At 39.0% G+C, this 72,089-nt stretch overlaps 1 protein-coding gene across 1 annotated transcript; it reads right to left on the bottom strand.

Moving 5' to 3' along the window:
* Window positions 1-17,446: 17,446 nt before the first annotated feature.
* Window positions 17,447-54,700, bottom strand: ECM2 (extracellular matrix protein 2). The gene is made up of 10 exons (XM_072430986.1): window positions 54,258-54,700; window positions 52,440-52,631; window positions 50,634-51,008; window positions 48,804-49,082; window positions 39,370-39,485; window positions 36,802-36,934; window positions 30,777-30,934; window positions 20,853-20,992; window positions 19,822-20,148; window positions 17,447-18,660 (listed from the first exon to the last, which is right to left on the bottom strand). The coding sequence occupies exons 1-10, from the start codon at window positions 54,487-54,489 to the stop codon at window positions 18,480-18,482; spliced, it is 2,133 nt and encodes a 710-aa protein (XP_072287087.1). The 5' UTR covers window positions 54,490-54,700; the 3' UTR covers window positions 17,447-18,479.
* Between the last annotated feature and the right edge of the window lie 17,389 nt (window positions 54,701-72,089).

Here is a 72,089-nt window from a genome sequence, read left to right as displayed (position 1 = left end):
TTGTGATTTGGGAATTCAATCAATAAAGCAGAACTACAGTTCCAAACTTCAAATTTGCAAGCAGGTAGAATTAATATTGCAGATGGGACATATTTACCTGCCTGTTTGCAATCTTTTTTTTAAAGTACACTGAGATGCACATATGCCGAAGTTGGCCGAAGATCCAGAACCTGGAAAAGGACCAGATGAAGATAGTGATGCCTGCGACGTAGTGCATACAGGTGATTGTAAATAAATAATTGCAATTGGATAGGTACGTTTATTTAATTGCAGAAGGGACAGGCGATTGCATTTTCCTTCTGCAAATAAAAGACATGCCTGCTCGCAATTTTTTAGGGTTTAGTTCCATTTTAGAATAGAACTAAACCCTAACTAGAAGACTTTTTTTTTTTGCTACGCCCCTTTTGTCCTCTTTGGGTTCATTACCTGACTTCAAATACAGGGAAAGCTCCATTAGCCATGGTAGGTTTCCTGATGGTAACAACTACAGAATGCAATGAGGTCATTTACAGTCTCCCTGTATCATATAATATTTTTTACATCTTGCCCATGATTTTATCATAATGTTCATGGTGTCTCTATGCCACTCTCTTGAAAAACAAAATTCACTAAATGCAGCCAAGAAAGCTCACTGCTTTGTAATTATCAAAGCAGAATGTTATTATAATTATATGGAAAATTGGATTAGTGCAGGAACTGACCATATTAAAGATGACTTTGACGTCAATGGTTGCCTTGATGTGCATGTGAATCCTGCTACTATACCTTATTTTGGATGCCTGACAGATACCCACTTGGAAAATTGTGCAAATCCATTTATGTTTTCGAGCTATTATAGTATGAAAATGCCTACAGAACCAATCTCCAGTTTATGTTCTACTCTGTGGATAGGTATAAAAGAGAATCCTTCCAGGCAAGGCCATAAGTCCCTTTAATGGTTGCATCTTTGTACCTTCTAAAAGGTCTTCTGAGCTTTAGTGAAGATTCCTTCCCTGGCCCAAACTTGATAAGTCAAAAATATCACTATATAGGGTTAGATTTTTTTTGAGTGTCTTGTCAACATAGGACACGTTGATGGTGTTTTTTGTATCACCTGAAGCCAATGTAGCTGTTTCTGGAATGTTTTGGGGAGGATAGCATTTACATCTACTGCATTAACATCGACTATAATTAGGATTCTCCTCAAAGCCATTTTGATTCCCCCAGTGTCACCAACTAATATTTTTTGATCTCTCAGTGACAGTTTTGGTTCCTCTTGTGTCACCTACTTTATATTCTACAGTTCTCCTGTAATATTTGCGGATCTCCAAGTACCATTTTAGGTTTCCCCAATGACAACTACTCTATTATCACAGTTTTTCTGTAATGTTTGTGGACCTCCCAGTACCAGTTTTGGTTCTCCTACTATCACTATTCAGTGTTCTCCCAAGCCCCTTTTTGCTGGGACACAATACAGGGACTGCTATCAGCCTACAGGCTTTTTACCACTCAGTATAAAAAAATTCTGGGAAGAATACTGCCTACTATATTTTCACAGCTCTCTTATAATATTCAAAGATGGTTTACATCACAGTTGTTTTTTTCTACTTACAGCAGAGAATGCAACAAAGAAACAAGAACAGCCATGATAAATAACTCTATGCATTTTACTTTACACACAAGTTTTGGCTGAAAATTCTATTATTCTGTCTTTTAAAAATAGTTGGACTGGAAAGCGGAGAGATTCCCTCTGGTTCCACACATGGGACAATCATCTTTTTCCAACTTACTCAAAAATGATTTAACTGCCGTGGCTAACAAAGTCTCCATTCACAACTTTTAGAGAGCAGCTTTAGGAGCCTGTGGGGTTTTTCTGGAAATGTTTCCAAGTTCTAAGTTTATGATGAAATGACCAGTGAAGTAAGTCTGAACATCTGGGCAGGCTGGACTAATTACCCTCGTGCAAGAATAATTAGCTTAATCTGCAAAACTGCCATTCCTCCATATAAAACATCTGCTCTTGATTAATGTTCCAGAAATATGTGATATATGGAACAAATATTAGGAACACCTCAAGCCCAGGAAAGAGTGTGGAGTGAGCAAAATGGTTGCCACTGAAATTATGATGTCTGACGGTGACTAACCTGCCAAGATCAATGAAGTAGGCCATGAATCACCGTTGTTTTAACAGTTTGTGGTTCTGGCAGGAAATATTTCAGAAAAAATGATCAACTGTATTTTCTTCTGTTGCTGAGCCATTCTCAGCTTGGTTCATAAGCAGGGAACATCAGGAAATTGTCAACTAACATCTTATGTTCTTTATTGACTTGAACAAGTTCCCACCATCTCTCTGGGGACTTCATAATAACAAAAACACTTCCTGTTTTGAAAAGTCAAAGGTCACCATCATGCTCTAAGCTTGGCTGACACCATCTGGGACATTTCAGCAAATACCATTTCTATATCTGACCCACTGACTTGAATCTTTAATTCCATTAAACGAGAATCACCTTGGGCCTATTTCTGTCAATGAGCAAGCTCATAGATATAAAAAAAAACACTTAAATCCACAAGGTGATGATATAATATGAGCTATTTGTTGTGTATGAAGAGAACGTTTTATTTTTTATTTAAAATGATCATTTCAGATCTCCAGTGAACCATAGTATTTTATCACAGGTCCTACAGCTGTCCCAACATCTCTTAGGAGAGCAGTAGAAAACTATTTCATGCACACTGCAGCTGTGGTAGATATCAGCCTAATTTCAGAAAGTGACATGTTTGGATACTTTGGAGGAAGAACAAATAGAAGAACATTGACTTGTTTTAATTATTTTTTTTTAAGTAAGGTATCTTTAACTGCAATGGCTAGTGTCCAATACTGTAAGTGAAGCTTGGTCACTGAGTGTTTGCTGCAGTGCACAATTCAGAGCCCATATACCTATTAATATTACACAGTATTTATATAGCGCCATCATATTATGCAGCACTGTACATAGTTGTAAGTCCATAGTTGTGTCACTAGCTGTCTCTTAAGGAGCTCACAATCTAATGTCCCTACTATAGTCATATGTTATTATTAGACTAAGGTCAATTTTAGGGGGAAGCCAATTAACCTAACTGTATGTTTTTGGGATGTGTGAGGAAACCCATGCAGACACAGGGAGAACATACAAACTTCATGCAAATAGTATCTCGGCCGAGATTCGAACCTAGGACCTAGCACTGCAAAGGCCAGAATGCTAACCACTGAGCCACTGTGCTGCCCTATTCAAATTTATAGAATAATTAAAGAGTTTCTGAGGTTCTGAAGTTAACAAAATTAAAAGAAAAGAAAAAATATATATAAGGAAGGGGTTCTTCATTGTAAGGTGTGTGAAAATGTGGAATCGGCTCCCTCAGGAAGTAGTTTCAGCAAATACTATGGATTGCTTTAGGAAAAAGCTGGATGATTTCTAGAAGCACAGATAAAAACTGGGTATTAAGGCTTTAAAGTACAAATAACAGTGACTGTTGATCCAGGGAACATCCGATTGCCTCATGGAATCAGGAATTTGTTTTGTCCATAGGGCTTTATATCTGGGATATGTTTATTTCCCTAGTGGTTGAACTTGATGGACTTGTGTCTTTTTTCAACCTGACTATGTAACAATTAATTCAGAGCTGGGCAAAAATGTGCCACATGAATATTGGGGTGGCATATAAGACCTTTTATTATATTATATATTATAGATACTATATATATAAAGCTGGGGGTATTCAAATATCACATTTATTCTTTCACTTAGGGATTTCTATAATTTTACACGAGACTTATATCATTTTTGCAAAAGTTTTATACAATTTTACACACGCTTTTAAATTGATTTAAATAAACTATCTGTTGAATATCACCAGAATTTTGGTCAAGGATCGGGTGAAATAAAAGGAGAATTTCCTCAGTGAGTGCAAAGATAGCCCTTCTCCATTCTATCCAAAACTACAAAAAATAAAGAAAAGAAAAAGAAATTGGAGTAGACTAAGCTGTTGTTTGCCATGAGCTGGTGTCCTGTAAGGAGCCTCTCCCTGTTAAAGTCAACAAATGACAATTTTCCAGCTGCTATCCTTTGTCACAGGAATAACTACAGAATAAATATAAAGGGAAGGAAAATGGCCACTCAGGAAGATAAATCCATTAGCGCACAATTTAATGTCCTATTAATTATAGGAGAGGTTTTTTACTCTTCCACTTTTCCCCTTCCTTTTTTCCATTATGTGTGCACAATGATTCCTTTGTGTGCACACAGATTACACCATTAGATGAGTCACATCTATCCATCTACAGGTAAGATCACACAATGGATAAATATATGATGGTAATGGGTATAGATAAAAATACTGCAGGCAGGAGAAAAGCATGTGCACTTCATTCAACAATTACAAATGAAATGTTGAGATGCATGTTGTGTACCTACCTGTGTGTTTTGTTTTCCATCCATCCATTGCTGTACTGTACCAATTATCTCTGTAATTTGGAGGTCCTGGAACACATCTGCTGGTAAAACATTAAATCACTCTACTTTCTATGCTGTTTGCTGCCTTTTAGTATGGTTGGTGAGTCACAAAAAAAAAAACAGTATTTGCACAATGTAGTCTTTTTTAAAATACATTTCTGCTAAAGTGGAAGGTACTTGCAAAGGTTTGTCACAGATGACGCGTGGCTGGAGGGTGTAGGGATTCCTTATCTATTGACGCATTCCGCCATTGCAATACTGCCATTCTATAGCCTGCACACTTGATCATGGTCAATATGTTCAGTCTGTATTTGCTTGGCTTCATGTGTATCTTGTTTCTTGGATGCGGCACCTTGTTTGCCACCCACCACAAGCATTTGGCTTTTTGACCACAATTCTCCCTTGTGAATATCTAAAGAATATGGGTATCCAGCTACCCCACTTAAAGCACAAATAAATGAAAGAAACTGAAAACCATTCCAAATGCCCCATTTCTTTTTTTCCAAATTGGTACCACCACGGGTTGAATCCTAGTCAACTGGGCACCACACCAACCTGGGCACCACATGTGTATCTAGTAAAGATCTGACACCCTGTGGCTGTGCTTTGATGGAAGTCTTGCACTTCTTTAAATAGTGCTAACCATGACATAATAATTCAAGAAATGTTAGTTAGTAGAGGAAGCATAGAGATGTGTGGTTCTTTACTGATTTCTTGGGTCACCAATTAAAATACAACCTGCTTGCTCTAAAAGAGGACAAGAGCTGGTCCAGGGCATCCAATTCCCTTTCCCCACCCCAACAATAGGTCTTATAATAAAACCATACATATTGTTCCTAAGCACCTGCATAGCTATGGGATATATTTTTCTAAACTACTTTGTTTTAACATTTCTATTGTTTCAACTTTGCAGGACCATCTGCATTTTTTGGCATTGCTCTTACACTTCTTGCAAGTACACAATAAAGCATTATCCTTAATGAATGTCCTACATATCGTGCCTCTTCCAAACTTTTGTCTATATGGTTGAGTAATAGTCAACATCAATAGAACAAGATTGGCCAAAGATACAGAGAAAGCGGCTCTTTTGTATGGCTTCCCCTTTTTGCACTTGAAAATAACAGGGAATGGCAACAGATGTAATAAATGTAAAGAGGGAAAAAAACTGTCTGTGTATAATCACTTTTGTGTGCACAAAGAGCTGGACAATGTGTCTCTCTGTAAAACAAACACACACAAAGGGGAAAAAAAACGTCCTTTGGGGGTGGAGATGAGGAGGTTAAAATAAAGTCCATATGCTTTTTTTACTGTGCAATTTGTCTAATGAGACCAGTGTTGAGGCCAAGAAAGGTTCATGCTTACATCCACCAATTACCTTCTGTTATCTTGAAGTAAGGGGGGGTTGAACTTCACTAAGTTATGCTGAGTTAACCATTTTCCATCCAGAGGATCTGGCCTTGCTCCAGGAACATCTGCAGGCACAGTGACAGGAAAGTTGGAAAATATGGGCAGCTGGAGACTATAAAAAGGGGAAGTGGTAGGCTGATATATATCCACTGGTTTCCAGATGCCATTTTGTAGCAGAGACACAATAGTCAAGGGAGGAAGGAGGGGGTCATTCAGAATGCATTAAAATTGTGCAGCCCTATGCATTGTAACTGCAAGGATATGCAATAAAAATCCTTTGTTCGACCCCTTGTGGAATTAGGATGCATTGAAAAGACTAGATGATCAAGAATCTACTGCCAGCATCTTAGTGTACACCAAGATTGACCTTGCAGACCCCTGATTTGCATAGTTCATAAAAATTCAGACCTGTGAATAAGCCAAGGCTGGCCCCGGAGACCAGAATTTATTACATAGCCTATACATTCTGCCCTGTCCATGAGCTAAGGCTGGCCTTAGAAATCTTTGTCTTTTGCATAGTCCACATGCATGTGGACCATTGTTTCTAATTTTTAGAGACTCTTAAATCACTAGCATGGTGTCTATGGATTGGTGTAAGGCCAATGCGGTTCGTATCTTCAAAAAGAGAGCAAAGTCATTATGAAGTAGCTACAGACCGGTTAGTTTAATGTCCATAGTTGGAAAGGTTCTAGACAGTTTGATAAAAAAAAACACAGAGGAGTTTCTGCTAGAAAATAATATTATACGTGATAGTCAGCATAGATTCACCAAAGACAAAAGTTGAAGATTTCCACCTATACATATGTTATATATCACATAGGCCACATCCCTTATTAAACTCAGAAAAAAAGAATATATGGTGAAAAACACCAATTTTTGTAGCTGGATTTTTTAGGCCAATATCAACAACATATATTATAAAAATAACAACATTTTTTAATAATATTTAAATTACAAGGCTCATTTCCAATACACATAAATACCACATAAAACCATTATTAACCACAATATTCTCTCCTTTCAGAGTGTCCCTGTGAGGGATACATTCTGGGTAATTTCTCTACGCGTTTCGCAGAAATATCCGCTTCCTCAGGAGAGAGGAGAGAGAATCTGATGCTTGTGTTTTTAGCAACACTCTGTTAGAATCAGTGGTGGGGAACAGATCGGTAGTCATGGCAGTGAAGCTGTTATATGTTTTGCTCTGGTATCAATTTTAAATCACATCTAGTTGGTATTACAATTTGAAGTGCTTCAGTTTCAATGTTATTTCTGTTAGTCAGTTTTGAAGCAAACAATAATACCATATGGAAATCTCACAGCTGAGCCACACGTGTACACACCAACTCCCCTGCATGCTGCAGTCGGAGAGCTCATGTACACATATCTCAGTGCATGTGCCTAGGCTGGCTTTAGCTACCATTGAGCTTTGCATAGTCAACAGCAGTCTATGCATGTGCTAAGGGTGGCCTTGGAGACCACTGATTTGCATGTGCCAAAGCTGTCTTTAGCTACACTTGATCTTTGCAAAGTCCATGGGCACTAAGGCCTATGGATGTGCCAAGCCTGGCTTTTGCTCCCATTGATCTTTGCATAGCCTGCATGTACTAAGGCCTGTGCATGTGCCAAGGCTGGAATTAGAGACCAAAGATCCTCACACTGTCCACATGCAGTAAATCTGTGCATGTGCAAAGGGAGCCTTTGGTGACCATTGATTTTTGCCTAGTCCATATCTTCATACATTGTTGGGCGTTTAGAAAGCCTCCTTATTCATGAGGAAGGTGCAAATAATTGCAATGTGGTATGGTCCTCAAAAGCTACTTTACACTGCAGTATGAACGGGTACCTAACAACATGTATGTCTCTTCAATGTTTACTCATCTTTTATTTAAATTCCTGCTACGCAGTATGAAACTCCTAACAGCGAGAGCTGTAATGTGCCCTCTGCTGTATAAACCCCACAGTTACCTAATTAGCCCTGCAAATGCACCAAGTCACACTTTAAAAGTGAGATACAGCCAGAAAACAATTGCTTCACATGTGTTTTGTATTTGAACTTCCAAGTACACAGTGCCCTAGATTTGTCAAAGAGGAAACATATTAACTCTTTTAGAACTAATCTCCATTTTTGACTTCTATGTTCTTCTTTGTATGACTTTTATGCATATGTTCAAGTCATGCATTATTGGTGTAAAAAGTAACAAACCATTACTATTTATAAAAACAAGACTGTAAAAAATGTTGGTTTATGTATTTAACAGTAAGCTTTACAGCAGAGTTTAAAATGAGTTCCACTGTCTTTTACTTGAATATAATAAAAGAAATGATAGGAGCTTTCACACATCCAGATGATTGACATTTTTTACAGTTCTGAAGTCCGTTGGTGGTCTTTACCAACTTCTGACCAGCTGACTGGACAGTGGAAGTGGAGCAACAGATAAGATGTAACCAAATGCCCATTCTTTTCTATCCCCCTATTATATTCCTTGCCATTTTACCATTCAGCACATCCATTCCAGACACCTCTCATCCAAATGGGAACTTTGCTTTGAAGGGTATAGTCAGAGACTAATTTTAAACCAAATATTGGTGCATGTATGGACTTCTGTGTTGAAGTGCAACTGTGCATATTTTTTTCTTTCGTTAACTAAGTTCTTCTCACATCCCTGAGAGCAGCCAACTTGGTATTTTACTTACCTTCAGCTCAGATCTAGTAATATTTACTATGCAGGAGCACTCTGTGCCACACAGCAAGATGTGAACTGACTCAAGCAGCCACTTTGGGTGCCCCTTTTGCTATTCTAGTTTATAGGTTCACCATCCTTTAAGGGTTATGTCCAGCCAAGAATGCCCTTCTGCAATAAAGTTTACACCTTTCATTCCCATCCCTTACCAATCCTATCTAAGTGCTCACCCTTATCCAAGGCTGTAACATGGTGTCTCATGTTCTTAGGCGTCTCTATTCTAAATTAGGGAATAGAGGGGTCCTACTTTAGGTCCCTCTGTCTTTGAATTGATGATGCAAACACTTTCCTATGGTTGTTCAGAAGTGGGTCCCTCTTAAGGTTGCAGCTGCCTGGTGAGGTCATGGCCAGGGCTGGTTAGCATAATGAATGGTACAACCAGACCAGTAGGCAGGAAGACTGGACTGACTTGTGGATCACTGATCCACTACTACTGGACATAGCACAGGCAAATGAAAATTGAGGTAATTAAAAAAAAAAAAGGAAAAAAAAGGAAAATGAAAAAGTTGGGGAGGTGCCAAGAGGGAGGAAGGAGAGTTTAGTAAATGAGTTTTGATGCTTTAAATCTTAAAAGGAACTCCTGAAGAAGACCCAAACCTAATATAATTTCACATTCAAAAAACAGTGTCTGATTAGGAACTGAATAGAATTAAATCCACTATTTGTCCCAGATGTATTTCCATTTGATGGAGACACTTGTCATTAAGATTTTAGTCATGGAAATCAGCAGTATTCACAAAATGTACATCAATCCTACAGGAAAGGGTGGGGAAGCTTCCTTGTCTGGCCATCCTATTCTATGGTTTATGTCTCCTTCTATTCATCTTTAAAATGAAGACCTAATTGACAGAGTTCTAGACAGTTTTAAAGATTTCCAACAGGGCCGCTTCACCTGCTGTAAATATGACAAGGATATTCCATGAGACGTGGATCCCACAAACAGAATAAATGTCTTTCAGGTGCACAGAGGAAAGTTTTGAAAATCTGTCTGGAGAAAATGATCTAGCACTCCAGAAGATATTTTTATTTTTATGTTTTTGGTATTCATTCCAGTACCATATTACTACAATCTAAGCTTAACAGGGATAAGGAATCATATAATAGGTTTGCCATCTCTACAACAGCTCTTAAAAAGTGCTCTGATTGCCTGTTTTACAAGAGAAGTTGCTGACATTATGAAACTTAAGCAAAGGACATTTTGCTACGGGAGAGGAACATATAAGCCCTCTACTGTAGCTGTTCCCACTATGTCTTTCCCATTCAGAATAAATTACATAGTTACATAGTTAGACTGAAAAAAGACGTCAACCAAAAGACAAATGAATGAAAATGTGTACCATTGAACCCTAAAGCTGGAGATGATCTACAAGATGGCAAAACACCCAAGTGAAGTATGGTCTAGTTTGCTCCAATAGGGAAAAAACTTTCTTATTCCCTAAACACTTGTATATTTCTTGGATAAAATGAGCAGTGTTGTTTCTAGTAATAATTATCATTTTCTTTCTGAACATGTAAAAACACTTTCACTTTTGAAGTAATCTAAAACCAGCATCTTCAAAAGATCATTCCACATTTTGCTCTCCATATGCAGAAGAGTATCCTTTTTTCACCCAGGCACAAAAAGTTTCATTAACATTTAACAATATTAACATTTGCAATAACATTAATAATAATATTACAATTTGCAAAAACATCTTCCCCTATACGGGTGTGTGTTCTTGACATAGTTTGGTGCTCCAGTAAATGAACTTGCACGTGTAGGATTTATGTCATCTCGGCCCGGCCAATCTAAAGATCCAAATCTTTGAAGAGGACTGGGCATGAATGTAGCAAGGGGAGATAAGTTTTGTTTCCCTTCAATTTCTTCTTCTCAGAAGTGAATAACCTCAGTTTAGTCAACCTGTTCTAGATGAGGTCCAACATCCAACTCCGACATGTAAGGAAATCTCTAGTATCAAGTTGTCTGCTTTCTTGTAAGGTGGCCATAATGTTCGCCAATCATTTCTTTATAGACAGGAAGATGCTGTTCCACCATCTGATCCCCTGTTGATACCTCCTTATTTCTGGACATGTTGGGCTGTAGTACAAGGATCCCAGCAGCCAAGGCTTTTTTTCATTAGCACTCAAGGAGCCGTCATCCTGGAAATATGTTGAGACATGGCCAAGGAATCTACTAGGTAAATTTTACTTAAAGCATTCATAGTAATAAAATTCATTGTCAAACACTGTAAATTTACTCCTGTTGTTCCATTTCCTCCAGCCATCTCTTAAATCCTTAAAAATGCATTTTTTTATGAGAATTGTATGGTTTTTTTGGTAGTATCATGAAGTTTTTATTAAAAAACTTAATGTTTCCTCAATTTCAATTTCTTGATGTGTACATCTTTGCTACTGAAAACAAATGCTTTGTAGAATACATGAGCCAAAATAATGCAAACAGGACTGGGGAATGTAATGTCTCCGTATTCCAAGAGAGGAGGTTACGGCTCCCCAGTGTTTCTGGTGCGGTCACATTGCATGAGAAAATTTTGGACAGATGAGGGGATAGTTCAAACACTGGAAAGTTCTAAATGTTAGTGTTTCTGTCTGTGTATGTCATTGTTCATTTTATTGTCTGTTTTACAGAGTGGACCAATTCCTTGGCAGATTAATCCATCTCAAATTAGCTATAATTGCATTTTGGCACAGAAAGTCCCAACACAGTAAACAAGGATATTTTGTATGCTGCATTCAGATCTTTTATATCGTTCTTTTCTACTTATAGGAACATCTTTATGTTTTACATAAACATTTATGCCCATTACTGGTACAATTAAAACTCAAATCTTCTAATTAGGCATTTAGATAGTACCCCTCTTCTACATGGCATAGAGGTTCATAATGCCGAACTGCGTTCCGTTTTTTTTTGCGGATGACATTTTAATTTTCACCTCTAACCCCAGACAAGATAGTCGCATCATCCAACAGATATTTGACACTTATGAAAGTTTTTCTGGGCTTACAATAAATTTTGACAAAAGTGAGATACTGTCCCTGGCCAGATCTTCAACGATGGCAGAAAAATGGAGGACACATGTGCCATTTAAAGTGGCGGCACACTCTATAGTATATCTTGGACTGCGCATTGGTCGTTTGCCGTCCTCCCTATATACGTTAAATTACCCGCCTCTGTTAGCCAAAATACAAAAGGAGTTGAAAATGTGGGAAAAATTGCCGTTGTCATTTCTCGGCCGCTGTCACCTAGTGAAAATGATGTCTTTCTCCAAATTGCTTTATCCTATGCAGACATTACCTTTGTTGCTGACCCACGCGGACGTCAATATGTTAAATAAGGCCTTCACAAAATTTCTCTGGTCCGGTAGGCGCCCAAGGATCTCTTTGTCCAAATTGTATCTACCTAAAACAGCAGGGGGTGTAAGCTTTCCTAATGTTCGACTTTATAACTTGGCTTGTCTGTTACGGCATGTGGCAGACTGGCTCAAGGGGACATCCTGCTATTCCAATGTGTACCTGGAGACTGCTATGTCATACCCATGGGACCCTTGTGCCTTGTTACACTGTAAATTTTCAGGGATTCCAGCTCCTTTGCGTCACAATATATTAATCAGAGATACTGTGGTCCCATGGAAGGTGGTTAGACAACGTTTTAAGTTACCAGCCCGTCTATCTCCATATTTGCCCATTTGTGGGAACCCTATGTTCCCACAGGCGCAAGAGCATGCAGCTTTCCAATTGTGGAAAACTAACGGTCTACTATACTTGAAAGATCTTTTCCGTACGGAGGATCTAACCAAACTATCATTGGCAGAGCTGCAGACTACCTATAGTATCCCCCAATGGGCACTTCACCCATTATATTATAATCAGGTCATGTCTTACCTTAAATCATTGGTATTACAATATGTGGATGTTTTTCGTCCCAATGGTTTTGACAAGTTGTTATCCTTATCACCTCCTAATATTTCAAACATATATGCATATCTTCTGCCTACGTTTGTTAAGCCCCTCTCAGTTTCTAATGTGAAATTGTGGCAAAAAGACTTCCCGGACCCGGATATAGTGGATATTGTTATAGAAGGATATCAAACAGTTCGGCAGAGCATAGAAAATGAGATTTGGAGGGAATCTCAATTTATGTTGTTACATAGGGCCTATAAGGTGTTTCGACCCTCCATCTCTACCCCACAATCCATTCAATGGCATCTTCAATGTCCTAAATGTAATTGTGTTAATGCTTCTCTGTCACACCGTTTATGGTCTTGTCCTAACATTACCAACTTTTGGCAGGGCATTTCACTGGTAATTTCTAATGTGACCGGCTGTTCAATTTCACAAACACCCTCTTTGTTATTATTTGGCTCCTGGGAAGGTATAGCTCTGGACAATATACCACGTTCAGTGCGGAAATGGATAGATGTTTGTTTGTTGGCAGCAAGACGTGCAATTATGTGTCAATGGATACAACCTCTTCCACCATCCACGGAACAAGTCCTCTCCTCTCCCAAGGCTTTGTTTCATAGAGAAATGCTGGATGCTCAATTACAAGGAGACTCCCTGATCACCGGCTTTTGGCAGCAATGGTACCGTTTTTTACTCTATACATTCACCAGCTCAAAATGCACGTCAATTCTTGAACCATTAAGATATTCCACTTGGTACATCACTAATATTTCTGACTCATAATCCATAATCCATTGTTTTATTTATGGACTCCACTGGCTGATTTTTTGTTTTATGTTATAAGTGTTTCTCCCACCCCCCCCCCCCCCCCGCTTTGTGTCATGTTACCCTACTGGTTTTGCTTGTTCACTTATCTTTGTAAATTTGAAAAATTAAATAAAAACATTTTGCAAAAAAAAAAAAAAAAACTCAAATCTTCGTGCTTATGGTATTTCGGAACCAGGGTTCCTCCGGAGGTTGCTGGGGGTTCCTTGAGCAATGAGCAATTTGTGCCTCTCAGGTCAATTTAACTGACACCAATGATCTTTTAGGCTATCTGTAAGGGCGACATTCTTCCTATGGGCTGCCACACTAATGTACTGGGAGCTGTGGATAAAGTAATCATTCCAGGGGTTTCCTAAGACATGAAAATTATTTCAAGGGGTTTCCCATGTTAAAAAAGTTTAAAAAAACACTGGTCTAATCTAACTCTATCATTTTCTTCTTACCTTGTCAAGTGAGATTTAGGTCCTTTGATAATGCCATTTTAGGGTGCAAAGGACCAGATGCTCAGATGCACCAATGCCAGCTGGAGTACAACTATCCCTTGCACTGATGTTGTCACTTGCAGGCAGTCTTCTCGTTCATTAGATTATGTCAATGCTTGAAAACTCATTGGAGTGTTCACATTTGGTAGGCAGTGATGGACACCCAGCAGAACACTCATTCCCCAGGAAATGAAAGAGAAAAAATGCAGGGCCGGAGCATTTCAAAATCACCTATTACATTGAGAGCTTTTTTGGTCGGTGGTGAGCTTCTGCCATAATCAGCAAGTATGCACAGTTTAGCACAGACTTACCTGTGTGCAGCTGTCCTGCAGCAATTTCAGGTTCAAGAACTGTAACCACTGGACCATCTTTTCTGCCAGCTTCATGGCTGACTTCCAAGAAGATGAAGAACCTCTTCAGCCATTGTTGAAAAAGCATCTTTGTCAGACAGTGCTGTATGCTGCTACGGAACTTTGTAAATCCTAAAATTGGATGGACAGAAACACAAATCCTTTGCAGGCACAACAGTTCTCATATAAGTATTGTAACTGTGTGTTTAGTCAGGGGTTTTTCTTTCAGGGAGTTTTTCTTCAAAGGAAATAATTTAGATTTTTTTATGTTTGTCTATTTGTATTTCTTTGTCTGACCACACATTTTATCAGAAGTATTTCTATATTTTTATTAAAAGCACTGACAGAAATGGTGATAATTGCATATGATGAAATGATTATAATACTCTATAATACCACAATAACTGCTCAGCCTGAGAATATCAGTTTTTTTTTCCTCTTTGCCCAGCTTGTAATAGGATTGTTTATAATGGGCTGTTTTGAGTGTTTGTAAATTTTAGAAGCATTTGGTTATACTGTCATTCAAATGTTTTTATGATAATGAAGTGACTTTATGATCAATAGTGATATTTTATTTATTTTGTAAATAACATTGTTTCTGTGGTAATTTTAGGAGTTGTTGGTAGGTGCTGAACACATCTGATGTAATGAGAAATTCAAGGATATCAGTTGGGAATGATCTAGTATGCCCCTACCTGTCCCCAGAGACTACCAAACTCCTTGTACACGCTCCTATTATCTCACTTGTCAAGGATTTTTCAATATATTTAGTGTATTTCAGGTCTGCTTTTCATTAAATTGGCTCTAGTTCTTGTGATACAGGAATCGGAATAGATGATTTTACCAACAGCAAATGTTAACACAGCATAATATTATCAATCTTTATTTACACCAATGTTTTGCATTTTATACATTAAATGTAGCATTATTTTCATGAAATTTTCATTTGCTTTTAAAGAAATATGAGTTATTCAAGAAAAAGTTGTTTAAATTACCCTAATGTGTTATGTGCTGTGAATGTAAAAGGTTTCAAACATACAAGAAAAACAAGTGGGAGTACGGTGATATGGAATCAGCAAGACGACCTGTGCTGCATGGTGCTGATGTTCCCATACCAGTGTTCAGTCCCTGATAATCCTGTATCCGACATGGAGGATATACAGGGAGTGTAATCCAGGAGTTAGCAGTGGGAGTGAATATGAAGGAAGTGTTTTATCAAACTAGCAGTTCTCCCAAGAGCTCAATGATTTAATACGTGACCTAAGTCTGTCAAAACAAGCATCTGAACTTTTACTATCCAGGCTAAAAGAAAAGAACTGTCTGAGACCAGAAGTTAAAATAACAGTTTATAGGACAAGAGAGGTGACACTACTATTATATTTCAGTGAAGATGGAGACTTCATGTACTGTTGTAACATCCCTGGACAACTAGCCCATATGAGAGTACCAGAATACCGAGCAGAAGACTGGCGGCTTTTCATAGACAGTTCCACTCCAAGTTTGAAATCTGTTTTACTGCATAATGACAAATGCTTTGCATCAATTCCAATTGGTCACTCAACAAAAATTAAAGAAGAATATGAAAATATCAAAATGGTCTTACAAAACCACCAATGGTCCATATGTGTTGATATAAAAATGGTGAACTTCCTTCTTGGACACAAAGTGGATACACAAAGTACCCATGTTTCATCTGCTTGTGGGAAAGTAGAGCAAAGCAGGATCACTGGAAAAAAATGACATGGCCTCCAAGGGAAAACATGAGAAAAGCTGCAGCGAACATCATTACCGAACCAATGGTTGACAAAGAAAAAATCATTCTCCCTCCACTACACATAAAGTTGGGATTAATGAAGCAATTTGTTAGAGCTCCGAACAAGGACTGATGCTGAAGCTTTTGCCTGGCACAGCTATGTCATGGTTGTCAAGAGTGGGAGTGAAAGAACAGAAAGGAGCGGTCAGACAGATAGGAAGCAAACTAAGAGAGAGCAGTGTCACTGATACCAATGGAGCGGAAGATTTGCATTAGAAGGGGGTGATCAACAGTGTCAAAAGCAGAGGAAAGGTCAAGGAGAAGGAGCAGGGAAAAGTTGTCTTGAGACTTAGCTCTGATGAGGTCATTGGCCACTTTAGTAAGGGCTGTTTCAGTGGAGTGGGCAGCTCTAAAACCAGACTGGAGGGGGTCAAGGAGAGAGTTGGTGCTCAGGTTCTCGGTGAGTCTTTTTGTAGACAAGGCGTTCAAGAAGTTTGGCGATGGGGGATGAATGGATGGGGATAGGGAGAATTATGGCATGTTTGAAAGCGGAGGGGTATATACCAGTAGAAAGGGGGAGGTTGACTAGTTTTTTAGGGCGAGGGCCAGGGGGGAGGAATGGGCACAGAGTAGATCAGAGGGAATTGGGTCAAGCGGACAGGTAGTAGATTGAGATGATGAGACTTCGTCCACAGTAACAGGGCTGAGGGAGGCCAGTGATGATTTACAGGTGGAAGGGGTGGGTATGGTTAGAGTGGTTCGGTGACCAGAGACATCATGTGTGATTTTGTCAATTTTATCTCTAAAGTAGGTGGCTATATCTTGAGAGCCAATCTAGCAAAACAAATACCATATTTGGAATCTGTGCATTAAACATAACCTAAAATGACTTTAATCCATTTGGCAAAAAAATGTTTGTTGACTAGTGTTATGTATGAATACTGCAGCCAGACTCATCCATCTTTCCCACCACTCCTCTTCTTCTGCCTCTCTTTGCAGATCTCTTCATTGGCTTCCATTTCACCTTAGAATCAAATTCAAGCTCCTGTCCTTTGCCTTCAAATCCCTCCACAGTTCTTGTCCCACCTATCTTTCTGACCTGATAGAAAAAAAACTCTAGCCACTCTCTTCTCTCCTCCAATGATCTACTAATGACTTTCTTACTCATAACCTTGTCACATGCAAAGCTCTAAGACCTTTCTATAGCTGCCCAACTTTCTAAATTGGTCTTCCTCATCCTATTTGGCTTGCTCCTACTTTCTGTTCATTTAACCTCCTGAGTGGTAAGCCAGAGTGTGTCTCGGAGTAAAAAAAACCTGCTGAAAGTCGTAACCCCAAGCCACACACGGGGTAGCTAAAAAGATAAAGCCTTACCTGGTCCCATCGACTTCCTCCAGTGTCCTGCCATCCTCAAGGCTAGTCCTCTTCCTTCGATTGGTCGCCTGGCGAGTGCGCTGACGTTCCCCAAGGATTTCTCGGTGATGTTAGTGCTTACGTCAGTGCGTGCGTCGGTGCGTGCTGGAGCACAGCAGGAAATTCAAATTTTTTTATATTGGTTTCAAAACAAAATAACTGTTTTGAATCCAATACAATGCAATCATTAAAATATATGCTACTGTACAGTTATATTACACCCTTGTTTTAACAGATTTTTGAGTTTTTATTTAAAGTTTATTATTACATTTAATACATTTAATAAATATTGGAAATATTTCGGTGAGATGCTTAAGAACTACAGGCCTACAATGTAAAATAAATTTTCACCAATAACAATGTACCGCATTTAAACATATAAATCTGGACAGAAATAAACCGCCCAGGAGGTTAAAAAAACATTCAAAACCCATCTTTTCAAACTTGCCTACCATCTTCTTCTGTCTCTTAAAACACCCACTACTTTTTTTCTTATTTAATGTACAGTGCTGCGTAATATGTTGGTGCTATAAAAAACCTGTTTATTAATAAAAATTATAATAATAATACTACCCACCATTTCATATCCCCCCTCCTATTGTGTGCTGCTTCCCCCGACTCTTAAATTGTAAGCTCTTCTGGGCAGGGTCCTCTCCTCTTCTTGTGTCATTGTTTGTATCTATTTGTAATTTTCTACTGCTGCGCTGCGTAATACGTTGGCGGTATACAAATACTGTTTTTTTCATTAATATTATTATTATTATTAATAATAATATTAATAATAATAAAAATTATGGATCTAGAATATACATACAAAATAAATTGCCATTGGTTAAAACTCAGCTTCTTCAAACATAGTAAATATTAAAGGTCACGCTTATCATTTTTTTATTTTTCTTAATACACTTTTATTCGTCAAATTATTTGCAGTTAGGTTCTGGAGATGAGTACCAGCACTCATCATTTACAATTCCCAGTCTTCAGTTTGAAGGACCATTATCCATGTGGATGCCTGCACTCCTGTTCAATATACAATAGCTTTATATTGTCCTTTACTAGCCTTAGTTATATATTTTTAAAATCTCCTTAATTAGGATTTTTGATTTTTCTTTTATATTACAGAGATGTTTCAATTTTTAGTACTCCTCATACTCATTAACTTGGGGTCTTAGGATGATGCTGTAATAGGTCTTGATGCAGGAGAATGCGGTGGGAGGTATGTGACGCCGATTTATGTAATTGTTCTCCAGATGTACAGACACAAGGCTGGAGTCTTCAGATATTCTGGTATCGCAGATGGAGTTCAATGGAACATACCTTGGGATTGAAAGAAAAGAAGTTAGTATTACCAACCGGATCCAATAAGACCGGGCCAATGGATGTGATTTATGGCCAAGTGTGTTGGCACCCGACATTACATAAAATCTTCTCGGACAATCCATTTGAAAACCATGGCCAATTATATGGACTGGCTTCCAATCTTCTCCCATGGATATGGCAGCCTCCCCTCCACTGGGAAGGTTCAATTATTTTTCAATAGGAATTTTTAGAATATTTAGAATTTTTAGAATATTTATAATATTTAGAAATAATAGAATATTTTTCAATGGGAACTTGTGATCATCTAAACAAAAAAGCATTTGAAAGGTCAAGTGCTGATGTTGGACAAGAAAACCTGGTTTGCAAATAACATCCTAATTTATCCTAGGACAGGTCGCTGTGTGGGTCACTTGTAGTTCCTTCACAACAAACTCAAGAAGTGTCCTTATGTAGCTGGCTTTGTACTTTGTATAGAGCCACTATTATGCTGGAACAGAAATTACTCTTTCCAAAACTGTCTTTGGCCCCGAATTGGACTCCTGCATGGCCACCCTATTACAGTAGCTTCAAATAGAGACTGCAACACAAATTACATGGTATGTTCCCCATACTACTTTTAAGAAATCCATCCATGCAGTCATTACTAGGGTGGCACTAAATAATTCTTACTCTGTAGTATGGGTTCACCGAACCCATGTAGTATGATAGATTGACATGTCACACTCTAGGGTAGTGGTCCCCAACATTTTGAGGCTAGCGGACCAATAAATGCACAGATTTCAGACTGCACATGCGCGGGGAGCTGTGTGTCACTCAAAGATTGCCGTATGTCACACCCCAGATTGATGTCATGATGCCAGAACTCGCCCACTCTCCCATTCCAGGCTCAGACCTGTGCAGACACAACCCGCCCGCCGCCCTGAACCTGCGATGTCTCCAAGAGATGTGGCCATGGCTCTGGCCAGTGCACCCCACCAGCGGGGGGTCCTTCTCCTGACCCCGCTGGTGGGTGCACCGGCCAGAGCCATGGCCCACCTGTCAGACAGTTCGGAGTTTGCTTGGTGCAATCAAATAACCACTTGATTACCAAAAACTGCCAAGGTATCCATCAGGCTACATTATCATATTAACAAATCTAGTAATCCTAATATGCCTTACCTGATTTTATTGAAGCTCAGACGAAGGACCTGCAAAGATTTCAAGTTAAGAATGCCACGTGGTATGCTTTGCAGGTAATTATTATCCAGCAAAAGCTCAGTAAGTGACTTATACAGGCCAAAGAAAGACACACCATGGATGCCTTCATCTTTTAGGTGGTTGTGTGAAAGATGAAGGAACTCTAGTCCTGGTTTCATGTGCGCAAACACATAGCCTGGGATGCGCTCAATGTGATTGTGATGCAAGATCAGCTGTTTTAATCCCCGGGGTAAAAAAGATGGGACATGTACCAATCGATTGTGAGACAAATCAAGAGACTCCACGTTCCTGAGGAAACAAAAAAAAAAACATTAAACTGATGGACCTCCAAAGAAAAAAGCTGGTTGTCCAACTGATCCAACACAAAAAGTTAAATAAGGGTAGCCAATGCCAGACAGATACAAACAATGACACAGGAGGAGGCGAGGATCCTGCCAAGATGATCTTACAATCTAAGAGTATAAATGAACTCAATATATGGGAATTGTATTAACCAGTATCATTCATTTGCACGTGTAAACTCTAATATTATAAATATATATCTTGTTATAACATTGTATGAGCCAGAGGTGTCCATGCGCCTGTCTTCTTGTCCATGCACATAAACAGCATTTATTATAATGGTAGTGGGAGCTTGGGTCAGTAAATGGTGGAGGGTAAATAGAGAGAGGACCTTTGTAGCAAAGAAGAGTAAAGCATAAAGAAACTTCCAGAATTTACATATTAGAGTAGATGGTTAGAAACTGTAGAAACACCACACAAGTTGGTCAAGGACTGCAGACGTGTTAGTAGAGACTCAGGAAATGCTCCAAAGAACCCAAAGAACTCTGTTAAAGAAGTGAACCAAAATAATAATAATATTAATTAATATTGGCTATACAATTGGTTCCAAATGTCAGCAGGTCTCCATCTGGGTTCCAAGATTTTACAGGATGCTTAGGATACCAACAGTATTTCTCCTTGGCGAGCCCCATTATTTAACCTTTACTTACATAAGGTGGATCCAAGCTCGAGGAGCAATGCCATCTTCCATTAGCCTGTTGTTGCTTAGAGTAATAATACTCAAATTAAGAGTTTTATTGAGAATTCCTTCATGCACTGCCTCAATCCGATTGTTGTCCAAATGTAGCTCCTGCGCAAGACAGAAAAAGGAAATAATAATATTTGATGTCACATATGGAAAGACATCTGACAAGCATTAGTACCGGTAGTACTGTGTTCTCACTGATCTTCTGATATTGTTAAATGGCAACATGTCTTCTGAATAAAGTCAGGCAGTAAATTCAGTATAAATAAGAGACTCCACTTCACTTATGGATCAGTCTAGGATGGAATAAATTATGGATCATGATGGGTTTGTAGCTCCGGCTTTATTTAATACACAGATCACTACGAAGATGAAGAATCATCAAAATCAATATTTGAAAAAAACAACATTGATATCCATTGTGGCCCACTGTATTCACTACTACTAAACACGTCCACTAATTATAAATGTTGGATACCTACAGAGGAATACCAAGGCCCCCCAGTAATCTCAACAATAATCTAATACTTTTTGTTATTTACGTTCTGTCAGTCTAACAAGGTGCAAAAACAAATACACAGCACATGATTTGGAGATTCCAAAAATCCCCAGCATCTCATTTATCTAAATCTAGGAGCAGGTTTATGGAATGGGCCCATCCAAAAAAAGTTCAGCAGCTTATGTCATGCATGCCTTCCAAATTACATGTACATTAGCCATCAGTCAAACAGATCCTCAAATGATGTGAACAGGTATGTATCTTGTTCCACCAGTTGACTAAATGCCCTACTGAAGAACCCCTTCATTCTCCCCCTTACTTTTAACATCTTGCTAAAAAAGCAAGAGTGACCTGGGTGTAGATATCCACCCTTTTCCATACAAAAAAAAACCTGAATATGAAAATGTATATCCAGTCAAACTCAGATAGAAATGCTGTAGATCGTGTCTAGGGGTTTTATTGAATTTCACAAAATTAGGAAGTGAAGGTCAGAGTGATGGATGTCCCAGAGCCACAATGTGGAGTTACAATCCACATTGGTACCCAGGCCCAGTCCTCTATAAATCCACTTTGTTCACTTTTTCTTTCAGGGGACTTCCCTAGGCTCTAATACTTTCTCAAAGAAAGTTCACCTATCCTCCAGTGGCTGACCATTACCTCCTCGCTTTGTTAAGGGTAGCCCTGTTCTTGACCGTCCCCATATCCAAGCACACTGGCAGGATCCTGTTTTCTAACTCTCGTAAGCAGATCATTGACTAACTTGTGCACAAGTTTCAGGCTCTTTGCAGGTCTCTGGCCACCAAAGCCTAGACCTTAGACCATGCCCCAGCAAGCTGCACAGAAGCCCTCAGTCACTGATAAGTATCTATCAAAGGTATATATCAAAGGTGATTGGTCAGTCCTTCTTATGTATACAGGGAGATCTTCTCATTAGCAGCAATCAACTAGCTAGGAACATTTCCAAACTACAAAATAGCTTACTAGATCCAGCCCAACACAATACCACATTCGAAACCAGGGACACTTTCCTATATAAAGGGTCCCTACATTTATGCTCCTGATAATGATATGCCTATACTACTTGTCTGGTAAAGCTTAAATAGGATTCTTTTTCTTGGAAAAAGGGTTTTGACTTGGCTTTTTATTTAGGGAATAATTTAGGGAATAGGGGGGATAGGAATTTAATTTAGGGCAGATGTGTAGGGACAGCTATGGAGCAGCAAAAATGCTGTGCTGTACATTTAGTGTAACAAGAAAAGAAATCTACTGCTGGGGGCTGCAGGAACAATACGCGTAGTTACTGATCTGCCTAGGTCTAGTCTGTTTAACCAGATTTCTGGAGACATTGCATCTATTATTATCACTCTGAAAGCATTGTCCTTCTGTTTTTTCCAAAGAAAACATAAGAGAGAGCTTCTCATGTAAAATTATAAGGCCATGGTCTGATTTTTTGGACGTGGGAGACAATTCTTGTGGTTTGTAGACTCCTGCATGCCTGAGAATTTGTATGTGTACACACATTTCAATGTCTATGCATAGCTTCAGGAGAACTCAGACTGGATTTGCACAGGAGTTAATTGCCAACCGGGATCGTGCTTTGATTGTGTTGGCAATTTCTGAGGACCACGTGTTGACCACATAACTGGACTATAATCCAGGTTCATGATGCTGAAAATCTTCAGACAATGTAGAGCTGCCAATCTAGATTGTGGTTCACAACTCCTAAAGTCTTGCCACATAGTGGTAGAAATTTTTATGTTGGAACTTATATGGGGTAACCAGAGTTAAACTTCCCCTTCATTAACATGAATCAAGCAAAATGGAATCATGCTGTACACAAAGCACATAAACATTTTCAAAAAGTATTGATAAGCTAAATTTCATTTTTCATTTTGAGTTTATAAATAAATAAACTAGGAGGATCGGTGGAACTTTTATGATGCTGGGTGCAACTATCATTAGTGCATAGGTAGATGTAGCTTTGGGTGGACAACCTCAGGTTTCACAGAGGTTGCTAAAAATCATGAACTTTATTGTCAGGACTGGATTCTACATAGCCAACATAGGACATGGCTTTGGTAACCTAAACTGAACTAGTAGGTAACCTAAAACTGTACTGCCAGTGATTGTTTTTCCAACTCAACTACACCATTTTGTAGACATATTATCTTAATAAAAGGTTCAAAGCCATTCATGTTGCTGTCCCTGCATTTGGTGCATTTGTTATGGAACAATTAACTATGTACTTACAGCTCACCTACTGTTGTTATGTATTCTAGAGTACCACAGGGATGGATCTTGGATGGATGGTAAAATTCCCCCATTTCTTGGCATTCAGGTCCCTTTAGAAAGGTGGCAGGGTACTGAGAAAGTAGCCCAGGGGTAGTATGGGAAACCAAGGGTTGCATGTCTGGTAATGAGTGTTCCAGGGTTCTGGGCTCTGGAATAAGAGGCAAGGCTGAGTGGCCTTTTTATCCCACACAGGAACCTGGTAAAGAAAAGATTGAGTCTGACAATACCTGGTGTTTTAGGGGTAACTGGGCTGAAAGATTAAGTTTATAATCCCAGGTATTTCTGGAAGATGGAGGTATCTTAAATTCAGATGAAGGCTCAGGTGTGTTAACCTATTACCAGGGTTGGGATCTATGTCTGCATTTAAATTGAAGCAGGAGTGGCTAAAGTAAGCTATTGAAGGACTTGAAACTGAAGTTAGCTTTTTTTACGTTTTTGTCTGTTTGGCAGAAGAAAGTCATCTTATTTTGGCATAAATAAAGAAACTTCCCATACTCATACAAACCCACATGTTTTTAATATGGGTGTTGCTATAAAAAGTGTGCCCCAAAGAGGGGTATCCGTTTCAGAAATAAGGGTTTATTTTTATATGCTTGGGCTTATTCTGGAGACATATTAGAATATCTTCACAAAATATATGAATCACTTCTTCCACTACTTACTGCACCCATTTTATGTGTCCACAGACAAGCCCTGATGAAGAGAGTACATAATTCCAAAAAGGGATTGGCACATTGAGTTCCCAGCTACCCAAGAAAGCAGTGGCAAGGAACAATGACTTTACCCCTTCCTGGAAGCTGGAATTGAGTACTTTATTGAGTATTTTATTTGTTTAAGATTTTTTTACACAGCTAGCTGTGTTTGAGTGGCACAGAACTGAAGGAGAAGCAGATCTTTTTTGGATGATCCATCTTGATAGTTACAATTCCCCGTACCTGTCTCTAACAAAACTAAATACAACAAAAAAAAACTTAACCAATTAGACCCTCATTGTTGACTGAATACCCATTGGAATGATTCCCATGCTATGATCAAAAAAGGAAATAGCAATAAATCCCTTGAACTGAACCACAGGCAATAAAAACTGAAAAAAGGTTTTACACTTCCAGCTCCAAATTTAGAGGAAAGTTTTGGCCATTGTTGGGACTATGTCAATGGAAAATTCAAGATTTATATGCGGTCAGATAAAAAAGCTGATCAGATCAGGGGATTAGAATATAAGTTATAGACAGAACACATCGTACTAGGTCAGCACAGATTGAACAGGAATAAGTGGACTTATGTTGCATTGGCCAAAGAAGCAGGCATTAGATGGATCACAGTGGTTTCTGACTTTCCACAACAATGGAATGGAAGCTATTGCGGCACACTGCTATATATAACAAGTATCAAACTGTTACTTACAGTAGTTATGCGTAGCACAGTAAAGCCTTCTTAGAACAGAAGGCTCATCACATCTCATTCCATCACATAGCCCAAAAACAGGATCAATACATCTCATTTTATGACAATTGGTGGAGCCATGAAAATAATTACTGTACGCCCCAAAGGCTAAATTAACATCTAGAACTGCCAGTGTATAGTGCAAATATAGACAAGTATCATCTGAGTGTCTTTTGTGTATTTGCGTTGCCTCCTTTAATGAAGACCATTAACTGCTACTCTCTGTCTTTGTGAGATGACTAGTCTTGTATCTGCCCCCCCCAATCCTGTGGTTTTCTACGGGCAGCAGCCTGTGGGTGGAGCTGTTGGGTCCCTCCCACAGATTTGCTTTTAGCACAGGAGCAGCATGGTCATGTTATCACCCCTACTTTTGCAAGATAATAATCAGGATTTTAAAGACATTTATACATACAATGTGGATTTATATAATTTCTGGCTATTAAAGAACATTTCCTTCAGCCCTGCACAATTGCACATGTTCCATTTCTTTACTGAAATTACTTTCTCTGCACACTGCAAGCAATTATCACAATCAACATCAGAAGTTCGAGCAGAGACAACAGGAGGATGTCCAGTATCATCTATCCCCCCCCCCCCCCCCAAAATGAGTATCTCTTGCCTTTCAATTATTGGATTTCCATTCTTTCAGGTACAATGGCTCATTATATATTGGTGTTGCTGCAGTTTTCTGTTCTCCGGAAGCTCCCTCCCACCCTCCATGTTTTGCCATCTCTGCAAAGAACCTAGTGAGGAGTACAGCAACCTAGTCAGGAGTATAAAATTAGCTTTGCAATGAAAATAGAAAGCTTTTTATATAATTTAATTAGCATGCTAATGAGGGCAAAGAGGTTTGTTGGACATCACTGTAATTTTATGGAAACCCAACGTCCTATGAAGTAGAGCTTGAAACCCTACAAGCAAGAATAACCATTAAGTATATGGAGATAAGATGGGAAACCTAACAGAATCAGTGTGTGGCACAGTCTAGCCTTCTCAGGCCAGAGGATATTCACATTTACCTGTCGCTTTCCATCAAGTATTGCAAAATGAGGATTATTCCTCATTCTCTATGCAACACCTCATATCAGTTAAAGGTTTTTTTTTTTTATCAATTTCTTCCCTTCTATCAATAACCTGTGTGGTCATACTTGCAAACTTGGTTTCCCAAAACATTGAAATCTTCAGTAATCTCTCTGAGAACATGTAATGTCCACATCACCATTTATTACAACCATTCTGGGTGGTTTTGTGCCTTATCCTGGTCTTGCTGCAGAGTATTTATGAAGTACAAATCAAAGCTGAAAAGGAATATTTAGAAAGTTGCTTTTTGTGAGTCAGCTACCTAGATCATAATTAGTCCATTTTCCGGTAAGAGTCATCATGGGTATGTTTATTACAGGCCTGAGAGGGACATCCCTAACAATTATCTCAATTACGTATGCTTAGGATAGGTATGCTTTAGGACAGGTCATGGCATATGAGACTTCATTGCTGGAAAACCCTGTTGCTGGTACTGCCAGAACTAAGAAGTTTCACTTACAGGTACCAATCAGCAAACTTGCATTGAAGTGCATTCATTACCCCAAGTGACCCTAAATTTTCGATCTAGAATGAAATTTTGTGCACCCCTATACACTGTGTTAATTGATTGGCTACCAATTGGAATATCAATCGAATGGGTTGGATCTTCTCATGCATACTAGGCCTTAGGCTACATACACATGCTCGATATTTGTCATTGGAAAGAATCTTTCACAATTGTTTCCAGGGACAAACTACTGAAAGATGAAGGAACAAGGGCTGTACATACAGCAAAGTTCCACTCTATAGAGAAGGGAGGGGGGAGAACAAGTGAGCGTCACCCCACTGCGCTCTCTCCCCTACACTTCCGTTGCAGTCATTCATACTCTATTGTTCGTGGATAAGCGAATGTCAGAGGACCTCTGTACACATCTCAGATTCTTGTTAAAGACAACTCCGACAGCTTCTATTAGTCGAGAATCACCTGATGCATGCATAGCCTTAAAGCAGCCTTTCTTGACCTTTTTTGATGAACCCCACCAATAGTCCACATTCCATAGTTTTAAGGAAAATGCTGACCTAGACAATAAATCTTCTGTGTAGGCACAGGACCTAAAATCATCACTGCTTGGAATGTATCACAACTCCTGCCATGTACAGCTCATATAGCCCAACTAAAGAAACCAAACTACATTTTTTACACAGCTATTTGAGTTCTTGGCAGCTATCGGTTTAACAGCTGGTCTTCCAACCCAAAAAACTTGGAACCTAAGCCAACCTAGACTACTGATGGGATCAGGAGGAAAGAAAACAAAACACCAAAAAAGCAAATATTCATTGCTACCCTTTTCTGGCTTTTTCCCTCCTTAAACACAAAGCAGCCAGGTGGATGGAGCCATCAATATGATTTTAGGACAAATAATGAGGCAAAAAGTTTCCACACCGAACTGCTTGCTAGCTCTGTACAAGCAACAGCTCCATGAAAGAGGGCCCTGTGCAATGATACAGGTATATGATCATATGGGAAAGGAGGAAATCCAATATAAAGAGATATTATAAAAAGCAACACTCACCCTGTATAAATTCTGATGTCATTTGCATTTAGGATGCACTGAAAATTTGTATACTTGGTGGATTCTTGGCCAGATTTTCTGAAGTTAAAATGCTAAAAAAAATCCTATTACCTTGTGTGCACATTTGCACTCTTTGCTCCCCTGAGATTATTATTAACATTATTATTATTATTATTATTATTAATAATATTATTATTAATAAACAGGATTTATATAGTGACAACATTTTACCCAGAACTGTACAGATGGGATACAATGTTGTACAGGTTCCTCTGCCAGTATATTCTATATAGGAAGCAAAAAAGCCTATCCTCGCCGTTTTGGCAACCTGCACATTAAGATTGTGCATTAAGGCACATGTTACTGCAACACAAGTCAGTGCAGATTACATGCATCAATTACATGCATCGCCATTCCAATACACCTGCACTGCAGGGTACTGCAAAAATGGTAGCACTGTGAGTTGAAAAAAATGTATGAAATGTGTTGGAACCCTGATTAAACAGAGGCTTCTTTTAGCCTCAAAAATGTAACATGTTCCATCAGAATGGCGCATGAGCAGCTCAGTGTACAGATTTGCCATGGAATCATGCCTTGGTGAGGTGGCTCCTGTGCACACATGTGGGGGTTAAGTCAATCCAAACATGGAAGGGGACCAGATAAAGAGGGAACAACCAGAGAGTGCAGTGCTTGAGGGCCATAACCTGTAAATATATTGTGTGTACTTGAGTATGTCAAATATCTTCTGGGGCTAACAGCATTTCTAGTGATTTATTCTACAATGCAAAAAACTGTTCTAATTGAATACACCAGGAATCCAAGGTTTGGATATGCCTTAGAAAATAGGTGAATGTTTCTGGGTGGAGGGTCAATTTTGTTGACCGGGGTCAGACTGGCCCATAGGGGAATGGAAAAACCCAATCTTCAATGCTTCAAAATATTTTCTTTGCTTTCCCTGGGGGGCCCCCCAGCTATGCATTCTGGCAGTGCTGTCTTTTCATTACCTCTGATGGGCCCCAGGTCCCCAATCCAACCTTGTTGCCTGCTCTTTATTGATGCATTGGGACAAGTTGTCAGGAACAATAGCAAGCATGGGTATACTGCACTGCCAAATCACACACTAAGGTATACGTTTTTTTTGTACTTTTTTTTTTTAATAATGAGATAGAAAAAAATAATAAAATGCTCATACAATTCATAAAAAAACAAAACATGTTTATGCTACATAGTCTAACTGCTTGAGTTTGAACTGTACCAAGTATATCGCCCCACAAAAAATAATTTCAATAAGTTACACTCCTAATAAACAATAAAAATGTTTTTTTCGTCCAAATATTATAATGGGTCTTATAATGAAAAATTGATCCTGCTTTATGGGCACTAAAACTCTTCCTAAACAGCATTACAGTCTCTTTCTCACTCATCAGCAGCTAATTATCAATCTCAATATAACTTGCATATTTGCAAACACACATCTGAAAATGTTGGTGAATCAATGAAGAAAAAAATAATGAATGTGAAAATATAGGAAGTGGAAACCCTTAATGAATCAGACCAATTAGGTTTAGGATAAAATGAATTCAATTGTAGGTCTGTGACAACACCTGTATTAGCGTTTCTATTCTCAAGGCAGTATAGATCATTGAAATTCAGTGAATTTTGCTGAATCTTAGTGAATCTTTGCTCTGCTTACATGTCTTCTCTGTAAATCACAGCTTCCTCAATGTACCCATGTGACTCATATTGTACGTAATTTTTCCAAAATGACCTATCTGAGATGGATGACTTTCTTATCAATGGGCAATAAATGAATCCCCTGTGTTAATATGGGGTTCCAATGTAATGTAACTCCATCATACAGAGTTATTGTGGTGCTTAAACACTTTTTTGGTTAAAGATGGAGATTCCACCTTTTGTCATAGCTCCATTGCTTGTTTGTCATGCTCATCCACTGGTCTCAATACTCAAAGACCCAGATCAGTAATAAGTGCTGTTACAGATTTTTAATAGATTAAGAGCCTTAATAATTTATACTAAGAGGAGTTTGAAGCCAGAGTATCAGTATAACAGCCATTCATTTCCAAAAATTAAAATCATTGGCAGGTGATGTAATAATCCTTGTCAGGGCTGCTTTAGGAAGTCAATCAGAAACAGCAAATGCTGTCCTGGACATTTGCTTTAGAACCAGCAGTTGGCACTTTAGTTTCCTTTTAACATGTTTTTCTCTGTTTCTTCCTTATATTTGTTGTTAGGACTAGGTGTACAGAGTTTAGGAGTTCAAAAAGAGTAACTCGTCTCCATAACTGTACATAAGGTCACTTCCAATTGAATCTACATAACTAACAAGGTGTTTTTATTGATGGAGTGCATTCTAAAGATTGCATTCCAAGCTGCCATTCCTGTGAATAAGATTCCTTAAATCATTTCTAAGTAAACTGCACGCTTAATAAATGTTGAGTTACAGCCAATAGGAGTGTAAAAGTATAAAAGGAACAATAGGGTAATCAATGTGCTGGGATACCCAGTAACAAGTACAGGAAGTATGTGTAATGAGCAATTATGGCTACCCCCATATGTATAGAGCTAGTTTGAGATACAAAGAAATGGAAAATTGTCCAGGGCCCAAACCTTACCCAGGGCCCAAGTTGACATAATAGAAATGGGTGCTGGAACCTAAATTGCTGAGCATTTGGGGACCCACTCTATATTTTCCCAGGGCCCCATTTTCAACAAGACTGTCCCTGCTCATGTACATAGAATCTAAAGATGTTTTATATGTAGAAAACAGTTCCTTCACATTGATAGATCTGTTTGTTCCTGATTGGTCCACTACTAGAAACTAATAGGAAGTTGTTGATTACAGCAGTAGGAGACCCTCCCACCATTTAGACCAGTGGTCCATGGACTACCTGTTGGCATCCCCTGATCTAGCCTGCCTTATTGAAATTTCACTGTTTATATTGGTTTAGGAACCAAGCTGTGTTCTGTAATAATTCTGAAAGCAGGGTATAAAAAAATAAAACCTTAATTTTTGATATTAGGTTGAATAATGATGAGGTACCTGCAAAGTGGATGGAATTCCTGAAGGTAGAGCCCGAAAATGATTTTGGTTAAGACGCAGGTAAATGAGCTTCTTTAGGGGCTTGAATGAAAGAGGGGAGACATTGCCATCATGAAAGCCATTTCCTTCCATCTCAAGATTGAGCAAATTGCTGAGGCCTATAGGAAATAATATACAGATACATTACTGGATGACAGTGTGACAGTCCTAATAATAAGGATATCCAGACATAACAGTGGGGATACAGAGCATCCATGGGAATCATACCAACATTTTTGAGAGGACTGGCTACTGAAATTGCTTATTCTGATTTCACTGCACACTGTAAGCTTCTTATAATGTGCAATTACAAGCTGCAGAAAGTTAGAGCCCGTCTCGTTTCCTGTCTGGAGGACATCCAGCATCATCTACAGTGTTTTTCCCAGACCCTTTTAGCCAGGTGCACCACCCAGCACTCTTCAGTAACCACTTAGATGCTTTTGGATTGTTGATGAAAAGTTGAGTCACAATACAGGGATTGCTAACCACCTACAGCATCTTTCCACCCATGTTTAAAAACAATTTAGGGAGCCCTTACCCCCCAGAATAATCTGGCCCATGCTGGAGTTAGTTTTTTTTTAATATGAAAGCTCAGCCTTGGAACTGAACTTTGGAAGCTGTGCCCAAGAAAAGGCTAAAGGACAAAAGACTAGTTCCAGTATTACCTATAGCCTCTCTGCAAAGGATCTTTTCTCCATTACTGACTCACCATACCTTGCTCTGCACTGTGGGCTTGATTTATTAAAGCTCTCCAAGGCTGGAGAGGATACACTTTTATCAGTTAAGCTGGGTAATCCAGCAAACCTGGAATGGATCAGGTCCAGGACTGAAAACACAAAGCAGGGGTTTGCTTCCTCATATCAGAACCTCCAGTATAGAAAACAATGAGCAGCACAATAGTGACATCCACAAATTTCACTCCAATTTCACTAATTTTCCTAGACTGGTCATCAGAGATAGATCTTACACTGCAGAAATACAGCTTTGAGTCTTTAAGCACTCCTGCCTAAGCACTCCTACATACTAGGAGGAATTCAAGACAAAATGGTACTGCTTCAGCACAATGAACATTTACAAAATGTTTATTTTTGTTCAGTTCCATTTTAGATGAACCTGTTGATTTGTTCTGCATTGGTAAAACACAGGTTCACTTTAACATTCCCCTACAACCCTTAACTACCATTCTGCTAATTATTTACCTTGTAACCTGTTGAAATTTCTGAGATCAAAATACCACAGCACTGCAATATCAATACCAATTCTAGAGAAAAAAAACATTGAAGATCTAATAGCCAAACACCAAAATATTTGGATTTTTTGATACTTTCCTTTTCTTCAGTAGTAGAATAATGGAGAATGCTCACACTCATACTCTTCAGCTTGTGGGTATACTAACCCCCTATGCGTAGTTATGGACACTGCAGAAGGGAAAATGAGTCTTTCTCTATTGGCTATAAAAGCTTATTCATTACACTGCACAATTAAATGGGAACATTACACCAGTTGCAGCTACCACTATGCCTGCTGCCGCCTCAGATGAACCACGTCCCCTGGTGGCATGCATGTTCCAGCAGCGGCTGGGCAAGTCAGTGAGCTGACATAAGTAATAGGTATATAAGGCGAGATGGGTATGAAAGGCTACAATTGTGGCAAATATACCCCGTGGGATCAATGCAAGAACCTAACCAAGAGGGTGATATTTGCTTACAAGTATTACTTTGGATGTAAAAGATGTAAAAAGAGACGTACGAATTCATGGAGATCATTTTGAAATTGATTATTCATTTTATGATTATTTCATTATTCATTTTGATTATTCATTTTATTACTATTCAGAACACAAGTGGAATGTTTGCAGTGACCTGAAGGTGGTGGCTCTCATTCTTGGCCTGCAATTGGGATATACAAAATATATGTGCTTTCTGTTCCTGTGTGTCGTGATGACAGCAACCATTACAAAGAGAAAGAATGGCCACCCAGACCTGAACACACTGTTGGCCAGTACAACGTGAAGCATAAATCCACACACTCATTGATCCACAGAAAGTTTACCTTCCACCACTTCATATTAAACTTGGATTAATGAAAAACGTTGTTGCAATGGATTGTGATGGTATGGGTTTTCAGTATCTGAAGGACAAGTTTGGAAAAGTTATAACAGATGCACAATGCAGGCATTTTTGTTGGTCCCCAAATCGGCAATTTGATGCGTGATGTCACATTCAGAGGCAAACTCAACCCACTTGAACTTGCTGCTTGGGATTCATTTGTGCTAACTGCACAAAACTTTCTGGGCAACCAGCGAGCTGAAAACCATGCTGAACTTGTGAACAACATGCTAACAGCATACCATTAACTTGGGTGCCGAATGTCACTTAAAATTCATCTCTTACATTCCCATCTGGACTTCTTCCCATAAAATTTGGGTGATGAACAAGGGGAGAGGTTCCACCAAGACATTTCTGTTATGGAAACAAGATATCAAGGCCGGTGCAACCCCAACATGATGGGCGACTACTACTGGTTTCTGCATTGGGAGACAGCGGAGAGCCACAAACGCAAAAGAAAGTGCCTGAAACACTTCTGAAGTGTACATGTGTGTTGAACAAGTACTCAAGATGAATTATGTGTAATTGGGTATGTTGTTGCAACATAAAACTACGTTTTTGTAATGTCATGAAACTTCAAGGCAAAAGTTAGTTACTGTATGTATAGAGAATACATAGTAACTGCGGAATGAGGTAATGTAGCTAATTGCATCTATACTCATAAATAACTTAGGATCCTAATGTCCTAGGCAGAATCAGACTTCAGATTTGGATTCAGAGCACTTTATTTAGTATAGGACACATGGATTAGACCAAGTAGCAGACACTATTTTTTTTTGTGATGCAGTGTGGGATCTGCATGGACTAGGCTCACTCCGATTCCAAAAACGTACTGATGCACTGACACAAACTCCTTGCGCAGGGAACCCCTCACTTCACCTTGGTGGGCGTGTGTGGGATCCGCTCACACCACGGCCACACTAACCCTGGTTAGTGGTCGGCCCCCACAAGATTTCACCTCACCAAATCCGGCCCTCTTTGCAAAAAGTTTGGACAGTCAGGGTAATTTCATACCGCCAGGTTCAGCTTCTGGTGTGAACCACCCCCCAATAATAAGTTCCAGAGAAACAAATTACCTATGTTAAGAAGCCACAAAAAAAAAGTACCTATTAGACGTAAGAGAGCCATGTCCTCAAACAAACTACTAGCTGAAAAGCATTGTTAGAATGGGGACAAAAATGTTAGACCCAAGAGTTTGGTTTTTAATGTGTAGGACATTCAGAAGCCATTCCAAGATGTGGGCCAGGTAATCACACCCAACAAAGGAAGCAACTCCTTGTATCCCATAATAATTTTTCTTTAAATCGCAACATTTAAAGAACAATATATTTATAAAAAGCTGATCAGAATTTATATGGTGGCAATCAGTGCTTCAATTGCCATACCAAATTTATGTAAATTGGCAGTTTGTAGGTGGCTATAAACCACTGTTTTTAGTCACGATCATCATTTTTAAAGTGACCATCAGTGGCCATAGACTGTCATGGAAAAAGTGACAATTATTGTATTTGAAACTTCCTGTGGGTTGCATAGCCAAATTTTGAAGACCAGAGTATGCCATCATCCAATGAATATTGGGAAGATTGCATAAAATCTTGTGGTGCTGTTGGCAAAGAAAAACTCTTGCTAACTTTGCAAATCTCTTGCAATGAGCAAAACATGGAACCAGAATTTATCAGACTATCCAATGATTGTACTGTTACACAATCAGGACTGATCAGAGATAATCAGAAATATTTAATTATCCATGAATTCATCCTGATGGCCTTTGGTGAGAAGGCGTAGGCAAAAACACCTTCAGTTTCAGAGATATAGGATGCCAACTTGTGAATATATTGATCTTGGGTGGCAAACAATTGAGGCTAACATTTGGGAAATGTTTTTGATCTCCTCTAACAACATACAATAGAGCTCCACATGGCTGACTGCCAGACCTGCTTTACAAGAAAAAGACGCCAGTAGACATGAAACATATGTTTCGACAACTACAGTATAGGCTGTCATCTATTCTGTTTACAGGTCACATGTCATCATAAGAGTTCTGTGCTATGTAATAAGAACAATAAACTCCAGTCTGGAACATTTTCAGAACAGTCTGGATGTTGTGAAACGCATGATGTCACATGAGCACATGATAAATGACTGTGATATATGACAAACTTCTTCATGGCTCAGTAGAGTGTTGCACAATCCCAGAAAAGTCTTGGCAGCCCTGCACAGCCTTGGAATAAAAGAAGGCTTTCCAAAAGCAAAATGGATCTTTGGGTAAGTGCCAATTTTGTATGACAAGCTGCAAAAGCAAAAAAACAAACTAAAGTAGATCCTCTAAAGCAACCCAACAAGACAAAATGAAGTCCACCGTTGGAAAACAGACCAAGCAAATAGCAAGGACTAGTGACTAGTGTTGGTCGAATAGCTCACTATTCGATTCGGCAGCTGTTCGGCCGAATATAGCACAAAAATTCGGGTGGTCGAACATCGAATTCGAACACCATTAAAGTCAATGGGAGGAAAAATTCGGGTTTTTTTCAGCACTGTGTAGAGCTTCTACAGCTTCCAAACAGATGTAAAAAGATACATTATAAAAGGATACATAAAAAGATACATAATAAAAAGATACATTATAAAAGGATACATAAAAAGATACATTATAAAAAGATACATAACACTATTACATACCCCTGTGCTTCACATGAATATTAAAGAACACCTGTCAAATCAATATTAGGCTAAAGCTAGGTACACACTTCCAATAATTATTGTTAGAAAATGAACTATTACGACCGATCAACGATTATGCACGATTATACTTGAAGAATCATATTGTGCACAATCCGTACATGCTGTAACAATACGATTGTTCATATATAATCCACCAACAGTGTCCACACACTAGATACAACCGCTTGAACGATGCATGGAGGGACATGTAAAGAAGAAAGTGTACCGCAGAAACATGCACGATTACTGAACGACCGTACACGATAGATAGTGAAAGATCGTCAGCCAATCAGATCCACCGTAGTGGGCGTTCATTTCCAACGACAATCCTCGTTCGTTGGTGTCCTTGGTCCCTTTTTTTTTGGCCAATCGGTTGTTCATCAGTCCTTTCTAACGATAATTATTGGACATGTGTATGCAGCTTTAGTCTACACGGACTGCATTCCCATGGGCTAATCTACACCAGGACGTTTCCTTCAGGCACGTTTTTGAGCGTTATCCTAAACGTTGCTTGCAACATTTAAAAAATTAAAACGCTGGAAAAACACGGGAAAGCGCTTCCATTGAACTCAATGGAGGATTTTTCAAGCGTTTTTAAGCTTTTATGAAAGCTTCCATTGAAAACAAAGGGGGCTTTTATAAACATTTTTAGCAGGCTCCCGAATTTTTGCTGTCGAATGCAGCAAAATTCGGTTCGGGTATACCCGAATTCAAACAGCCATATTCGGGTCGAATATAGGGACAACCCGAATTCGAACATCAACACTACTAGTGACTACACGAGTGTAAGTTCCTGATTCACAGAGCAAGTAAATTGCAAGGGTGACTACATGAATGTGAGTCCCAGATTCAACAAGACCTTTGAAAGAGGACAATGCTCATCTGATTTTTTGATGTTCAATACTTTAAAATCATATTTTTGATAGCATCCAATTGCTAAATAAATCTACCCAAGTTAACTTCACCAGTATTATTTGCTATAAAACACTGTTATATTCTCCATTACAACAGCAAATTGCATATTCATTTGTTCAACCCAACCACCAACATGTCTAGTCCCCATATCTGTTAAACCGGTGAGCTCTATACATCGACATGGACACAGATTTATAATTTTCTTTTTTCTAATGAAGATATTTGTTTTCTACATTTCTCACCCCGGAAGCTGTGCCTGTTCAGTTCTAGGAGATTATTATCATTTACTTTCAGTTCCTGGAGTGATGAGGGGAGAATAGGGAGAACTGACAGACGGTTACCATCCAAATTAAGCCGCTTCAACTTGGTTAAATTCTGAAAGACAAAAATTGACTGTTAATGATTCAGCATTTGGCTGCAAAGGTCACAAAAAAGTAGAGGAAACACCTGCAGATCAAATGGCTAACAAATGTATTCTAAAAAATTAGGGAAACCAAACTGCACAGAAGAAGCAGAAACTAACAACAATTCAGATATATGAATGTTTTGTCTGCCATAGACCTTGTAATTCTGTAATAGATATTTTTAATTGTAATTTCAGTATAGAAGAGTCTGTACCTGAAGGAATAAAACCATTGTAGTGGAAAGATGGCAATGACCTGGCCTTGGGGTGGCAGGTAAGAGATAGTTAAGGGATAGGGGTCGGGTGATGGTCAATAGGTGGAGAAGGCCAAAGGAGGATGGAAGGGGTAGAACAGATGTTACCTTAAATAGAGGGCAGGTAAGAAGAGGGAACATTGTAGTAAGGAGTTGAAAAGCTTCCCATCCTCCCTTGTGATAGTAGGGGCAGGTGTTAGGTGGTTTGGGGTTCTTTGGGGGGCATGTGGTAATGGCTGTTGTGGTGGTAGGAGGTGTATCGCCTTCTAAAGTAACAGTGTTGAAGGAAGCAATAGCTGTAGAGGTGACAAAAGGTGTGCCATGGTGGTTTCTTTCCTGAGACAGGGCAGTGCACCAGGGAGCAGAAGAATCATTTTAGGGGCACCCCCAAAGGGTTTTTGTCCGTGCCCTCAAGACCCTGCAACCAGTAACAGGGTGCAGCTAGTTTAAAGACAGGCAATGTTGTTTGGGAAATTCTGCTATGTTTGTGGGAGTTATTGATGTGAATATGTGTATGCATATACAAGTGTTGGGCTTAAACAGCTGGCAAAGCCAATTTGTTCCAAGTTGTGGTCTGGGAGTTTTATTGGGGTAAAGTGGGAAAGAGGAAAATAGGGGTGAGTGTGAAGCGTCACCTCTTTATTGGCATCATCCCCCAGGCAATAGGTTGTGAACTAAGAAATAGTGGACTTATCTTTCTGGCTTTCTGGTCTTAGCAAAATTTTACATTTTCCTGGCAGGTAAACAACTCACATTTAGGTATTTTAACCACTGAACTTTTTGCATGAGTTGTACACAAATATATAATTATGTATGTCGAAAAGACATTAGAACCCATATACAATAGTCTTGGTATTATCTAGGGGTGGGGACTGGGATGTTTTAGCTTTATGTCAAATTAAAGAACAACTGGTAAATTGTTGGTACTCAAATGATGCCTAAAGTGCCCTATGGTCAGGTTACTTATTTCACACTATTAACCAGCTGTAAAAAGGCTTTAAAATTAGTCCCTGACCACTGTCACTGTGGAAAACATGGAGAAAGTCATCTGCAATGTTCACAGGTGATGTTTTTGCCTTTAGTAGCACAGGTTCCCTTATAATGATCTCCATCATTTACATTACAATTTAGGCTAAAAAAAACATGAAATAATTGCTGGGGACCAGGATGAGCTGACCCGCTAAGAGAATGACTATGGAGGATGAATTCCTCCATTGTTTCTGCAGTTATAGAGTTTAGTAAAGGCTTATTTTAGGTCTTTTTACTGCTTGTCAAGAGAAAGTAAATGTTCAAACAAGAGTAGTATGACCACAGTTATAATTTTAAGCCAGAAAAAACAGATCAGTCAAATGTACAACCCGTTATTATGGAAGTAAAGTCCAAAATACATTTCTGCCATTGTTCAAAGAGCAAAAGATCTGGGACAGGGACATCATGTTGCATAGAACAAATGCAAAATAAAAAGGTAACTTTCATCTGGGCACTTGTGACCACTGCAGTTTTGAATATTTAGGCAATGTTAAAAAAATCTCAAAAACTTTCATGTATAGGCAATCCAAGAGGCACTCAATGTTGGTCCTGAAGACCTAGATATGAGTTGTGCTTTAGGGTTATACAACCAACTTTTCTCAATATGTTTGCCATGTTTTGGTGAATGAATGGGAGTGGACTAGTAGGTAAGGTCTTTTTATTTCACAGACAGGCCTGAATCTCAAAATAGCCAACATGTTATAGCTAAAGCATGGTATTTTTTTTCTTTTATCATGCTCCCAACCCAATAGAGAATTATAGCACTCTTTGTGTTATCCACTTTCTGTAGCCTAATGAAATATGTCCTTATCATGAACATACCCCCTATCCTTACCATGACCATACCATGTTTACCCCCCAGGCCTTCTTTTTAATCCTCCCATTCTCATGAAGGCTTCATCAAAATACATAAATATAAAGTGGGCCCCACGTTGGATGGCTAAAGGCGTCATGTTAAAGTGGGCATAAATTTTTCCATACCATAAGTTTATTAATTTTCCCCCTTTTCTCTCTCATATTTATCTCAGTGTGGTGGTTGACAGTTTCTAAATGATATAATCTACACAAATGTTACTTAATAGAACTTGTCCATGATAGTTCAATGGCCAAGAAGATATTCTTACTTTGAAAACATCAAATGCCAAGCCAGAGTCGTCAAGCTTGTTCTTGCTCAGATCCAGCCATTCTAAGTTGGGTAAACCTGCAAAGGCTCTAGCTGGAAGCTTGGAAATCTCATTTTCTGTTGGGTAAGAAACAAGAATATTATGGCATTTGTTGCATTACTTATCCACATTTTTACACATTTCTACACATTTTCTACATAGAAAGTATGAAATATTAATAAGGCATTATTACCAACATTATGATGCAATATATATAATATATCCATACCATAGAGGTTATTCTTCCATTGTTCTTGAAATTTTAGGTCATTAAATTACCAGTTTCAGGATTTTTTATAGTAAATAGTCAGGATGAATAATATGAATGGTTATATTAAAAGTCTAAAGTATGTGATACATGTAGAGAAGCAATCATATAACATATTTTCCATCCAGAGTTGGATTCTTTTTCACCAAGACCTTGATGATGAGAGAGTTAAACTGCCCATGAAGTCCTCTCTAGTAGAGTAAGAGTCTCAATCAGGAGTTCAAGTCTGGACTCTGTGGTGGCTAAACTAGTTGTGACAATGATGTCTCATGCTCCCTGGACCACTCATTCACAATTTGAGCCTGATGAATACTGGTATTGTCATCTTGGAATATGTCTGTATCTTTGAATATCCCATTCAATGTATTCAGGGAGTCAGCTAACCTCATTTTTGGGCACAGAATGTTGCTGAACCTGGACCTAACCAACTGAAATAACCCCAGATCATACTGCGGCCCAGAAGGCACTCCAGATCATAACAATGCCCCAATAGGTACCCTAGACTATAAAAACAACCCAGACCATATTACTTCCCCCACAGGCACCCCAGATTATAACACTGCCCCCACAGGCACCCAATATCATAACACTGCTCCCACACGTACCCCAGACTTTGACCCTGCCTTCACAGGTTCCCCTGATCATAACATTGCCCCCACAAGCATCCCAGATCATACCATTTCCCCCACCGGCACCCTAGATCATAACACTGCCCCACAGACACCCCATATCATAACATTGCCCCCACAGGCACCCTAGATCATAACACTGCCCCAAAAAGCTTGAGGACTTTTTAAATAAGTTGTCATTGGCAACAAAACAACCCCCTCTCCAAATCATTGGTAGTTAATGGCATTAAAAGTGTATATAATATAGTATTATATAAGTGTATAAGACTGGGGTACTGTGGAGGTAGGTTAAAAGGAAGTAAAAAACATATCTTGTTGATTGACAATGAGAATATTATTTTTTATTGCCCTGATCACCAATAATTTGGAGAGGGGCTTGCTTTGCTGCCAATGACTTCCAATGATTTGGCCAGGATTTGACCACCAATAATTTTAGAAATGAGGAAAGTTACTAACACTACCAATTAGAAAATTACTTCCACTTATGCTTTGTGCTAGGTATGTGCATGGTAGTCAAGGACTATACTGTGAAACCAGGGCATATGTATGCCATGTATTACAACCAGGCTTAGACTCTTTTTTACCATGCTCTTTCAAGCAATGTCCAATATTCAATGCAATGAGGATACACCAACATGCTCTACAAGTCATCTGTTCACGAGATCCTAAAGTTCTAAAGCTTGGGGACTAAACGGCTGCATTTAGGTCCCCAGTCAACAGCTAAACTGCTAAAATGTTCATGAGCAAATGTTTGATATTTAGGCCTGAGCTTGAAAAGTGGAGACACATTGTAATCTGTGTTGGTAAAAATAATTTTATTAGCAGCAATAGTTTCAAATGTCAATCATTCTCAAAGAGCAAAGCCAACTAGGTCAGATGTTTGTCATTTCTAAAACATGTGTCTCTATGGTGCCCAGACTGGCCACTTAAAGCTTGGTTGGTGCATATTTGAAAAAAGGGCACCATTTCCTTTGACCCTAAGGCAGCTAACCAGTACATCCTTTTGGACTGACATCAGAGGCAGCTTTGGCCATATTTAGTTTATAATGTGCTGAGCTGCAGGCTGAGGAAATCACATGAGTAATCTTTGGACAAACAAAGATTGCTTGCTCTGGCAGAATTTATCATTAAATGTGTTACACAATCAGAGTGCATGACACAAAGATTTGTTTTTTTAAGGATCTTCACTAAGTGCTATTTATAATGGACATATAACAAAATATAGCCAACACAATTAAAATAAAGTATGAGCAAATTATGACTTCTAAATGATACATGATGCATGTGCACTAAATGCAATTTAACATTTCATTGTAAGCTGTTTAGCATTATCTGTATGTCGTGCTATGATCAGACAGAAAGTCAGCTTGTCACAACTCAAGGAACTCCTGAGAACCTGTCTAGAAAAGGCTGATCTAGCTAAAAGCTATATAAACTAAAAGCTATATCCCAACCAAAAGTCTGTAGAACCCTATGGTTTCTCCTCCTATAACCCCAGATCCTTTAACAACCAACAAAAACTTTGCTAGACCAAGATTGCGTAGAACCCTAGGAACTCTAGCGTTTCTCTTCCTTGAATCCTGGGTTCTGTAGCAGCCAAGGTTTGGTAGGATGCTACAAAATCTTTGCTGTGAAAGACTGATTTAGATAGTATCCATATATGTTTTTTTCAACCAAGGTTTTTTAGAACCCTATTTTTCTTCCTTCTAGAACAATAGGTTTTGGAGCAACCTACAGAAACCTGGCCATGAAAGGCTAATCTGGTCAATAAACATATGAGCTTTCTGAACCAAGGTTCTGTAGAACCCCATGGTTCTTCCTTCTATATTCCTCAGTTTTGTAGCAACCTATAAAATCTTGGCTGAGAAAGGCTGATTTAGGTATAATCATTTAAGCTTTCTTAGTCATCTGTTCCTTGGGGGATGTATAACCCCATCTGTTAGTAAATAAACCTTGGTTGGAAAAGCCTAATCTAGTTATGCACCATATAAGCTTTATCAACCAAGGTTCTGTAGAACCATATTGTTTGTCTTTCTAGAACCCAAGGTTTTAGAGCAACCTGCAGAAACCTGGCTGAAAAAGGTTGTTCGAGCTAATAACCATAAAAGTTTTCTCAGCCAAGGTTCTGTAGAATCCTATTGTTCTTCCTTCTAGAATACTAGGTTTTAAGCAACCACTGAATTCAGGCTGAATAAGGCTGATCAAATTAACAAACACAAAGGCTTCTCATCCAAGGTTTTATAGAATCATAGGGTTCCTCCAAAGGTAGTGGGGGGGGGGGGTCTTTGAGTCCTAACAGATTATTCTCCTGTCTGATGGTGGCATAGTAACAGAACAAAGGTCACCTGCTAAATAATCATGAATACCATGGTTTACTATAGTGACCACATCCGTAAGGTGCACTATCCCTACTGACCACTGTAATGAGATGCCCTTTCCTACAGATCACAAATGTAAAGGAATGCTTTTTCAACTACCAAAATGTAAGGGGGAACTATCCCTACAGACCACCAATGTACAGGAGTCCTTTTTCACAGACCACCAATGTAGGGGAGACTTTCTTCTATAGACCACTGAGGTAAACATACTTTTTCACTGACCCCCAACATAAGTGGGTCCTTGTCCCACTGACCATGAATGTAATTCTTCTCTGACCACCTGTTCCAGGTGGGGACCTGTCCTGCTGGCCACCTAAGTAAACAAGCCCTTGTTCACTGACTACTAGTGTAAGCAGAATCTATCCTACTGACCACATAAGTTCAGGGGGCCTTCTCCTACTGACCACCATTGTAAAGGGGTTTTAAAGCCATATGTAAAGACACTACAATTTTAGCATCCCCCAATCCAAATGAATACAAGTTGCTATTCTAAACCAAGCTGATTTTTGAGAAAGCGCTATTATAAAATGGTCCTTGGACCCAAAATTTGCCTATTGGCCCTGGCTATCCTAGGAGCTAGACCTTCCATCTGACAGTCACAACCAGGATCCAGCACTGAGTTCAGGGGTTAAATTGATTAGCTACCAAGCTTTTGATCCTACTACTACCACTAAACGTATACAGGCTGTTCACATAGCAAAGTGAATATTTCCCAAGCGATTCCATTAGCTTAATAGATAAGCTCTGCTGACTTCAACCACCCAATCATGTGCAAGGAAAAAGGATTTATTTAGTTTTACTAGCGTGTGATTGGGTATTCCTTGTAAAGTGAACTATCAATGCATTCATTAAGCCGAGTTAATTATCCCTTGCAGTGTGATAGTTCTTATTGTCAAGAGAACAGCATAAAGTTCTTTTATTAAATCATAGTGACATCACAAGTGAAGTTACAGCACACCCTGGTAATATGGAGACTCCGGGTGAGGTTTTGCAGTCCCTATAGACTTGGCCTTGCAGCAGATTTTTTTTGCTTGTTGGCTATTATTGGATGACTGAAGCCAGCAATCACCAGTATAAGCGATCTGTTGCTAAAGAGCTAGATATGGTATTGGAGACCTAAACTGCCCCCCCCCCCCAAAAAAAAGGTAAAAAAAAAAAAAATTTAAATATTTTGTCTCGGATGGTAATTGTTTTGAAAAATGTTTTGAAAGGAAATTTTTTTTTTTTAAATGATAAAGTAAAAACGTCATTTGAGTGAGCACAACTCCAAATTTGCAAAAAAATTGTGTCCTCGTCATCCCAACTTTGGCATCCCAAACAAAGACAAAAAAAAATGTCCCCCTATTGTGCAATGCAAACATTTAGTTTCACTATTCTATTTTATGTGGTTCTTTAAACCTCCATAAAAAAGAAAGTTTCATATGAAAAAAGACAATTTATATACGCATCTTAATCAGCAAAACTTTTTACAGTGTAAAAACTTGGTGCACAAAAATATATTGGGAACTGGTATCATTTGAAACAGCTAACTGCCATATAAATGTTCTGTGCAGCAGATGGGCCCCAGATGATTTTATCTAAATAGGCGCTCTTAGAAAAAAATGATCTTTAGTGTTCGTGTACAGAAACTGCTTTCAATCAATTTTGTGCTGATATAAAGATAACAGTGCCATGGTTTATAATACTGCACCCCCCATCCCTCCTAAAAAATTTCCAATTCTGCCTAGGACATCAGGATCTTAAGTTATTTACACATATAGACTCAATTAGCTACATTCTCTCGTTATGCAGTTACTATGTAATCTCTATACATAATTAACTTTTGCCTCATAGTTCCATGACATTATGAAAACGTAGTTTTATGTTGCAACAACATACCCATTTACACATAATTCATCTGAGTACTTGTTCAACACACATGTACACTTCAGAAGTGTTTCAGGCACTTGCTTTTGCGTTTGTGGCTCTCTGCTGTCTCCCAATGCAGAAACCAACAGTAGTCGCCCATCATGTTGGGGTTGCACCGGCTTTGATATTTTGTTATGTTTCCATGACAGAAATGTCTTGGTGGAACCTCTCCCCTTGTTCATCACTCACATCACACAAATTTTGTGGGAAGAAGTCCAGATGGGAATGTAAGAAATGATTTTTAAGTGACATTCGGCAGCAAAGTTAATGGTATGCTGTTAGCATGTTGTTCAGCATGGTTTTCAGCTCGCTGGTTGCCCAGAAAGTTTTGTACAGTTGGCACAAATGAATCCCAAGCAGCAAGTTCAAGTGGGTTGAGTTTGTCTCTGAATGTGGCATCACGCATCAAATTGCAGGGTTGAGGACCAACAAAAATGCCTGCTTTAAGTTTAGCATCTATTATACCATTACCAAACTTGTCAAACTTCAGATACTGAAACCCCATACCATCACAATCCATTGCAACAACGTTTTTCATTAATCCAAGTTGTACTGGCCAACAGTGTGTTCAGGTCTGGGTGGCCATTCTTTCTCTTTGTAATGGTTGCTGTCATCACACGACTGTTCCACAGGAACAGAAAGCACATATATTTTTTATATCCCAACTGCAGGCCAAGAATGAGTGCCACCACCTTCAGGTCACCACAAACATTCCACTTGTGTTCTGAATAGTTAATCAATTTCAAAATGACCTCCATGGATTCGTACGTCTCTTTCATTCCCTCAGCATGAGCAAGAGGAACAGAAGCAATCTGCACTGCTCTGGTATGTATTCACAACCTAACCCCATCATCAGACCACTCACGTCGGTACAGAAGCAAATGTCTTTTCCAGCTTGTAATAACCTGCAAACTTTGTGTGACGATCACGAAAGTGTGAAGTTGTCATTCCTTTTTCTAGCAAATTCCACTCCTTTAATCTGGAGGCTAACAGTTCAGACTTCTCTTAAGACAGTTCCCTTACTAGATTATCCAAATCTGATTGGCATATAAAATGTGGCTTACTCTTCAAGTTGGGGCTCATAATATTCATTAACATGGACATCACCCTCCTGTTCCCCATCCGACATGTCACTGTCAGTAACAATAGATGTAGGATGGACTGGCACTGGATTCCCTGCATCATGTGGCACTGGCTTCAGAGCTGATTCACAATCAGGATAGACGATTTTTGATTTGGTCTTCTCCAAAATCCCAGCAATTTTACTCATACAGAAGTAGCAGTCCAAGTGATGCCAAACCATAGACACAGCAAAATGCATTTTATTCCTTTTCCCATTCAACCATTGTGTTAGGCCAACGTAACAGACCTGACAGCAGATGAGGGTCCCAGCTTTTCTCCTGATCAAAGTAATACTTGTAAGCAAATCTCACCCTCTTGGTTAGGTTCTTGTGTTGATCACACAAGCTATATTTGCCACAAATGTAGCATAAATTGTTTATTAACACAGCTGCGCCTAATCATCTTTAGCTCAAAACAGACTCACTATGACCTAGGTCACCAATAAGATGGTTTCGCACTAGAGACAAGCCCTTGGTCCATCTCGCCTTATATACCTATTTCTGACCTCAGCTCACTGACTTGCCCAGCCACTGCTGGAACATGCATGCCACCAGGGGGCGTGATTAAGCTGAGGTGGCAGCAGGCATAGTGGTAGCCGCAACTGGTATAATGTTCCTATGTAAAAATACAATACCAAATTACCGACCATTTTAACAGATATAGCATGCCTATAACCTAAAATCTGTACGTGTAAGGGAAATTCTAAATTTAGATTTGGAATCAGCACACTCGATATCATGTAAACCACATGTGTAATTCTCAGTAGTCGTTGTTGTGCAGTGTTATACTTCATTAAAATGCACTGTACATTAATTAGATTTGGCAGGGTGTGAGCATCAGAAGAAGAAGCTGTACCACATGCCAGTCAGCACATGTACTATATGGAGCATGCTGATAGAAAAAGGAAGAGATCATCTCCTTCTCCTTTCTTTGTCCATTCACAGGCTGGAACATGTCTAGAACAACCTGGACTCAAAAGGAATGGGATGACTAATTCTGGCCATTAGAATGATGATATCTAGTGAAAGAAATAGATACTGCAGAAAAAAAAATACAGATTAATGGTGGGCAAAGTATTTTTTAATTTAATTATTTTTAGTTTGTTATTTTTGTCCACTGCTGTACTTTGAATAAAATTACAATACCACATTTATCAACTTATTTAAACCAACTGACACCCATACAAAGATCTAATAACTACAGCTTCGTCTGATGCCTTATTTTGTTCCTTGGAATGCTGCGTCATGTGATGAAGGTTTTGTTTATTGCTTCACGGATTAGACCGTATTTATCTGGCTAGAGAATTTTTTTGCTTCTCTTCCAGCCACAACCATTTCTCATGCACGTGGTCAGATTACTAAACGAGCCCAGATGTGCTGTGCGGGCTCCATAAACTACCTATTTATTTTACTGATGTAGAACTATGATATCTTGAAAAGAACAGATGGACAGAAATACTCATATTCCATCAAACTGGATGAAAACATTTACCCCTTACTCAGTGCTGAAGTCCTGATGCCAACACCATCATTGATACTTGGCAGTTCCTGTTAAGCTTGCCAGCTGTGAACTGTGCCAGCCTCCAAGAGGTCGGAATATTGTAAATGCAAGCACAGCAGAGGTTTAATAAACCGCATAATAACATCTTTGTTTTCTTTGCAAACTTTATTTTCAATGCAATGCAGGCAGATTATGGCTGGTGGGAGGAGCTGGATGGATGCTGTGCCTTCCTACCCTGAGTCTTATGCTTCTCTATGCAATGCAAACAAAACATAGCTGGTAGATGGAGCTAGCAATTAGCTGTGCATGGCTACCCTATTGTCTATATGCAGTGCAGCTTCATTATGGTTGCTGGGCGGAGCTACAGGATGCTGTACATAGCATTACATCACCCTGTCTTGGTGCTTCTCTCAATCAGCCCTCATGCAAGCAAAAAGTTGTTTCTTGGGAGGAGTGGCGCAAACACCTGGGTGAATGTCAATCTGGAGCAGTGGGTGTTCCTAGGCTGGCTGTATTTGGCCACAGGTCATGCTTGGGTGTTTGGGTGTTGGGAACTTCCTTGATTGAAAGAACTGAAATCCAATGAATGAATGGGTCACGGATAGTCAGGCTGTGGAGGGAGGGGCTAGATTATGCTGGGTGTCCTCCAGCCAGGAAATGAGGTGGAGCTGTATCTGGCTTGCTGCAGTTTCTAATGCACAAGCTGATAGTGTACAGTGAAATAAGAGTAATGTGAGTCCAGGAGAGGAGCCAGCACAACTGTGCAAGACTGAAAAGAAGGCTGGATAGCAGATTTCAGAGTTTAGGTAGACTTTAAAACAACTAAATCACCCAAAAATGTTATACATTGCAGAAAATGAGTCTTTAAAAGTGGTGGCTGCATTAGTTTTCTTTTTTAGCCTTATTTTTACCCAGTGATCCTGACAGTACCTACCCTAAGGTGACATCTATTATCTATCAATCTATAGAAAAGAAGCATTGCCACCCTAGGCTTTTCTCTGGATTCAAACTAGAATCACCCTGGTAAGATGAGACGTATGACATGTTTGTTCATGGGTTCAGATATACTTTCAGAGAGAATTCTGCATCCCTTGGATGCACCCCTAATGAAACCATCATGGATACACCCTCAATGAAACTATAATTTATACACCCTAGGAGTACACACCCATAAGACTTAAGAGGATCTCATTATTGTTCAATGCTAAATAAAATTTGCAGAAATCTCAAATATTAGTTTGGGAACATGAGACATCATTTTCACACATGGATTGGGCACCACAGAGTCCAGACCTGAACCTCGAGAATCTTTGGGATGTGCTGGAGATGAGTTTAAGCAGTTGCCCAACCAAAAAATGATTACAACTCCAAAGTTGTGACATTGCATAAGTGTATTGTAACAATACCATGGTGAATGTGTGCCATAATCAATATTGGCAAAGAAAATTTTGCAGTGTGTGACTTTTTTTTGGGCCAGTCAGTGTATTTCTGTCAGTTTCCTTATTTCAACCCCATCGAAAAATGTATATATAGGGCTTAATAAGTGCCCCCAATATTTGGCAATGTATAAACACAATGTGCTGCTCTTACCAGCTAAGTAGAGTGTCTTCAGTCCTAGATCAGTCATGAGTGGAAGATAGGTCATCTTTGTGTTACCACAAGCGATGGTGGTTTCGGAGAGGAGGCAACCACTGGGCAGGGAAGGTATGTAATGTGGTGTTGGTGGAATTACACTTAATACAGTTGGTAGAGGTGGCAATGAGTTGGCATCAATGGGCTTCTTGGTCTTATCCACTTGGAGAATCTTTGGCTTTTGTGTGCCCGAATGTTGCACTGTTCCATTTCTTTCTATTTTGTGTTTTTTCTTCTCTGAAGAGACACAGAAAATGATCCATTGATTGGTATTTCTTAACACCAACATACAGTGGGTCATGCACGAGTGAACTATAAAATGTATGGTAAAGGATACATCCACATTTTTATTAAGGGAAATGTAAGTTGAGTAAATCATTTATCAGCTTATCTTACCTATTTCTGGATACACTTAAAACCCATCTTCTGGCAAAGTAGTGACCTTACTCTCACAACTACTCATTCATATTTAGCAAAAACCTTTCCTAAACTCTTTTCTATTCAAATGAATTAATTGTCATGTGATCCTACACAATTCACTGCCAATTCACTGCTGTAGTCTGGGCCCACCACCAATTGGTCTTGTCAACCCGTTCTGTTGTAACATTACCACACTGCCACTGGGATCTTCTGGGCCTTGTGATGCCTCCACCAATGAACCCACTGAGAAATGTCCACCTCACCAAGCAGAGATGTGGAAATCAGGAGAAGATTTTCCCCCACTTTAAAGAAGAAAAAAGACTTGAGATTCAGCATGTTAGATTTAAGTAAATTTAGGGAATAGAGCTTAGCTTTATTTTTATTAAGGAAGCCCTTCTGGTCAAATATAACATTTAAAATAAAGATATCTTGCTCATTGTGGTGAGGAAGATCTCATTGTATTCATCATTTACAGTTAAGGAGGCCAGTGGGTGATCCCATTATCGCCAACTAACCCCAAACATTAACTGACTGTGGACCGAGTTTTAGCTTAACTCTTGCTCCTGTGGAAAAAAAACAGGGGTTAAATTCAAGTTTTATAAATGGTGCTACCATATTGCCAATACAAAAAATCATTGCACGTCAACTGTGTATGAAAAAGACTTACCATCTCTCTAACTTCCAGGATCAGCTTGGGTCATGTTGTATGCTTTATATGAGTAATGATCACGTATAAACCCCAATATTTACCAATACTAAATTGAGTAATCCCCCAACCCACTTATAAATCATGGGTTTTATTCAAGCATGTGGGGATTTCCAAACACAAAATTGAGGTAACCGTTAGTGTCAAGTGTAAGTTAAGGGACTTTTCCAATGGTCATTAAACACCAACTTTATCTTTACTTCTGAATTTTTTTTAAATTTAATATACAACATTAAGTTACAATATAAGGGGTATGTTTGGACTTCTTTCTCAACTACATTTTTGGACTTTTTTCATTCTAACAACATACTGGATATAATAAATATTGGACAATTAAATTGTAAGCAAAGTCAATTTTTTTGGACAGGGCAGGGAGGATTGGAGTATATTTTTTAGCCTTCCGATGGTAATATCTGTAAAATTTTGTATTTCTCATCACTGTCTATACAGTGACAGTGGTCACCTGGAAAATAGTAAGGGTACTTAAATATTTAGTGAGAACAGTCAGCAAAATAAACTTGACAGGTGATCCAACTCTTCCCTACGCTATTAAAAACTCTAAAGACTAAAAAAGTTATGGTCATATATGTTAATATATAAAAAACAGTCATTGCAAGCATTTGGACTGCCATTGTTGAGTTGATATCTCATATTGGTCATACCTTCATTTTGCTGTTCTTGTTGTGCATTCTTCAAAGACTCAATGTCTAACTCTTTCTCTCTGTTAGACTTTTTCTTTGGTTTTGGTATGGCCACCCCTGGTTTTTGAATGCTGGTCTCTTGTTTCTCATTATTCAGTTCATTCTTCTTTGTGACTGGTTTGGACTGAGTGATGTCTTCTTGCTCCTTTAGAACTATCATTTTTTTTAATTTATTTGGCTTTACTGTGGTAGAGTTGGGTCTTGTTAAGTTAGGTCCTACAACTGGTTTGACAGCTCTTGTGGTAGTATCTTTGGTCTTCTTTGTTCCCTTTTTTTGTTCTGTTGCTTTTTGTGGGATGGCCTTTGAGGTGGATACAACGGGGGACTGAGTGGTTTCTGAAAAATGTGTATAAAATATATAAATAGATGACAATGAAAGAAGAAAGACAATGGTCCAAAATTCTGTGATTTGTCTTCAAATCCCTCCACAGCTCGTGTCCCACTTTCCTTTCTGACCTGATACAGAAACACCCCCTAGCCACATCCTATTCAGCTTGATTTTATTTCCTGCGCATTTGAAAGTGCCTTTAAAACCCATCTTTTCAAACTCACCTACCCGTCTTCCTCTGTCTCCTAAACCGTCACTTGTTCCCACCATTCCATCCCCCCCCCCTCCTATTGTGTAATACTTCCCCCACCTCTTAGATTGTAAGCTCTTTCGGGCAAGGTCCTCCCCTCTTCCTGTGTCATTGTTTGTATCCGCATGGCATTTGCATTGCATTGATATTTTTATTACTTTTTTTTTGCTTGAATTTTTTTTCAAAAGTTCACTTTGCATGCACAAAAGTTCAAAAGTTTTCTATGTGAAAATTTTGCTTCCTAGCCTCATAATTCAGTGCTCTGTCCTCACAACACCCAAGAAACACCCAAACCCCTAAGCACAATTGCCCTGCAAAACCGCTCCTACTATGTCTGTGATGGTTTATATTTATTCAAGTCATTGTATATCTAGTACGGTAGTAATTAGTCTAGTAATTCTGAAGTTTTCCAGCTCTCCAAGCTACTTCATTAGTTCTACCGGTGAAGGAAATAAACCCGTATTTATATCCACAAAAAACAGTCTTAAAACTGGGGAAGTAAGACTTAAAAAATATAAGCTTTTAGAACAATTTCTACGCAACTGCACATACATTTCTGTGACTTCAGCTTTAAAATTCAATTATGTCCCCACCTTCCCAAGTACAAGGTGACACCAACCCATAAAGCTTTGCTCTCTTGAATCCAAAAAGCTCCACCAAACCAAAAAACATTCTGTAATCCAACAAATGACCACTTATTGTGGTTTTTAGCTCTGGCCACTTCCATCCTCCCATTTCCGCTTATTATTGACCCATCTTTATGAAGGGTAAAGGTAAAAAAAAGTCTTACAGAATAATTTTGAGGCCTTGGACATTCTTTAACACTGGGCAGGGCAAAGAATTATGTTTTGGGCTTTGGGCTCATATAAATTGCAGAAGAGCATGAACAGGCCTACTGGAAAATCAGGATAAGAATATTTGGATGAGTTGACCTAGTAAGAAGTACATTGCTGACTCAACTCCGAGATTTTACACTTTGAAAGCCCTCCAATATACCACCTTGTTAGGTCCATCAATCTGCACCTCCCACTGGAAGTCTACATAAAACTTTTAACTAGCCTGAAACAGCACAATATAAAAATGCTAACAGGTATCATAATAACTGCAATAATATGTTATGGCTCTTTAAGGATAAAAGTTTTTTATCTTTTTTTTTAATTCTCTGTGTAAAACTTTAAAAATCCAGTACCTGGTTCAATGCAGACTGGGCAACATCCACCTGGAGGTATTTGCGGCTTTCCGGAAAAACAAGTTACATCCTCACAGTCCACTGGTTCACACACCTGCTTCCCTTGTGCACAAATACATATGGTACATAGACGAGGAGACCAGGCCGCTCCTTCATACATGATCATACCATTAACTAGGCACTGTCCTCTTCCTGGAATTAAAAAAGAGTTTACATTTAAGTTAAACCAATGGTTTGCAACCAGCAACTGACCATTGGGCTACCTATCTTAAAGACCCGATATGCAACCCAATGGCCAAATGAAGGAGCACACACAGGTTGACATTTGGCTGCTGGTAAGTTAGAAGCAGAGGCAGAGGTAAGTTAGCACTGTCCACCTGCAACTGGGGAAGAGTTTTTATTGGTTAGATCTCCAAGTAAGAAACTTTGCAACAGATTCACAAAAAAAGACTTTCCTAAAGCCCACTCTTCCACCCCCCTCCTACCCATTCTGACTTTTTTTCTGAGTTTTCTTTAAATGTAATTTAGGGATATACTAATTCTCCACTGAGATACCTTCAGGTGCTGGAGACCAGTAATCCAACAATGCAAATGTGCCTACATTGGATGGTGCCCTTGGCTGGACAGCTAAGTCATGCAGCCCTGGGAGGTCATGGATGGAGAATTAATGTACAGATAAAGCCAGTACTAAGAGGAGGGGTGAGGGGAAGGTAAATATGGGGCTATGTGATGAGGTGGCAAATGCCAAAAGCTCCTGCATATGCACGGCTTAGAATACAACTTTTACACATCTCCAAGCTGAAATAAAGTGACTGTTGTGCACATGTGCTGGAGCTCCAGACTACAAAATGGACTCCATGGATCTCCTAACACCTATGATAGGAATGATTTGGAGTGAAGAACAGTGGTTCAGGGAGCATTAGACATCGGCCCTGATTTATTAAAGTTCTTTAAGGCTGGGTAGAATACACTTTGATCAGTGAAGATGGGTGATCCAGCAAACAGTGAAGTGGATCTGGTCCAGGAGGGCTTTAGTAAATCATGGCCATCATGTTCACACATGGGTTGGCCACCACCAGATCACCATTGGGAAATAAAGGATTTAGTTGAATTTTCAGGATAACTTTATGATAGGGAGCTAGGAAGGTAAGTCTGGAATCATTTTTACTATTTGTTAACTTTTTAACTACTTTTATTTTAATGTTTCAGGTGAACAGCTAAAAACACACATAAAATACAAAAAAAATAGCTCTTTTACATGTCAAAGAACTTTGGGCAAATCAGGTCTTGATTTACACAGCTCTGAAAACGTGATCTGATGCAGATCACTGGCACCTACAGATCTCCAAACGCAACTATCTGATGAGCTCACCTTTTAGTTAATCTGCACTATTAGCATGTGAGTACTGCTGTACTACTGAATGGCTTATTTTGCTGCTTCTGTCTTTCTCAATCTGAGTTTTGCTGTAAAGTGATTACAAGAATCCTAACCTACCTAGTCATACACAAGTATCAACACTAAATGCACAATAAAACAAACACATTAGGACACATTAATGAACACAGAGCTCCATTCGTGTCCTTTATTTCTGCCTTGGGTCCAGTTTTAAGCAATCATGCCATAATACCAGACTACCAGCAGATGACGCTGCAGATGAATTTGCATTTTCTGCTTCCAGCATCTTTGAATTATAAAAGTAGGAACCCCTTTGCTACTACAGACAAACCTACTAGTGGTTTTCATGTTTCTTTAAAAACTTCAAAATATATTTTCAGTTTACCAATATAACTACATATTTAAAAAAAAAAAAAACTTACCTGCAACTAAAGGATTTGCATTGACCGGTGCAATAGTCTTCTTCTGTCTGTTAGAAGTTTCCTTCAAGATCTTCTGAGTTGGAAGAGACTGTCTGGCCTCCACATGTTTGGAGCTGTTTGCTTTTTGGCCAATTTGTTTCAGTCTTGCAATAGTAAGATTCCCCTGTAGTTTTTGGGCATAACCAGTGTACCCCAAAAGGGTCATTACCAACGCAATGAAGAGTAACTTCATTTTAAGTAAGTTGTCCTGATTCCAGCCTCGGCTCTTGTTATGTGCTTCTCTGACCTGAAAGCAATTGTAAAAAGCTCAACCCAAACTTCTCAAAAATTAGGGCTCCCAAGGGAGTTTACCTCCTTTCCCGTTCACTTTCAGCAAATGTATTTTCTGTCCAAACAAACCGTTCCATCGGTTGTGATTCCCCCTTCCAGTTTGGGTTGAAGAAAGCCTGGTATATTTTCCCTACACCTTACAAGTATTGGTTGAGCCAGCACTTTTAATTTTTTTTTTTTTTTTTTTTTTTTTTTTTACAAGAGATCAGAATAACAGCTCAAGCAGTCAGTGCTTGGAATATAAAGTTTCACAGCAGCATCTTCTAGCTTAGGTTTGCGGCCTAGTCTCCATGAATAGGACCTCTGTTTGTTCATAAGCAGAGCACAGTAGAGGGGGAGAAAGGGGAATTAGGCTTGGGCTAATACACAGCAACCCTTTTCTGCTATTTCCTGTGTAGAGCTACAGTGTGGACAGAGTTTTGGAAGTATATGGAAATTTGACACATTGAAAGTTTACCAGAAAAGTTTATAATGCACAAAATTTCATGAACACCTATATCCTCTTGTGCTCCAATTGCCTAAGACAACCTAAAGATTCTGTAAGCCCTTGTCAAACAACATAGGGGATTTAGAAGAACTTTCATGTGGATTTATTCAGGTATTCCCCTCTTCATAAATAGAAATCCTGTTTTAAGTTTTTTTTACTTATACGACCTGTCAACAAGGTGTAAACCCTTAGTGCATACATGTTCGGCAAGGTTTAGGGGAGTGCAAGCATACCATAACTACCTGAAAAGCTTTAGTCCCACCAAGGGAAATAAATAAAATGAAATGGTGTAATAAATTAAAAGTCCCATCTGGCAGGCGTTTTTCATGCCAGAAAAGACTATGAAGTCCTGTGCCAGAGATGTTTTTGCCTACCTGTCGGGATTTTTTGCTTATCTATACATGTGCAAGTCACAGGCCCAGGTAAAGTGGTTCTTATGCATATGCATGGTAACCCACCAAACAATGAAGATATCCCCAGACTTTAAAATGGCCAAATGACAATGACAGCAATGAAGTGACAACTTCTGCACATGCACAGCTTAGTGCACAGGGCCAAGCTAAAGTGACTCTTATGCACATGTGCAGGAGCTCCCCACCCAACTAGTGGAGATGTCTGAAGACTTCAGAATGGCCAAGTAAAAAATTACAGCAACTAGGGATTTCTCTGACATCATGGCACTGGGGGGGAGTAGCTTTGGAAGGTAAGACTGAACCTTTTGCACAAAATCAAGGATGCCAGCATGGTGTTGTGTCTCATTGGGAATTTCTCAATTAGCATTGTTCCTAAATATCTCTTTGGATTACCGTAATTAATTCATACCAGGAATGGGATGGTGTGGAGAAGAGCTGGGGCAAAAAAAAGTGGTTGCTTTATTTGGTGAGGTCTAGGTTCAGCAGAGGTAAGTGCTCAAAATGTCAGGTAACTACTGATTGACTAGATGTTCCAATAAATTGATTTTTTTCCCTGATGACGTGGGCATATCCCAAGATGGCAATGCAAGGATTTATCAGGTTCAGATTGGGAGGAATGATTCAGTAAATATGAAACATCATTATCACTTATGGATTGGCCACCAGGATTTAACCCTATTGAGAGTCTTTGGGATGAGCTGGAGAAGACTTTACACAGCCCTCCAACTTCCATGGTCAATACAAGATGTTGGGGGGAAATAAATGTAATGTTGTATAAGCTTCTAAAAGTCATACCATGGTGAATGTGTCCTGAAATAAAGCTGACAAACTGCTTAAGGTGTATTTTCCAGTGTACAAATTGTTTTTTTTTTTTGTTTTGTATGTGCTTCATTGAACATGTCATAAAATGAAAATTTACAAGAACATCTATCTTGCAAGAATAGAAACAAACAAAAGCGATTATTTTCAGACATGACAAGAGTATCTGTTTTTAGCAACCAATAACAGCATCTTCAGCATGTCACCATTTACTGCTGTCTGTAAATATTGAAAAAGATGTGTACTGTCCAAAAGGATTCACTCCCTTTTCAAAAAAAGACTGCAGTGGCCTTATAAGTTAATGTCCCTGTTGCAGGTTATTACCCGCCCAATCACACTCCAATGTTTCTGAAATACTTACTTATTAGAATACAATGAGCTTTATTTATTAGACTAGAGAAGGTTAGACTATTATGGCAGAACATGGATGATCCAGCAAACGTGGAGTGGATCTGGTCCCAGATTAAAAAACATTTGCTAACTAATTCTAAATTTTTTAGGAAATCCATCCTAAATTTTCTGGATCACCCAGGTTGTCCCTTGATATTCTATCTTCTGCAGTCATGGGGAGCTTTTATAAATCAGGCCCAATGTCTGCTCCACTGTATCCAAGATGTTGTCAGTGGCTTCAATATCAGCTGAGGAAGACCTTTACTGTCTAAATTCTTTATAAATGATATAGAGTTTGGGATTAAAAGTACCATTTCTGTGTTTGCAGATGACACCAAACTATGTAATGGAATTCCATACAGGATGTCTATAATCTACAAGCAGACCTGGATGTCCTGTTTGATTGGGCAGCTGAGTGGCAAATGACATTTATTCTTGAGAAATGTAAAGTTATGCACTTGGGAGCTAACAACATGCATGTTTCATACTGTCTAGGGGTAATACATTTGAGGGAGTCAGAAAGAGAATCCTGCACCTGTACAAAGCATTTGTCAGACCTGGAAAATACAGTACAGTTTTGGGCACCAGTTCACAAAAAGGACATTGTGGAATCGGCTCCCTCAGGAAGTAGTTTTAGCAAGCTCTATAGATCTAAGAAAAAGCTGAAAAAGTAAAGCTTTAAAGTAATGATAGCAGAAATTGTTCATCCAGGGAATATGCAATTGCCTCAAGGGATCAGGAGGGAATTTTTTCCACTGTTGGAGCAAATTGTGCCAGGATAATTTTTTTGCCTTCCTCTGGATCAACTATGTCCATAAGGTCCATTCAAGTCTTGCTGGATCACCCATCTTCACTGACGAAAGTGTATCCTCTCCAGCCTTGGAGAGCTTTATGAAATCAAGAATCTAAATTAAGATCTATGAGATACAAAACAAGATCATGGCAGAGGAATCATAACAGGTTGGACAATACTGTACCTTTATATGAAACAACTGCACAAGCATTTCAGTTTTGAATGGATCTTTGGAATTTTATAAAGAACAGGTATATATTATACGATGTATGTATAATATAGTGGCTGTACAAAAACTTTTACCAAACTCTCACTGAATGATCATGAGATGACATGCTTCGATCATGATTTGACCCTAAAAGAGCAAGCCAAGTTGTAGATGGTCATATAGTATATAATAGCCTTTCTTGACCTTTTTAATATAAGGCCTTAAGTACATTAGTGTGGTAGTCAGCAGGATGAATGCCTCTTATATTGCTGGACATGGGGAAGAATGCCACCCTTACAGTCAAAAAGACCATTGGTATCACTCAAACTGACCTAAGGGGCACAAATTGCTCATTGCTCAAGAAACCCCTACCAACCCTCGGAGGAACCTTAGAGTTCCACAAACCCCTGGTTGAGAAACACTGGTGTACAAAAGTAATAACACCACCATGTGTATAGAACTCTGGGACCCAAGGGGAAACTTAACACATGCATGCAGATAGTGTCCTGGTTAAAATTCCAATATGGAACTCCATCTTTACAAGGTAGGAGTGCTAATTTGCATTGCTAGGCCCGTCAAATGGTCAGAATAAATAAAAAAACAAAATATTAAAATTGCTCAAACTAACCTAAGGTAGCTCTTTAGTGTACACAGCTCATATTGGCTGGTGCTATCTGGTGCTCCCCTGTTTTCATGTCTACTTCATCCATGAAAATGCCTACTGCTGGTTTTGGGAGAAACCAGAAATAAGAGAAAATAAAGTCTGTTTGGTCAACTTTTCTTGAACCTATCTGCTTGTTAAAGCAACACTAGTGCTAATTACTAAGCTACTACCAGCATGCTCCACCAGATGGGCTTGAACCTACTCCAGGTCAGTCAATTCATGCATTGCCTCTACTGAAAAATGTCTTTTTATTTCATTTGGTTATCCTGTCTAACACCATCAAGACTGACAGCAGGGGTGTAGTGAGGTGAGCACGGGTGGGAATATCTGCCCTCACTTTTTTCGGGAATGGGCATGCATGCCCACTCCTATTTTGCAAATAATTATTTGGCTGGTCTGGCCCCCCGTGGTGTCAGGAGAAGGACCGGGGGGGGGGGGCAGACTGGCCAGAGCCGTGGACCACATCTCCCATATGGAATTGCAGCCTCGGGGCAGTGGCGGGTTGTTTCTCTCAACACAACCTGCCCCTTTTCCCATCGCAGGATCAAACCTGTGATGGGAGAGTGGGCAGGTTCTGGTATCATTACATCACTCTGGGTGAAATTTCTTCATGGATAGTACCGTGCACCCTCTTTTTTTTTACCACTACACCCCTGACTGACAGTGACAATGCACCCAGTATACCTAAAGCCATAGTGTAAAAAGGAAACCAAAGAATGATTTGAAGGAGGGCGTAACGTGTTGTCATGCAGCCTCCAGATGTCATTTTACAAATACCCTTTAGATTTTCTCCACAGATTGTCGTTTTTCATAACCGGCCTGAATCACTGTCATATGGAGCCTGGAGTTGTGCCATTTAATGAATAGTTTTGCAATTCATCTGTCTCTTCAGCTAACTCTGTGATATATTTTATGTAGTTATACTAAGCTTCATATTTTAGTTTGTCAACACAAGAGACTCTTTGACCTTTAAAACCTCCAGCCATATTAAAAATCAAAATTGCAAAAAACAGTAATAATAAACCTATTCCACAATCTTCCTCCTTGCTGGTTCTAGTTGTGATGACCGGTCCACTAAAGCTGTTCTGCAAATTATCTTGTTGCCATCCCTTTCACCAAGGTTATTACTGCACTGCACTGTTAACTGAACTGGAATAGGTTCAGTTGTGATCTTCCTCTGCACTATTTTCATGTGTGTTGACCAGTCCCCCGAAGATGCTCTTTGTATAAGTCTCTCATCAATTTTGTTGTCACCCCTACTGTGAAGGTTCTCACAATTCAACTGAAGTGCAGTCATGACTTTCTTTCCTGCCCTTTCTTTCAAGGTCATCACAACTGCACCTCAAAATGTGCAATTGTGATATTCATCTTTACCGTTTCCAGGTGTGATGGCCAGTCTACTAGAGCTGCTCTTAATGCCACCCTCCGAATAGTCATGTTGCCACCACTCGAGGTTGTCAAGGTCATCACAACTGCACTGTAATCAGTGCAGGATCAATTTCCACCTCATAGTTATAAGACATGGCTGCTGGTAAGGGAATCTGTCCACTGTCCAATGTTGCAGGGGAGAGGACCAGAACCAAAATTTGGGCATTGATGGGTCTTGGAGGCTTTTTTCAAAGGTGATCAGTAATTTATTTAAAACCAAGGATGTATTGGCTGAGGAGGTATATTATTGTTGGGTTCCTTTTACTGGCTGGTGTTCTCTTCAACAAATACTTTAAAAAATTTACCAAAATAGTTTCAAACCTTTGGATAAAGTGGGAAAGGCTAATCCACTGACAAGCTTTTATTGTACCCAGGGCTCCATTAGAGAGATTTTCACTACACTATCCAAAACAAAAACATTTTAAAGTCTAACTCAAGCCAATTTTCAATTCCTTTTATAACATGAGTTAATTCTTCTGCCAAGGTGGAAGGGAATTTGTTAATAAACAAAGTTATGTCTCTGACAGCTGCAACTGTATTTTTTTTATTTGAGTACAAAAGGGGAAGGGATAAGGGTTTCCATAAAAATGCTCAGTACAAAACACCAAACACATATCTATACCACTGAAATATTATAGTAAGTTCTGATAACCCAATGCTTTCTGCAAATTAAATCCGCCTCATCAGGGATTATACATGTACAGAACCTCAATGAATAGAGTACACTATTTTATAAAACAAATAAAGAGTTAATGTCTTATATCTCCAATTTTCATATTTTTTACAAATGTTATGATTTTCAATCGAAAACACATATGAGTACATACCAAAAATGTATAAATTGTAAGGTGTAACTGAACCTGGCTAGGGATGCAGTCATTGGGAACAGGAGAGCTCTCTCCAGCAGCAAAAGAAAGGCACTCAAGCCAAAACCAATAATGTTTCCAAGAGGTATAGGATTGCCCTTCTATATAGGGTTGAAGTCTCACTGAAGTATGGTCAGCAACTGTGGAGAATTTTAAATTATAGTCTTAAAGCTAATGTCTGTACACATACATGTATAGAAATATATATATATATATATATATATAAATATAATTAACCAGCATAGAGGTACAGACTAACTCATTCCAAGTATGAAAGCCGAAAAAAGACAATGTCTATGAGAATATATACAATTGAATGGTATCTACATCCAGAAATTCACCCAAAGTGGTGTTATGTCCATAGCATGATACTTAGGGTTAAAAAGTATTTACAATAAATAGGTCACATAAATGTGTCCATAGCATGATATGTAGAGCAAAAAGTACTTACAATAAGTAAAGTGACCTGAAAGTGCAGGGATGAAAGCCCATTTCTCAGCTGCAACAGATAGGATCCATATAGGTCCCACAGGGGGACAGGGGATCGCCGTTCCCCTAAATGCATCCCTAATGCCAGGGTGTCATGGGACCCGCTAATATCCCACGTGTGAAGGGCACCACCTGGAAGTGACGCCCAAGTCGGGGAGCCAAATGGGTCTGGTGACACCGCAGGCATAATTTGTATGCGGCATCAGAGACCTATGCCATCAATCCAGTAAACAACAAACCAAAATGAACAGACAGAATGACAAGACAGGTTAGCGAGCAGAGTGGAGGGGATATAAGGGTATTAACTCTTTTTTTGTTTTATATTATAGTGTACTCGATTCATTGAGCTTCTGTACATGTATAAGCCCTGATAAAGTGGATTTATTCTGCGAAATGCGTTGGTTTATCAGAATTTACCATAATATCTATATGGTATAGATATGTGTTTGGTGTTTTATACTTAGCATTTTTATGGAAACCCTTATCCCTTCCCCTTTTTTTACGATTTTGTACTTAATAAAAGATTACATTTTCTATATTTAGGTCTACTTTTGATATACATCGAACCTCCTTTAAAGTTCCATGAACACATCTGTTTTTTCATACAATTGCTATTCAATAGCTTACACACGATTAACATTCTGCTTCATGATTATATCCACACGTTTTTGACTCCTTAAGATAAATGCACATTGCATTATTATTCTATATACAAATCTTCAGTTGAATCTGGAATTCAGGTTTCTGTATTATGAGGCTTCTTGAACCCATTCTATATTTAGTTAATGTTCAAAAGTAGTTTATAGGAGTTTATGTGAACAATGATTAAAAGATTAGTATGCCTCGTGATTCTTTGAAACTTTTATGACTCCTTCAAATAAGTGTATATTACATTACTAATCTATTTACAAATATTCAGTTGAATCGGAAGTTCAGGTTTCTACAATTTGGGGCTCCTTAGTGATGTTTTACATTCAGGTAATATTCAAAAACAGTTTGTTGGAGTCTAGGCGAACAATGATTGACAGATTAGTATGCTTCTTGATTCTTTGAAACTTTTATGTTCTAGTTTATACGAAAAGTTATACATTTTTTATATGAAGCCTGAGTCTGTTAGCCGAGTGGTAGACACTGTGTGCTCCACATACTGTTCCTTCAGAGACTTTCCTGTATGTATTTTTTCAAATAGGGGATCTTGTGAGGAATGTATAGTGGGTTTTATACCCACCCCTTTGCTCATTTTTTGTTGCTCCTTTTTCTTCTTTTTTTACCCCCCTTCTGGGTTGTTCACCATACATGTTGATTTGACATTTCTTGTGACTTGCTATAAAGGAAATGCAATGTTAGTACTTGGTTATAAATTTGTATGTCAGTGTCCATAGTGTTTCTTAATGTACAGGGTTTGAACTCGCCCAATAAGCATTCTAAAGCATTTCACTACTTTAAATCCAAAAAGGCTGATATACTGCAGGAGACAGATTTTTCGGTGTCCTCATGTCCTAAGTTCTTTCATGCTTCTTTTCCAACAATTTACCTGGCGAATGCTTCAGTCAAGAAAAGAGGTGTCCTAATAGGATTTTCTAAATCTGTTCCTTTTATCTTGGGGCACCAGATAGTAGATCCTGAAGGCAGATAATTTATAATATTAGGACAGGATCACATACAAGTGACTATAGTTTTTTACTATACTCCTAATACCAGACAATTGCTGTTTCTTTCCCATCTGTAGAATGTGCTCTGTTTGGGGTGCCTTGTTTTTAAAGAAGGACCAAGAGTTCTTACAAAAGGGAAAGGTTTATTTACAGCTTAGGATAATATTTACATATGATTTTCAAGACAAAAGGAAGGTAAAGGGTATATAGGAAAGGGGAAGGAGAGGGGTCTAGCTTTATCTCTAGCACATGGTCAATCTCTCACATAACCATACCCACCAGGGTTTTCTCTCCTTGGACCACACCCCGCTGCAGGTCCAGAGCGAATCACATTGTTGATTCATCCTTGGTCAAGTCTTGATCAAGAGGTCACACAAATTGTCCTTGTCCCAGGCTTGGGATTGTTGTCATTTACCCCTGCCCCCTCCAGGAAGACTGAAATTATATTTAACTGGTTTGGGCAGAAACTGCCACCAAATGGTCAAACTGGCCAAGGTGTTATTGATCCTCAGGTCTCCACACATGGAAGATCAATCATTGTCTCTGTTAAGCAATCCTTTGATGTTTAAGGGACTGCATCTGTCTCCACAGATAATGAGGTTTATAGCTTGTTTCCAAGAAGGCAGAAATGTCGTTACATACAAGTCATATTCATATCAATTTTGGTCACTTCCAACACCATTAATATTATTATTATTATTATTATTATTATTAATAAACAGGATTTATATAGCGCTAACATATTACGCAGCGCTGTACAATAAATAGGGATTGCAAATGACAGACTAATACAGACAGTGATACAGGAGGAGAGGACCCTGCCCCGAAGAGCTTACAATCTAGTAGGTGGGGGAATTTCACACACAATAGGATGGGAGATAACACCATCTATTTCAACTTTTGGCTACACATATGTCCTGAACGCTAATAAAGTTTGGAGACTCCAATTAAGTACTAATACCTAGATTACATAGGTAAAAATAGGTGCACAACTGGATATTAATGAGGTGACTACGGTGTCTCAGCAGTTTGTTATTTTCCTTCAGTCGTACTCTGTAGTAGATGTATGGAGGGAACTACATCCTATAAAACAAGACTATACCTATTTTCCACACCCGCATAAGGTCTACACTAGAATGGACCATGGTTTTGTACATGCCCAAACCCTGCAATCAGTTGTCTCGTGATATTTTACCAATAACTTTGTTAGATTATGATGCAAACTATATGATTATGGCATTGCTCTTACCGACACCTATATATTTCAAATGGATGCTTAATGATACATAATTGACTAACTAATCAGTCCATATGAAAGTGCTTGATGCTTTGCAGGAATACTTTAAAATTAATGATACTCCAGATGATTCACCTGTAACACCATGGAGTGCGCACAAGACAGTCTTGAGAGGCAAGTTGAATCAATTGGCTACACAACAAAAGAAACAGCGAAATTGCTCAAGCAACTTGACTCTGAATATTCTCTATTGCATACTCAAAATATGGTGTCTCAATCTAGGGAAACTAAATGTAAACTAGAGGAAATACAGCTTAACTTGTGTTTTGCGTTATTAGGTGAGAAACAATGGTGATGGACCAGAAATAAGTATTATACATGATGTATAGTGATAAACAACATACTATGCTAGCAAATAGGCTTAGAAGGCCGGATAGGCCTATTTTGTTTTTCATTTCAATTTGTTTTTGAATGTGCTTACTTTATAAATGTGTTTTTTGTTGACCTTTGTTTGTTTTGTTGATTCTTGAAAATCCTAAAATAAAACATGTTGAAAAGAAAAGCTGAAGAATCTTAAGAAGGCTGAAACAGTGGAACATAAGAGAGGTAATAGACATGTTTTGAAAAACTCAGCAGTAGTAAATGGGGTCATAGGTAATAGGTAATTATTATTATTATTATTATTATTATTATTAAACAGGATTTATATAGCGCCAACATATTACGCAGCGCTGAATTACATCATATGGTGGAGGAACAAGCATTCAACACTTGAAACTGGTGCAGCTTTTGAAGGCTGCAATGCTGGAACGGAATAAAGGTCATAGATTGGACCCGCAGTATATGGTGGAGGAACAAGCATTCAACACTCGAAAGCTGAATCATAATATTGGGGCTGCAATGCTAGAACAAGAAGGAGGTAAAAGACATGGGCAGCAGAACTCAGCAGTGATGTAGGGGTTGTAGAATGAAAGCACATATGGCACAGGAACAGACATTCACCACTCAAAAGCTGAAGAGTCCAATGGAGGACTGCAACTCTGGAATGGAGGAGTGGTAATAGTGGTAATAGTAGGTTGAGGAATTCAGTAGTAATAAAGGAGTTACGGAACCATAGCATATGGTGGAGGAACAATCATTCAACACTCAAATGCTGAATAGGCTAATGGAGGCTGCAATGCTGGAACAAGGAGAAGGTAATAGACATGGGTTTCTGAACTCAGCAGTGATCCAGGGATTATAGGAATAAACCATATCATATGGCGGAGGAACAAGCATGCAATACCCGAAACCTGAAGCATAATATGGATGCATGGGCTACAGAACTCAGAAGTGATGTAGGGGTCATAGGTTAAAAGCACACCACATAGCAGAGGAACAGACATTCACCATTCGGAAAGCTGAAGAGTCCTACAGGGGACTGCAACACTTGAAAAGAGGTAGTAGACTTAGGTTGCTGAACTCAGCAGTGATCCAAATCCTTTAAGATAAAACCACATCATATGATGACAGAACAAGCATTGGTCACTAAAATCAGAAGAAGTTTAGGCTACAATGCTGGAAAACCAGAACCTGCAGAACATATTATTTAGCAATGATGTCAGGGTTGCAAGATGGCATCACAATATGCAGCAGAGGGCTATAGGCATCCAACACTCCCAGAAGTGCTGAATGCTAAAGAGAATGGAGTAGATGGCTACTCTACAATGATGGGGAAATAAGAGACATAGAAAAAAACTTCCAGAAACCAGGGAATATTCACCTGCTTTTTTGTACAGACTGGTCAGGTCTCTTTATTTGCAGTAAAACCAGTGGCTCAACATGAATAACAAAATTCCTTTAGTGAGGCATTTGTCATCATTCTGCCACCTGTCCCTTCAGCAGTCAGTTTACAAAGTATGTAAACATAGTTTGGTCATACTATATGCAATCCTGGTCCAATTTGGGAAGTGGTATGTTTACTATAAAGCATCCGCTCTTTACATTTTCCTTGGGAATATTTCTTCTTGTCTGTCAAGTTGCTGTATTTTTTTTTCCATTTTATACCAGTTATAGTATAATCCATATGGACACCATCTCTGTTCAATAGACTAAGCAGCTCGGTTCAGGAAATGAGTCAACACTCTTTCAGTATGACTTACAGGGTGGGGTTTGTTTTAACCCCTCTAAAGATTCCTAAGGTACCCAAGACATCACAAGACTTTTTTTAATGATTACTGGACCCACAATTTTTTACTTTCTGTGATCTCTCAGCGTATTCCTAATGGCCCATGAACCACGCTGCTTCAAATTTTTTCTGACCCCTTTAGCAGGTTCCTACTGTTTGTGCCTCAATTTGGGCTGAGTGATATCAATACACTTAGTGTAGAAAGGATTGCAGACAATGAAATTCCATGTTTTTTATTTCATTCATTATAAAATATGTATTAAATGTGGTTTTGTTTTCAGTCCTGACCTTAGTCAGTCAACAACAGGTATAGAGAGTTTGGCATTAATAAAGCAGGTAAACAATAGATAAAAAATAATTCAAAGTTTAACTCAATCTACAGTCGTAGGTGTCACCGCCCTTTAAACATACACAGCAAAGACCCATAAACATTATGAAATCCTTTTCATGAGCCAGACTGTCCGCGCTTACAGGAAATCTGTCCCTGCAGACTGCTGTTATTTTTGTGTGATGCCAGGTCCTGTTGGCACAGAAGATTAAAATATTATGGCGTTATTTAGAATAGTAATCAGTAGATGCTTTGTGGTTCCCAGAAATGACTTTGTGTATTGGTAATTGTATAGTATCTGGGTAACATTTTCACTACATTTCAGCCATAAATTGATGACCATTTGTGTGGAAAAGGTTGAGAGTGGCAATGTGTGGTCATTACAGCAGCAATGTGATGTGAATAATGTCCAGCTTTACTGCACCACAATGAACGTAAACAAGGTGGAATGGTTAAATGATTACAGGTGCTGGAAAGTAAAGTTTGATTTATCAATCCTGCCATTTTCAAGATAGGCAGAGCTCAGAATGGTTGTTGGAGCATGGTGGTTTAGAGGTTAGTGCTCTGGCCTTTGCAGTGCTCGGTCCCTGGTTGGAATCTTGGCCAGAACACTATCTGCATGGAGTTTACAGGTTCTCCCCGTGTTTGTGTGGGTTTCCTATGGGTACTCCGGTTTCCTCCCATTTTCCAAAAACATGCAGTTAGGCCTTTTGGTTTCTACCCAAAAAATTGACCTTAGACTATATTAAAGACATATGACTGAGGTAGGGACATTGGATTGTGAGCCCCTTGGAGGGACAGTTAATGACATGACTATGGACTTACAGTGCTGCGTAATATGTTGGTGCTATATAAATACTATTAACTAATAATAAGTTACACTTACTCCTGGGGGGTTCCTTGGGGGGTTAAGCAGACAAAGATCATAAATCATACTTGAAAGGGCTTCCACTATTTCCGCAACCATTTCGAGCTATCCCCAATGACACCTTGGTGGTACTTACTGCCCACATCAGTCCAGTTTTGTTGCAGCCTCCCTGGGTGGTATCACTTTAGAACCTTATCTGTTTAGGTTTCATCTTGTAAAATCATCTCTGTAGAACTCAAAGTTTCCTTGGGACCAGAGACAGTGATGAACTTTTTATGACCTTCTTGAATAAAGCCCCGTACACACGTCAGATTTTTATCGCCCGATAATCGGCATCGGCCAATTATCGGGCGAAAATCTGCCGTGTGTACAGTCGGTGTCGTCCATCGTCCGGACGACTGACCTGCCGGATCCACGGACGATGGACGACAGCCGATCCTAATGAAAGGGAAGGGGAGAGCGCGCAGCAGGGTGCCGCTCCGTCGCTCTCCCCCTCCCCTCTCCATAGAGCATGAACGGTGCTGTATGTACAGCACCGTTCATGCATCGTGCACTCCCTTGTCGTTGGAAAGGATCGTGAAAGATCCTTTCCAACGACAAAAATTGGAAGTGTATACGCAGCTTAAGTCTTCCTAATAATGGACCAATAATGTGATTTGCTTTGAAAAAAGTGTTGTTCAAGGAGAGACAAAACCATAGGCAAAGAGACTATAAGCACAGATGGTGCAAGAATAGAATCATAAAATATAAGTACCCTTTCCTCTTCCTGCACCCCCTATATTAACCGATTTTACTTTCATTTGATTCAGATCCATATTTGTATTGGGTTAAAATGAAAACCAGAGGCTAAAAAGGTAAAAGGTTTGAAGGTGTTAGTTAAAAAAATATTATTAGCAACATAAAACAAAGGGACTTACCTGATTGGGTAGAAAGCAATTGATAAGAAGAGACATTTTAAGGGTGGTTGTTGAGACATGTCAAGCTGGGCTGAGTTGAATATCTCCTGTCATCATATTAAGGATCCCACCTTTGAATTTCGAGAATCTGGAAAGTCATTGAAGGTCGTTTGTGGCTGGGGTGTAGTGTTGGTAAAACACTAGGAAACCATCCCCAGGGTGGTGGCAAGCACTGATAAGAGGATACCATACCATGGTGAATTGTGGTGTCTTTTTGGTGACATAGGTAAAATTGTTCTATAGTCACCATGTACATAGTTCCTTTTATACATTCAAAGACCCACAAATATCTAATATGATTCATAAAGGAGTCAGTTTGTTACATTATTGTTAATAAAATGTTATTTATAATTTTAATAAAAGGCCACCGTTGAACTCAGCTTAGGTATTAGGCAATTCATTTTGATAATGTGTTTTGGGGAGTAGGGAAGATGGTCTTTGCAGTTGGTCAAGAGTTTCAGCTGGTTTCATATTTGTCCTGTTCACTTTTGGGTTTAGTCGGGCTTCAAAGTGGTTCTGTCAGGGTGCAAAGACATTCTGTGGAAAGAGAATGGTATTATGCTCATCTTCCCAGGGCCTATGGTCTTCTATTTTCACATTTCGGTTCATCAGCACTGGTTTGACCCACAGGATAGAACTACAGTACCAGGTTGGGGGTGGGACATGCATCCTACAGAGGCTTCAGTGATGGAAGAGAGGTCTTGTGGTGAAAGAAAGGTCTTGCAGTGGAACACAATGCTTGTAGAGGAAATTTTATTTTTTGGTGGAAGCAGTAGTGAAAGAGAGGTCTTGAGGGTTGAGAAAAGTCTTGCAGTGGAGCACATATTTTGTGGTTGAAAAAAGGTCTTGTGGGGGGAGAAAGGTCATGTAGTAAAAGAGAGGTCTTTTGAAGTCGAACACAAGTCTTGTGGTGGAAATAGGGTATTTTGGTGGAAGCAGTGATGGAAGAGAGGTCTTGTGAGGAGAGAATGGTCTTGCATTGGAACACAGATCTTGTGGTGGAAAAAAGTTCTTGTGGTGGAAAGCAGTGGTGGAAGAAAGGTCTTGTAGTAGGAAAAAGGCCTTGTAGTGGAGCACAGGTCTTGTGGTGGAAGATAGGTCATGTGAATACTTCTGCAGAGTTATTTATTAGAATTTTTATGTCTAGACACCTTCAAATATATATGTGGTATTAAATGCACTATATATCTGCACCCCCTCTAATCTCTTTTTACAGACATCTCCTAGCAAATATCTCTGCCTGTTATCCACTTTCCAGTTTTCAGAACAAGTAAATTAAATAAATACAAAACGTATGTTAAATCTTCAGGTTGAAAAAAAGAAAAGAAAAAATCCCAAAGTAAATCTAAGATCATTTACTTCTTCCTTTTTTTTCCATTGGAGAGAGCCATGCCAGCTTTTTAATTTCTCCTCCCTTTTTCCTGTTTTTGTTAACCTGGGAATGCTCAATAATAAAAACCATCTTACTTTTTGTTTGCCTTCGGATTCAAATTGCAAAGTCTGCAGTCTGGTTTAAATTAGGAAATCATTTTCCCTGCAATAGTTTATGTAATTTCTTTCTCTTTTTTTATGGCTTCCGCTTTCCTTTGCCATGCTGCTCTAGCTAAGTTCCGTATAATAAGATTTATTATATGAATTTGAAAAAAAGGCAAATGAATCATTGCTGTCATTGGTGTTTCTGAAGATGTGTATGTTAACCCTAGCAGTTAGTTTTTAATATTTATTCCCTTTTTGATTCATTGATTTATGCCATTGAAAGCAATTTGTAATGTCTGATACAGTTAAAAAATTCCTCACCATATCTATGAGCAGAATCACATTGGTGAATTCTGCACCTCCATAGCCCCATACACATGGTTATTGTATGTCCCTGTTCCTGTTGGATGAAATTATCCAAATCTGGTGTAGACATTGTTATCGTTGTGGCTATTGAGGATGATATAGGCCAGGGGTGCCCAATAGGTGGATCGTGATCCACTGGTAGATCTCAAAGGCAACGCCCGGCCTTTCAGAATAAACTCTACCACGCACAGGTGTTATTAAGTCCAAGTGTTTATTGTTGGTAGATCATTTTGACTTGGGTATTTTAAAAGAAGCTTGCAAGCCAAAAAAGTGTGGGCACCCCTGATATAGAGTGAGGATTTTATTCTTCTTGGGCCTATAAGTAAAATACTATGTAATTCTCTGTACTTTGGAATATGTACATCTGCTCATCTTAAGGAAGAAGCATTACCGTGAAATGCAACAATAATTCCAACAAAGGGGTATACACCTATTTCTGATACCAACCAACTATTCAGGTGATCTTTATATTATATTGTAAATATACAACTCTTTGGGCATATTTAATTTAAAATATGAATATATTAAAATATAATAGTGATTTGTTCAAAGAAAATGTCTGTTTCATCATTCTCTGCAAACTAAGGTTGGTGTATGCACGTTCCTGTACCTGAAAAGTATTAGGTATACATGGGTGAACCTAGGGCTACATTGATTTATTGAATAGTGTCATTTTCAATCCATCGCCTCGATGGTGATGTGTTTATTTTCATTCACAATAAATTACACCTGTACTTATTGTGAATGAAAATGAAAACAGCACCACCTATCCACCTAGTGCATCAGAATGACACCCGCTGTGAAACGAATGGATTAGTCATCCATATATATAGAATATTGTTTCTAGTTAAAGTTTAAATTGATACAGATACAACATGTTTATGATAAAGTAGCTTTTCTGTGGGATCAGACCATAGGAACTAACCCCCCACCATCTCTGCCAACATGCATGATGCCTTCAGCACCCATGGCCAGTTGACCATTTGTTTTTCCTTGGCCTATTTGTGATAGGTACTAACCACTATTGTTGTGGAGATGCTCTGGCCAACCACAATGTGATCCTTACACATGACCACTTTTTTCAATTTCAACACATCACCTTCAAAATTTGACTGTACACTTTGGGCCTGCTTTATTAAAGCTCTCTAAGACCGGAGAAGATAGACTATCATAGGAGAACATGGGTGATCTGGGAATGGATTTAAATTATTTGCTTTTATTTGGTAAATGATTTCAATTCTGGAGTAGATCCATTTCAGGTTTCTGTTTCACCCAGATTTGTCTATGATAGTCTAGGTTCTCCATTCTTAGAGATGTTTATTAAATCAGGCACCTTGTGTCTAAAATGTCCCACCCTTTACCAAGTGCCGTTGCAATCAGATATGTCATAATATTCATTTGACCTGTCAATGTTTTTAATGTTTGGGCTAAACAGTTCCTAGTTTTTTGCTTTTTCTCGGGTTGTTAATATAGCTGAAAAGCTTGGAGCAAAGGTCAGTTAGTTGGAGCAAATGGCAGGTACATAAAATGGTGCTACCATTGGTTATACCTAAAATGGTCACATGACATAAATAGTGTCCCAAGATATTTAAAACCCAACTCTGGGATCATTTATTTCCCCCCCAGTGTATTCCCCATCATGTCTGTATTTTATGTTTCTCTCTATACTAACCTTTTGCTGCTATCTTCAGATCCATCATGTGTTCCGAAAGGTCTACTTCTTCTTCTGCTATGGGTGGTCCTCAAAGATGCATCAAACTGTGCTGATGGGATGATGCCAGTACCAACCCCAAATTGTGGTTTGTTTTTAAAGGGGGCTTTAGCGACATCCCTCAGGGGATGGGTCCATGACACCCTACACACACATGAGTTCCTCAGTCTTCCGGGCTGAATGT

Source organism: Pyxicephalus adspersus, chromosome Z (genome assembly GCF_032062135.1).
Source record: "Pyxicephalus adspersus chromosome Z, UCB_Pads_2.0, whole genome shotgun sequence".
Classification (NCBI taxonomy): Eukaryota; Metazoa; Chordata; class Amphibia; order Anura; family Pyxicephalidae; genus Pyxicephalus; species Pyxicephalus adspersus.
Note: the sequence above shows the minus strand (reverse complement) of the source record. Positions and strands in the feature narration are given on the sequence as shown.

Bases quoted from the DNA above. Each gene is read 5' to 3' on its own strand.
- ECM2 (XM_072430986.1), bottom strand. From the start codon at position 54,489: ATGAAGTTACTCTTCATTGCGTTGGTAATGACCCTTTTGGGGTACACT. The intron at 39,486-48,803 runs GTAAGAGCAGCA...CTTACCCAACAG, and splicing joins GAAGACACTCTACTTAGCTG to AAAATGAGATTTCCAAGCTT. The intron at 36,935-39,369 runs GTAAGAATATCT...TTTGTCTTTCAG, and splicing joins TGGCATTTGATGTTTTCAAA to AATTTAACCAAGTTGAAGCG.